The sequence below is a fragment of the Pelecanus crispus genome, chromosome 9 (assembly GCF_030463565.1).
Source record: "Pelecanus crispus isolate bPelCri1 chromosome 9, bPelCri1.pri, whole genome shotgun sequence".
NCBI lineage: Eukaryota > Metazoa > Chordata > Aves > Pelecaniformes > Pelecanidae > Pelecanus > Pelecanus crispus.
Genome location: NC_134651.1, coordinates 10,311,455 through 10,383,543, shown reverse-complemented (window position 1 = coordinate 10,383,543; position 72,089 = coordinate 10,311,455).

Below are 72,089 nucleotides of genomic sequence, written 5' to 3'. Positions count from 1 at the left end.
CTGCCATGTTATAAAAATAGGGGTGTTTGAAAATCAGTAAATAAATCTAGGTTGAACAAAAAGTCAACAAAAATCACATAAACAGAAAATATATAGCTGGTTGCATTTTTCATTGCAAAGTCAACACCAGTTGGTCAAAGGTCCAAGGACCATAGTAATTTTCTCAATCATACTACCATATACTTTGATATTTTCCTAGGCCTGGATCTGTGATTTGAGTATAAAATGGAGAGTGCCTTGGACAACTTGGCTTTGCATTTAGGCTTTAAAATTTACTTAAAGCTGAACACAAAAAGTGAAATTAGAGAAGAACTATTCAATTTAGAAATAACTTGCAAAAAATCATTGAAATGCAAGCTCTGGAAAATGCAAACAAACTACATACAGTTTTAACCATTATTGTACTAATAAGGTCAAATTCTCATTTCAGTGACTTGGGCCCATCTGCTTTGATCTCTCCAAGGGTTGCACACATCTACCTAAGAATTGTCTCAATAATTATATGTTAGCTGTGAACAAAATGAGTTGCAGTGCAAACAAACACCTGCGCTGTTGTCAATTGATGGCTCACACATTCAAATGTATTTTACATCTTTTAGTTTGGATTTTAACCTTCCTGCAAATCTGAAGTGATACTGCTGAAGACAAATGAGGGTTTCTATTGTTGTAATGAAGGACAGAGTCTGTCCATAGAGATTTTTTTTTAATAAAATCTTCTAACACCCATTTTAAGTGAATTTCACAAAGTCTTTACTCAAAAATGAGCTGTTCACTACCTGAAAGTAACAACCAAAAAGAAAAGTTAGGGATAAAAAAAAAAAAAAGGTTAAAACTGTAGGGACTGGGATATTTAATCATTGATAACACTGACTGAATTGTAAAGAGGCTCAAAAGAAGGTGTATGTGAATGGAGATGTCAGATTAGCTTTCCTACTGGTTGGGATTTCAATAACCGACAGTAGATAAGATACAATTAGTATTCATATATTGAGGCCAGAGATTTGGAGCCAGTTTTCAAAGTATTGTCTAGCCTTGAAAAAGTTTGAGCTGCTTTATTACATTTTTACAAAATATATATTTTAATAAATGTGCTTTACTTCACAAGAGAAGAAAAATGTTGGATGATTGTCTTAATGTTTCAACCACCAGAAAACCAGCTGAGAAGCAAATGATGTTTGAGAGTCCTGGAAACTGCATGACTGATCTATCAAGACTTCCACTGTACTTGAAAGGTCCATGGGTCACAACTGCAGGAAGTCACATTTTGAGATGCAGCTATGAAGCTATTTGAATGGCCTGAAGATATATCCCACATCAAATGGATGACCTCCTGCACTTGCATGCTGCAGGTCAGCTTACACTTTTTAGCCAGAGGCCCTTGCTGATTCCCTTTCGTAATACCCTGGAACAAAGAAACACACTCTCAGCTTTCTGGGAAGACTCCCTGGGTTACCTAGAACTCAGCTCAGCAGAACCGAGTGCAGCAGCTCTCTTACAACCAAGTTCATCTCTTTCAAATAGAGGCCGTAACACACTGCATGCAAATGCTAACTGCTTCCCATCAAAGTTTTTAGAGCCCACTGAAAACAATTTCTCCAAATGGAGCTTCTGACCACCTTTAATAACTCCTGTCCCAAACTTTGCATCATAAAAGCACTTCAGATTATTTGGCTTTGTAGGGGTAAAATGATGGCTTGCATAAATAAGTCTTTCTAAAAAGCTATCAGGTCACCCTTTAGTCCTCTGCTGTTAAAATGGATTTACCAGCAGAACTAGCAGTAACACAGACAGCTTTCTATGGATAAACAACCCAGTATGTAAAAATTCTGATAAAACAGAAAACTCTGCCACTATATGCCATATAGCCCACACAGTTGATCAATCAGATGTAATTATCTTTATTCAAACACTAGAGCTTCATTTACTTTTCAGATTTCTTTGGTCTCTCCAGAAATGTTCACTGCAGGGAAAAATGGTACTGAAAGTTTATGCAGCATACATTTGATGAAAAATTATAGAATTTTATTGAAAAAACTACAGAAATTTTAATGCTATCTTCCACTTATGGAATATAGCACTGCTGTATTGTTTCAGCTAGCTACATTGCCATGTAGGACTACATTCTCCAATCTTACATCAACATAATATTGAATACTTGCAGAGCACTGGATTCTACAAAATACAAAAATATCACAAATGGTTTAAAACATTCATTGATACTATGATTTGGTGATACTATTCATTAATGTTTTGCTGGATTAATTTCAGGCTATGTTAAACAAGTGTGGTTACTTTGATGAATTTATTGCCTCTAAAAATAAAACACAATGAACAGTGTGATTCTGTTAACTGTTCCTAGCCGAAGAGTACAATATATCATCAAACGGAGAAAAATGTAAATATATAAAAAGATCATGTCTCCAGAGCTTTCAAATGCCCTGAGCTTGGTGGATTTTTTGGTTTAGTAGAAAGAATAAAGTTTTTTCTTTCTTTCTTTCTTTTTTTTTTTTTTTAATGAGATGGTGTAATCTATCTCTTAATATACTAAAGCTTCACAGTTTAGGATTCACATTTTAGGGCCATCTAGCCTCCTGCCTCAGTCAGGTTTAAAAAAATGCAAACAGTAAAAAGGAGACATTTACCTACAGAGGCACTATCAACAAGGGCTGGTGGGGGCGCGTAACACCACCAAAACCCAAACCCAAAACACAAGAGCACCTGTAAATCCTAAGCTGGCATTCAGGCAAAATTGTTTTGTTGGGCATTAAGACATTGCCTCAGAAATAGAAACAAAACCAATACATAAGAAAATTATTTGGATTTAATTTTCACTTCATCTATTCCATATGAAAAGTAGGTAAATTGCTACAGAATTACAAAGATACTACAGCATGACAAAACTTGCCTTTCCTCTATTTCATATAAATGGACTGATTTGAAGATAAATTGCATTGTTTGTGAGTTTATTACATTTATTTTTCTCTTATGTAGGACATGTTTGCATCAAGCAGTTATGAACTGACTGTATCTCTCTCCTCTGGCTCTTAGTAAGGACAAGTACAGAGAAACCACCACTCCTGAAGCACACAGATGTATGTAACTGGATTCTTGGTTAAGAGAAGAATTCCACAGAAAGTTTTTTGCATTTTATCCCATGGGAAACCAAACTTTTAAGCTCACTTTTCAACTGTAAATTTTTCAATTTGGGATTTGTGTTTTGTTTTTTCTTTTTCCACAGGTAGGTCAAAAAAGTTCTTGCAGTTCACTTTAGCAGACCCTGGTTACCCACTTCTCCTGGGCTGCTTACAACCTCAGGGACCCCAAAGCACCTTCAGAAAGGGTACAGTAACTGACTTAAGAGAGGACTTCATCCACCTCTGAAACTCATCATCTCAACAGTGTGAAAAAGCACCAATTTCTATAAAAGCAAAATAAAGTACTGCACAGGACCCTCAGGATCACAGTAAGAAAACACACTTGTCAAATACAGAAAAGTAGAAGTTAGAGAAACCCTGCAAGTTGAGTCCCAGTACTGGGAAGATTTTCCAATTCAAGTCACTGGTCCATTGCTATCTTTTGCTTGGAAAGTGTTTGCTGCTTTCCAAATGCTGCTTGAAAATATCTTTTATTTTTGCCTTCTAAGGCTGAAATCCCGTGAAAACAATTATTTGGGAAAAAACCTAAAAATATGCAGGATTTGCTAAGATAACATTGGTGGCACTACACTGCCAGTCATAACACCTCAGCCCTGACAAGAGACTGCACCAGGCAGCCCTGGCTGCTCAGCCCACAGCTCAACTCCCAGCAAAAGCCGTACACTTCCTACTGTGGGGAGATCCCTGCACTGAGCACCAGGGAACCACACCACTGAAAACTGCTTACATATATCAAAAGAGAAAATCTTGTTCTGGTTATTTGAAACTGGAAAAAAAGAAAACAAAAAATCAGCCTGCATTCACATCCAGGAAAAAGAAGAATTGAAATAACTCTCTGTATGCATGTACACACACACACACGTTAGCTATTAAAAATACGGGTGTGCTTAGCAGCTGAATAGCCCCCTTCTATTTGGAGTATTTTTTAAATACAATTCCCAAAGCTTAGTCCACGTCATTAACGCCATGAAAAGTGAGGCTACTGTGTGGCTTCAAAGCATAATCTTTTTGCAGAAGAGTAGACATCTGCCACATTCATTTTACCGCAGAGGTTTTTACAGAAGGAAATTAAATAGGAAAGGCACATGTAGGGGGAAGGTTTGTTTGGTTTTTTTTTTAATGTATAGGAAAGTGTTCTGCCCTCACATTAATATAACGGCAATCAGTAAAAGAGCACTGGGACAGGCAAGCTGGGCTTTGCTCTCCACTTCGGTGGGTCAAATTAGCTTACTCAGTAAAGCTGTTTTGGTGCTGTGGACAGCCTGCAGCCTTGGGAACCTGCACTCTGTTCCTCTCTCACAGTTTCTCTGTGCCTGACTTCGGTGAAAGAGTCTGGTTTAGAGAAAGCTATTAACTAAGAACATTTTTATTAACTAGTTTCATACAGGCAGAAGTGGACCTGGGAGCAATCACACGCATAGGGAGGCTGGTGATCCAAGCAGGACACTACACAGTAGCTAAGGGCTTGCAAAGTGCAGTAACTTGTCTGCTGCTTCAACAACCAGGACAAGGCACGCAGCTTCAGCCTCACTCTTCTTCCCTTTCTCCTCTACACTGTGGTCTGTTGGCCCCTCTTTAGACCATAAGTCCTTCAGGGCAGGCTGTTCACCATCCTATACTTGCACAGGGCCTGGAGAGGCTTCAGCTGGAGTGCCCCATTGCAGCTACAATGCAACAGCTCCGTAACCGCAACAGGAGCGTTAGGGCCTCATCCCCCTACACTGCTGCCATTGAAGTTGCCTCTTGTCGATGTCACTGGGATTTTAATGCTAAGGATGTAGCTGTTACTCAGCTAAGGCAGATACAGGCTTATCACAGTATCTGAGCTACTGTGCTTAGAGCCACTGACAGATTTCTATTGTTCTGCTGCTTACCAACTGAAAAGCAGGAGGGAAGACTCTGCAGTTGCCCGTGCATAAAAGGGGATTTTCTCAGAGATACCCCAATGGGGCAGTCTTCCATTTCTTTTCCCCACGGATCATTTGTCACTCGGCTTTATTACACAACTCTGCAGTAGCTGTGGTTTCCAAAAACAACATTCCGGGAGACTGCATCACCCTGGACAAGAAAGCAAAAATGAGCGTATGGTTTTCCTTAGTCCTGAAATCCAGTGCATGAACACAAGGTGGTGATGGTTATTGATTTCGGAGTCATATAATACAATCAGAGGTCTGGAAAACATGTGGGAAGGTAGAACTGAGGTTGCTTTTCAAGACAGGACATGAATACAGATTGCCTTCAGATGCATTTGAAGTTGCTGCAGACCAGGAAAGAACAGTCTGTTCTCCATGCCAGGGCAGACAGACCAGGCAGTAATGGCAGCAGCAGTAAGGAAAGAGCCAGCTTAAACCTTAGGGAACAAACCCTGCTGGTGAGACCAGCAAAGTACTGACTCAAATTGCCTGGATGTTGTGGAGCCTCCACTACAACAGGGCTTCAAGGAGAGTATGGATAAACAGCGAGGAACAATGTAAATACAGTTGCCTCCTTGGAGGCCAATGGACAGACCAGATGTCTTCAATATACTAATGCTACTACACAAAATCATCACACCTTAGATTCACCTCCTTACTTGCTTTCCATTCCCTCACTTCTTTTGCTTACCATAAGAACATCTACTAACAAGTACCATATCCAAGACTCCCCAGGCTCACAAAGAAACACTGCTAACCTGGAGAAATTTAACCTATTGCAACCACCTGGGTCTCAGGGAAAGCAAGATACAAAACTTTTAACTGCTTTGAATGTTTTGATGCTAGCAAGATACTTTTAAAAATAACTCATTCCAGGAGAAAGATACTTGTCAGTATGCTGTGACTATGATTTCTATACACCAATCAATCCCTTGGATTATTTTGCCTTCTTCAGAAAAACTGCAGCTCAGTCATTTACCAGACAACAGATGATGTGATTTCTCTTAAATCAACAGAAGATGCTGAGATTCAGAGTCAGCTTCAACATGGCTGAAAATGTTTTAGAGGCACAAAACTGACCGTACAAATACTCGGAGTTCAGAAAGTTGAGGTGGAGACCAATGAATGAAAAAAAATCAAGCTGCACAAGAAGTTACTCCTCCTTACAACACAACCACTGCTCCAGCTCTAATAATAAGGCAAAATGATGAGGTGAAGTATATCACTACCAGGAAAATATTACCCCAAAGTTAAAAATATTTCTTGAATTAACAAATATTACATTCAAAAGAAAAAAAAAATTATAGTAGATATTTTTATGCCAGATAAATATTGAATTTCTTTACCATCCTGCCTCTACAATAAGGCTCAGATTTCCAGATCTTTTACTATGACTCTTACAGACAGATTTTCAAAACAGCTGTGTGCTAGTTAAGTAGGATGAGGGATATTGAAAAGCTGGTACTTATTATGTGCTATTTAAATGACAAACTTTTGAATTAGGAAAAAAGGGGATGTGCTCTTATATTAGAGCGCTCTCAGACAGACACAAGGGAGCATTAACATCCATCGCTCTGCTTCACTATCACTTTCTGTGTTAAAGTCTCTAGTGCCTGCTTTCCAATAAGATGCATCCTGCATTTTTAGTCTTCAAGCAACATCACCTTAATTTTCATTTTAATGTTTTGCAGCAAAACAAAAACTGCATCTTATTGTAAGTAATATCATTTATTTATACTTGATATCATTTGAAAAAATGATGACACACCAACAGCTCAAGCATGAAGTATTCTTAATTCTTCATATGAAGTGACAGATGATTATGAAATAACATTTACTTAATATTTAAATATTATCTAAAAAAAATCTGTTCCTTTTAAAATGCATGTGAAACAAACAAAAGAATATTCTTTATTCTCTCTATTTTCTGTGGCCTTCCTGGGTTTGGAGGATACCCAGGGTGACAGGTCACATAGTCACAGAAACTTGAGCAATCAGTCCATCCCATTGTGTGAAACATTTTCTGCGACGTACTGCTTGTTTCTTGCTAAGACTCTTACCAGTCACAGTTTTCGTCACTCACTTTGTGTTTATCCATCTCCTAACTCATTACTCTCCCTGACAAGCCCTTTCTTGCCCAATAATTTGCTTTTTTTTCCCCCACTTGGTACCATCTATGATAACAATTTTCTAAACATCCAGTAAGTTGGGCTTTAATTACTCAATCTGCGTTTTAAACATTTGCAGTTTTCTCAGGTGTGCCAAAAATAATTTCAAACATCTAGTACAGTAATTCTGAAATTAGGCATGACAACTCAAATGGGGCCACAGAACTTACAAATGGGGTCACTCACAGGATGAAAATGTAATTGGAAAGGAAAGAAGAAAAAATAAGGTAGAAGTCTAAAGTGGGAAAGTCTGGAAACTGCCCATGTACCATAACCCCCATGTTCAAACATAATCAACATGGCCAAGAACCCCATATCCTCATTTTGAAGTTGTGTGTTGTTTGGGTTTTTTTTAATCCTGAAGTCTGACATAGGTCTGATAAAATGAAACATTTTCACCAGGAAAATCCTGACCTCATGATGGTAGAATCCAAAAAAGTTCTTCTGATGCCTTAAGAGTCTATTCAAACTTTTGACCTATTCCCCAGTTCTGTCATGTCCCTCATGTATCCACAAAGATTTTTTTAAAGTTCACTTGTTGGTTACAGAATTTAGCAATCATGCTGCTTCTTCAGTGGCATCACAGTAAGAACAGATTGTGGGGTTTTGTTTTTGCAGAGAGGGACTGGGTGGGGAATAGATTTTTGTTAATAGAAGATTTTGGCTGGGAGCCCTTTGTTTTGGCTTTTTTCCAGCAGAAAACAATGCCATTTGGCATCTGAGAAGAGGGTTTCTTTTTACCAGTTCAGCTCCTCCCATAAGTAAGTATAAACCACAACTGGTTTAATCCAAATAAGTTCCAAGGAATTTTTCTCCTCCACCAATGAGCTGGAGATGACAGCACGTGTGAATGCAGGGAATTCAATCTACTGGAGATGTTATTGGTGTTATCCAATTTGTAGTTGAAAAATGAATTAATATGTGGGTGCTAGTTTTAATGCAAATATTCATCCTCTAAGAAAAAGGGAGATATTTAATAGCGTTTTTATGTGGTGGAATTGATGAGGCTACAGAACAACCAATTTTTGAAGCTCCAGAGGTTCCAGAATTGTCTATCTTGATAATGTCAAAGACACAGGACGGCACTATCTTCCCTTTACTTCAGTCTATCTAGCTACAATAATTCACAGGTCAACAGAATTCTGATACATAAAATATTTATTTTAATATCAATCTGTTATTAAAATCACCCCCTTTTAGAATAAAAATGCAAATTAATTTTCAATTTAAGTAAACACTTCCTTTGATCTCCATACAGACAGTGCCTGTTGTCTGAGCTGAGAATTAACACCATCTAAGTAGAGGTGTAATACTTTTAACTTGCCTTTGGAAAAATAAAACATCATTGGAGGGGACTGGGTTTTTTTTCTTCAGTATAGTGTGGTTTTGTTTGTAAAAAAACACTGAATAAGTGTAATCATTTATCTACAACCAGTTTACTGATGTAGTGGTCTATAAAAACCCCAGAAACCTAAGAAACAAAACCAAAAATAATCTCCCCCAAAATCCATGAAAAAACCTGGGGTAAAAAAAGAAATTAAACCCTTTATTAAAACATTTTCTCTCAGAATGAATAGGGAAAGAATGTTTAGAGAAATATTCAAAATTATATTACTTCTGCTACACTTCATCTTTGAAATTCTCTCTGTGACTGATTAAGTTCCTCTGACAGAAAGGCTTATTTCAACACTTACTGTATCAGACAAGAGAAATTCCTACCTATGGTGAACCTTCATCCTTCATAAGAAATTTAGTGGACCTTAATACTGTGCCACTATTAAAAACAGTGATTACGCATTAAAAGGTCATGCTCATTTTCTAAGCTTTCCCTGTAGAAAACATGCATTCCTACTGTATCTGCACTGTAACTTTAGGGCTGCATTCACTACAATTTTCTGAGCTGTGTGGATATAATCTTCCTTTTTGTTTACTTATCAACAATATTAATGCTTTCTATTTTCAGTATTTTCTTCCTACTCTGAAGATATGTCAACAGGCAAAAAAGTACACTTAGTACTTGAATATGTAATGCAGCTTCATCTTTAACTCTGGGCATATTTGTCACTATTCATAGGTTAAGAATTTATACTTATTTCATAAATATACCATCAGTATTTTCTGTATGCTAAAAATTATACGTGGTACATTTCTCACTTTAAAGTAGAAAATAAAATTTAGTATCAATAAGTGTATGGGTATTACAAATATTTTCCAGCCATTTGATTCTTTCCCCATATTTTTTCCATGCCTTGAAGGACCCCAAAGTTTAGTACTGCTAAACCAGGTAATCCCAGAAACATTGAAAGATTGCTCTGATAAAGAATAGGTGTTGTAGGGTGCAAAGAGTACTGAAGCCCATTAGTGTGATAGTTAGTTGTATTGCTCTCTCTCTAAGCCTGAAAATATTTCACACAAGCTAAGTTAAAAGTTTCCATTAATCACTGTCAGCAGCAGAAACCAATTCCCATAACACACCATTAATTTATGCAATGTACCCCACTTTGTTCAGGAATGTGGCATTTCATGACATTAGATAGAAAAAAATTACTAATTCAAGCTCTGAGATTTTTGCTATATTCCTTTACAATATCACTGTTTCACTACTGGCAATATAATCCATAACACAGAAATGCCAACAGTCTTTGGTTTGGCAAAGTCCCCATCTTTACTAGATCTTTATCAAATAGTATTACAAGTTGAACTCTTGGCAACATCTTTTGGAACTCTTGGGAATTTTAACACTTCCCAATCAAAGGGTCCAGATAACTGACATACCATAATGCTTCAGGGCTATTTCTTGAACTGTGATACCTCACAGGACATGATACTGGCATTTGGTCACAATGTCTTTTTTTGATATTTAAGATTGACACTTGCTGCAATTACCCTTTCCGCAAGATTCTGCTCCAGAGATGTGCAGCCTCTCAAATTACTGGCAGCCCTGCCACAAACCTGACTTTGTTCTCTTAACCAACTACTCCCCATGGCATTTCATTAAAGGAATATTTTGACTGAAAGCAGTCCTGCCAAATACCTTTCTACTCATAAATTGGTTTGTCATTCCACTTCTGGCTGTCTTTGCTGACTGACATGCAGATTTGGAGGTAACCCAATTAACAAGTGGAGCAATTAATACCACAAACTACCTTCATGCTAACCTTATGAGACAAAGGGTTAAACATTTTCCAATGCATGAGATCTAAACAGTATATTAACAATTCTTACCTTTCTTACATTCATGCAGCCTCTTCCACCACCAACTCTCTTCAAGCATCTTAAAAGCTGTGAGTTGTAGCCAGTCACTGTTTCTCATGGAATCCCTCTGGGAACTCAACAGGATTTTTGCATCTATACTCAGGTCTTATTTGTATGGAAGATAGAGATACTATCCTCATCTGCTTTCAGATGTAGCACCAGTTTGACAAGTTACAGTAACAAGAAAGGGCCAGCTTAAGTCAATGGAACTGATTTTTTTTTTTTTTTTTTTCTGTTGGGGCAGTCAGTTCTGAAATACCAGTTTGGGCAAACTTCTACCACTTTTCAAAATATTAGTACTTTGTTTCTTGAGAAGAGTTGAACATATTATGCAGACAACTGGCATGAGTTTGTGATCAGTCCAGCATATTTAATACTAGAATTCCTCTATATTCTGAGGGAATGGTCCAAACTACAAAGCAAGTTTCCTCCCACTGACTTTTCTGGAAGCTAAAGTCAAGTAAAATATTAGTTATGATATTTTTTCAAAAGAAAGATTTTTGATTATTGAAATGTCTTCCCAGGGCAATTTTGTGCTTGCCTTGCTGCTATGATAAGCATCAGGGGAGAAAAAATCAGCTCCTTACAGAGGAGAAACTGTGTCATACCCACTTTCTAAAAGTGAGTCTTCCAGGATCAAAGCAGAACCAGGTAAAAGCTTTAGAAAAATTGTGCTGTTTTACATCAGGGCTGAATTTAGCTCCAAATCTTTGGCTAAGACTTTTAAAGGTAGCAAAAGAGACTGAAAAACAAGGACAACACAAGGTCACTATGATGGAACAAAAATAACTGATAAAAGCTTGCCTTTTTTTTTTTTTCAGATGTTCAAAGTTGTTGTTTAGTTAGTCAAAATGTTAATTTTAACTATATGCCAAGAAACAAGGAGTATAATAAGGCAGTGGCTCAACAGAACTGTGTGTTTGAGTAGAGATGGAAGGACAAACTCTCAAGAAAATCAGCTAAAGAAACAAAAAGGAATCATTAAACCAGCTGGCTGCCCTAACTGTGGCTCCACTTCCTTCTGCCCTTGGATAAAACATCACTTCTAGATGGGTTATTTTCCTAATTTGTCCCAGCCAGCATTCAATGTGTTTGGATGGTTAATTTCTTGGCAAATATATGACAGATACTTTGGGGGACTGCTTATTTCTATCACAAATTCCAACCTCTATAGTATCAGCACCACTCCAAACAAATTCCAACATCCCAGGATATGGACTTACGCTTGACCACTTGGTGCCAGTTGACACACTTGTTAAAGTACTCAGTAGGTATCCAATGACCTATTGTATGTCCTGAAAGGCATTCCTGCTAACAATCAGTCTGCATTTCATCCCATTGCCAAAAGGGATGGGCAAAGTATGGTTTATTTACTATAGAGATGTTCTCTCACTTTCACATGTTCCTAGAATAAATAGCATATCTGTACTTCTTAACGTTAAATATTTGGACTTGACTAGTTCCTTTCATTCCACTTGAATTTCCATTCTGGCCTGGAAATCCCAAACCCCAGCTTGGTCTCATGGACAGTTATGAGTGGGATCAGAAGTGACACTGCTTGAAATCTCAAAGGCGGAAAAAGAGTTTTCTGAGATTCACAGTTCAACAATTTCATGCTAAAGAAACTTGGGAAAGTATCCCTGAGTATAAGCTCCAACCCAGCTGAGAAAAATATCACAACTCCCCACCAAAACCTAATGAAACACCCCTCTTACTTAAAGTCCTGCTCATAGAGCTGAAGAGAAGCCTTGGGCTGGTTGTGGAAAATTCCTTGCACCGCCTTTCCTCTGTCTCCTCTAAACTTCAAGCTTTCTTATAAGCTTTTGAACACTCACAAGAATATTATGAAAAACAAAGATGGGGAAGAACTATTGTTCTTGGATTAGGTGGATGTATAAGTCATTCTGGGACTACTCCCTACAACATGTTATACGTAGTCAAGATTATGTTGATTTGTCCAGACTATTCTTACAGATACCTGCTAATGCAATATCCCTCACTTTGAGATGTGGTTGCAGTGAAAGAGTTATACTCATCCTAAAACATCCAGAAGTCCACAATCTTTTTCAATCATCTTCCTTCTATTGGAAAATGAGGTCTGAAAGGCATATAGTACTCTTCTTCAGCTACAGATTACATAAACTGCAAAAGTACTTGAAAGCTGTTTCCAAGACTCTTGTGGGGTCTTCATCACACCTGTAAGTGCCTTCATCATTGTAAAGCATTATAAAATTCCTGTGACATGACAAGTGAGTGGGAGTACCAGAGCCTAGGTAGAGGCATTTATCTGCCTTTAGCCATATCACAACTTTCCTCTATACTTTTTTTGTGTAATCTTTGTCTAATCTGCATGTTCTAGATCTAACTACATATGGCTGCTTGCCTACTGGATTGGCCTCGTGGCAATGCATTTCAGTGTGTTATGCCTCCTGTGTAAAGATAAAGTCAAAACCAAAATGTAGAACAGTCCTATTCTGAAGAGACAGTTAAATCAAATACAGCTTGAGCTGCAGAACACTTAGCACCAATATATGTAATAGAAAAATGAACTCCAGTTCACTTGCGGACAAATCCTACTGCCTTAGCACAGTTAGTCCGACAGCTAGAGCAGTACTATGACAGAGCATAAATCAGATATTAATCATTTCATCCCCTTTTTCTGGAGGAGCACGACTGGTGGGATCAGAGCACACCAACTGGGACACACCATTTGATCACTTCTATTACCTAAAGCTTCAGCTTTAAAGGGAACCTTAGACCATTGGCTATGTCTGAGTTAGTAAATTCTTTAACACTGAGGCCAACTGAGAAAGAGCAACCCACATCTACACTACTAATTATCTTACCCTCCAAAATAGGAGAGCCATGTCCAAACTCCTTATTGGAAATAGTTCCCAGCCTGTGCCACCTCTAGACCTGTTGGATGAGCGCTATTTGTCATGAGCCAGAGGCATGTTATTTTAACATAGTATAGAAGACCACATGCCAGTACTCAAATAATAGCATGGGAATAGCTCCAAGAATAGCTTCCCAATTACCACGTGCCATTACATTTCATACAGTTACCACAGAACTGGACATATCAACCAGAAATAAAGCAGAATTATCATTTTTTTTAAATCCAATTGGTTCTCCTTTTAGTTTACTGATTGAGGTCTTTAAGGTAGTCACAGCATGGCATTTTATTGAGCTTTAAATACCACGGATTCTTTATCCAGTTTTCAATATCCTTTGGGGATGCAGAACCCTGAACTCTAAGTACTGGGTCTATCATCAGCCCAACCAATATCCAGTACCTAAGGCAAAAATCAACTTCTATTCATTATATGCCTTTTTGTAAATGGTATGTTCCCCTTTCTGCCACATTACATTGGAACATATATTTAATTGCTCATGCTCTCTGACCACGGTGTAGGATTCCCAGCTAGGAGGGAATAGAAGAACAGTTTTAATGATGAAAAAACATCACAAGTGATACCTAATAATTTTTGCTCTGTCTTCAGAAAGAAACAGAACAATACAACCTATTAGTTATATCACCAATCTTCCATTTTGCCCAGGATGGATAATGGATGTATGAGCTTGTTTATATCACTGTAATCCTGAGCACTGGCAAAACATTAACACTCTTCCTGACTTCTGGAACTCCATCAGTATTCCAGTATATAAGCATATCCCATTTTGAGGGTCTCTTTTTCTGCTGAACAAAGAACACAAATTCATTGGCTTTGTGTGTACCAAACAGCAGATGTTTTTCTTATCTCTGTCCAGTAACAGAGCTATGCCACTGTGTTGCTCTTAAAAAAAACCAACCAACCAAACAAACAAAAAAACCCACACACAAAACAAAATACAGAAAACCCTACCACCCCACACATTTTTAACTTTCTTACTGTCCTTTCACATGGCTTTATCCTGGATGCTTTAGTAGCTGTTAGCAACTTTCTACACTTCATAACTTCTGAACTGTATCAATTGCTGTTAGTGTCCCTTTTCATATTCATTATAAATTGCTTTTTTATTTCTAATCTCTGCTTTCACTTCAATGTTGAGCCAGAAAAGGCTTTTAGGCTTTTTCTCTTGGCTGTAGAGTCATGGATTTTGGACTATCTAATGTACCTTTACTTTATAAGAACCCTCAATTTTCAGCCACACTTCTCATGCTCTTATGTCTTTGTGGGAATGATCTCACATTCTTCCCCTTTTTGCTGTATATAAAGTTTTTTCCAGGTTTTAGTGGTTTTCCTTACAGGATCCTGTCTTATGGATAAATAGCTTCAGGCTTGGAGTTGTTGCTCTGGAGATATCTTTTTATGTCCTCAGAACAACCTGACTAGTACCACTAGTTACTGTTACCTATCTCCAGTGCTAGCAGGGCCACCAGCTGAGCATCTGCATCACTGGTAGAACCATCTGAACTATTTGATTTACTGCCAAGATGTCACAAAACCCTGCTGATTACCTAAGATGAGACTAACATAGGACTCTCTGTAAGCACATTTATATGTGGCAATATCCTGTCAACATCCCACCTTTAAAATAAAACTAAGTCACACTAATGCCAAGTTTGAACCACTGAGTAGACTCTTTCTGCACCTTTAGTATTTATGAGATATCCAGCAACAGTATCTCTAAATTCAAGCTGGAGAAAAGTCCAAAGGAAAACTGGGTTCTCTGGAGATCAGGATGGGTTATGTTTCCAAACAGCTCCTCTCTCTACAAGACAGGTTCTGGTTTTGAGCACCTTTGAACAGCAGTGTTGATGGGGAGCACCCTGAAATCCAGATCTGAATTTCGAATCCTAAGACCTTCAATTTTTCAAGTCACTTAGAGGAAAATGGAGAATTATTGATTTTATGAGGCCCTTGGGAAAAGTTCAGAAAGTGTGAGGTTATATTTGAAAATTGTTTGCAAACAGCAAAGGTGCCTTAAATTGCCTCTTCAGTTCACAGAAATAATAGGTTTCAGCAGAGTTAAGATGCTAGGAGTTTTAGAAGTGTCACTAGAAAAAAAAATAATGGAAAGTGCTCAAAATGTTGGTACATCCTTGTAGCTCAGAGTGCAGTATATGCCTATTGTTACTTCTATGCACTAATTACAGTGAATGGAAAAGGGCAACAATAAATAAAAACCAGATGGGGAAATGTCATCCAGTTAATCCAATTCTGTATCCTTCTAATTCACAGGAAACATTTTATTTCTGGGTCACAATGGTTAGTGCTACAGCACATTTTATATTCTGGGAGTTTTTACAGCAGAGGGAGTTCTTACATTACATCTTTTCCTGACATTTTCTGACACCGATTTTTTTTTCCCTATAGAAGAGTATGTGTAGCATACACGCACACAAAACCTAGAAAAGCAGGCTAAGATTACTGACTTTTTAACTTAGTATCAAGTTTACAGGTGCCTGCTGATGACTCATGTTGCTCTTATGACATCCATCATGAGCACCCAATAAGGGAGAACAACAACAAATTTAGTACAGAATCACGTCACTAAAGTCTGATCAAGACTCACAAGGGGACCAATTCAAAAGTGTTCAGCAGCCAAGTATCCTGCACCCCTCACCTTCTGACTGTTGGACATAGCAACCTAAATAACTTCATCTTACTATCTTGTTTTGGATGACATCAGCTCACAGCTTTGTAAATAAAAGACATTTAAAAATACCAAGCATCCAATAATTTGTGTGTAACACACCCAAACCCATCATCGTTGCTCAAACTCCAAATCTCAGAGCTGATTACCAGGACTAAAAGCTGTTGTGACACTGGGTGGGACGATACATGCAGGAGCACCACCACTCCTTCATCACGTAACACAGAGCATCAGTCTCCTCAGGCTCCTTCCACCTGCTCCTCCACCAATAAATATGCCTTGTTGTATCCCCATTTCAACAAGACTATCTACCAAAAAGGCACAGGAGGGATGAAGAGTCCAAGCCACGTTTCATTCCCCACAGCGCTACTGCTGGTCTGTCTGACGGACGAACAGAGCCCTGCAACAATGTGCCAAGTCTCAGATATGATGGGAATGGCAAGTCAAGTTCCAGCCTTTCCCCTGCAGCTCGCACAGACCCCTTTCACCTTACCCTGCTCTAGGGCTGATGGTAACAGCTTTTTGGACCATTAGCATTTACGCATCACTGTGGCAGGCTGCTAAGGGCTTCCTGAGAGAGCAAGCCAGAAAAGGTAAACAGGGATGTTCAGAAGTCAGGAACTTGGCCTAAATTGAACAGAGTTTCACAGATCAAGTAAAAGGCTCTAGTTTATCTTGGCAACTTTACCCCTGATGAATCTCAGACATTTGTTGCAAAAAATGGACACGCTTAAGTTAGGGATTTTTTATATCTTTTTTTCAAGAAAGTTGTCCGTATCACACATGCATACATTTTAACACAGTAAAAGGTATGTTGAAATGCAGACATTGAGCTCCACGCAGTTCAGAAGATGCATCTAGTTGCCTATAGGTAATTAACTTAATATTAGCATTTTCAATTTAGCAAAAGTAGTAGGAGTGATAAATATCTTTTTGGTGTCAGAAACTCTGGTTTACATGTATACACAAGGAAAACAGTTCCAAAATGCACCTAAATCAACATCGTTCTTATCATAATTCATTTTAGAGCACTGTTCCAGAATCTGAGAATTCACAGTCCATTTACAAACATTAATGAGTGGAGGATAACAACACACCTACTGGAGTTAAGTATTGGGAGACGATAGGCACCTTGACCAGGACAGACAACAGCTCTATGGAAGCAGCAAAAGCAGATAACTTTTCAATCAAATCCTCATACTCTAACCAGCACAACCCACCTTTCTTTCAAAACTGTACTAATAGGATATTCTGGGGAGAAATGGCATGCACTCTGCTAGACTATATGCAGTGACGACATTTTCTTTGCCTACCTCTGGAAAAATGGAAAACCAAACACACTTTGGGAGTTGTGTAGGGTGTTTTTAATTTCATACCTTCCTTAGAAATAATTAAGATTTTTGTGATAAGGATTGAGGTGCTGAGTTTAATATACTCCAGGCCAGAACTCCTGTTAAGAAGGACTACCAACAGCAGAAATATATTTGAAACAATTTTGAGCACAGTAGCTTCCCTATTTTGTTTCTCCAAAACACCTCAATTCTTCTGTCCTCAAGCCTCATAAATACTGGCCTTGGATCAAGCACAGCAGAACTGCAGATTGACTAGCTTATGATCCAATAAAAGAATCAACCCCCAAGACCCCTCCAAAATGACTTTGCTCACTCTCCAAATTCCCTTTCCGATTGCAAGAGTAGATTATATTTAGCTCATGTTCCATTAAAAATTGCCTGTCTTTAAACAAGGTGCTGTTTTTTATTCTTTCTGTCTTCAGTTATATAAGACTTCACTGCTGTCTTCACTATGATAACACTCCAACAGTCTAAAAAATACATTTCAGGTGTTCAACATGAAGGAGGTTGTGTGAGTTTAACCTTCCTTGGGATCCTTGTGAGCTTTTTGTATTTAACACTTGTTTTATCTGAAGCCTGTGGAGGTTCTAAAATATTAGAAGACACTTTCTGAGAACTACCTTTCTAGTAGCCTGAAGATATAGCCTTGATGTTGGGCAACAAAGTTATTCTCTGTAATCCCCTTGATGTTGTAAATGAAAAAGAGGATGGAGCTAACATCATCTGAACTTTGGGCAAACCATTTGCTCAAAAGCACCATCAAAGAACCAAGCCCTGCCAAAAAAGAAGAAAAAAAAAAACCCACACTTAAAAAAAAATCCCAAAGCATACACAAAATGAAATTGGTGCAAATTAACTTCATTGTATTTGGAGACCCATACAAAACAAAACCCACCACAGTCTATAAAGGAAAGTCAGAGAAGACAAGGTTTGAAGTTGTAGCTTCACAGTAGCCATCTTTTAACAGCTTTCCTTTTTCAACACTTTAACCTAAAAAAAAAAAAAAAAACCCTTCCCATTGTTATGCCCCTATTCAACCTTCATTCGAAGTCATTCACTATGCATTAATTACCACTTTCTTCAATGCACCGGGAAGCTCCCAAACATGCTCCTGTTTTCAAAGAGGCACACTTCCATGGCTCAGCTTTTTATATGCAGAGCCTGCTGAATTTTTTTCCTCTGCATACTTTGAGATTCCCCTAAATTTTGCATACTGTAACTGTTCAGAAAGGGAGGGGTGAAAAGACAAAAGGCTGATTTCATGCTTCCAGAACAGTTGTTTGCATCTCTTTCATTTTTCTTTCCAGCTGTGAGAGGCAGCAGAAGGTTCTTTAGCAGGTGTCCTGCCTGCCCTATGGTAATTTTTAACTTTTCTTCACTTTCTTTTATGTCTGTTGCATTTGTAGAGACATTTTCTCTCCTCTCAGTGCTTTATTGCTGTTTTTCCTTTCTTTTTTTTTCCCTTTAAACAAAATATCTGAATTTCCCCTATTATGTCATTCTGTTCAGCTGTGAACTCAGATCATAAAAGTGAGCAAGGCAGAAATGTTCAGAAGTCCCAATATATAAATTAAATCTCAGCTGTTTCCTATTCATTCCACTGACTTTCATTACTGCAAAACTGCACAAGAGCCACACAGACACAAGCGACAACATGACAGACAAAACCATCTCTGATATCAAAACCCCGCATCCATACCCTAATCTTAAATCACATAACCTCTCTCCTGCTAACCAGCGTCCCAGTCTCTACATGTCAGTGGTTGTAAGGACTCCCATGGGCTAAACGCGTGAATGAAATTAAGCATTCACCTAAGTCTTTGCAAAGTTACACAAAAAGAAGCAGCTATGATTTAAATGATCAAAAGTATTTTTTTCTTTAAAGAAATATTTTCCAGGGCAAAACTGATTTTGATTCCCTGCACTGATTTTGGTTTTATTTGCAAAGCCTCTACACGTAAGAAAACATTGCGAAAACAAAAATAAGATAAAGTGGAGAAAATGAAGTGAAGCACAGAGAACTATGAACCTTTTGAAGAAATCCGAACACCTCCATCAGAGGGAGTTGGTTTTAGATTTTAAAGAAGAAACTGCAAAGCACAGGCCTACATCTTTTCAGCATAACATGCTCCATTCTTAGATTGCAAACATGCAGACAGATAATGTTAATCACTGCTCAAAATGCATTTTGATAAAAAACCTACAGAATTTTTGTAGACTTATTCTGCACATTTTATTCTAACACGTATAAACTAAACAACAACACATTATTTGAAGCTAAGAAGGAGGACCATTATTGATTTTGTCAAGGTTAAAAGGTCACTGCTATCTCCATAGCGTTATGGTCACAGTAGTTTGAATAATCATATCACAGTGTAAATGCTCCTGTCCTCATCCCTTACAAAAGGCCTCATTCACTGAAAGTCATGCAGGTGATTTTTAATAGGTACTGATGCACTTGAATCATTTTCAGCATTGTGCAAACCTTGTATTACTACTCTTGCTGCTACAGCCAGTAAGTATTGTAAGAATATATAACTTCTATTTAAATGATTGCAAGGTGGGTAATACCAAAGATTTTACTTGAGTACCTTTCCCTTACTCAATACAAAAATAATCATCTAATATAGTATAGTTTCTCTGCAGCAGAAATAGTTTATTTTAAAGGGTAAGAGTCATGACAACTCTCCCCATTTAAAGGCTGAAATAAAATTTAACAAAAAAGGAGGAAGTAAAACAGTCAACCTTTTTAATAGCATAGCTTTGGGATTATTAATTCAAAAGTCACATCAAGTTTCCAGTTTATCTTTGTGATATTTTACAATGGCAACCTGCTGCTTAAAAAAGTATTTCTGACCTTTTTCCTGCAGTGAAAGTTGCATCCAAGAAAGAATACACCTGGAAGCAGGTGGCAAGAGAGCTCTCAAGAGAAAAGTTGTCTTTCTGCTGAAGGGGCCGGGGGGAAGAAAGCTCTAGTTCAATCAACACAGTCCAAGTGCAAGGAAGCATCCATATAAGAAAATATTTCTATTATGGAAATACTTACAACTATTTTTAATTACTGCTTTTTAATAGTATCCTGACAAAAATATGGGGAAAAAATTATTTGTTCCTTGTTTCACTGATTATTTTATAGTAGTTCAATAGATATATTTCTAAAATGGATTTTTTTTATTTATTTTCATAAATAATTTAATTGCATTTTGAAATGTAAATCCTAGTCCCTCTACAGGAAAACACCAGAGAATGCCTTCTCCTTATCTACTTTTTCAAGTATGCCCAAAAGTTTTCATGTGAATTTGCTTCCTGTGCTACAAATGCGTACCCACATCAAGCTACTGGTTTTAGAGATAGAATTAGTGAAGCTGAGAGGACACGCTGCCAATGGTCCTTATGTCCCTTCTGCAGGATCAGACCACTGGAGGAACCCACGTCCCTTCTGCTCATGATTCCAGGGATGTCACTTCTCCTGAGTGCAGCCGACTGCAAGCAACTGCGAAAGCTGCAGGACTAATCCCTTGAAGACAGTTAAACATACAGGTCATGTCTTGCAAAACCACAATCTAGTTATCTATCTGCTTCTATCAGACTATGCAAATTACACTTTATGGTGAGCTCAACAGATTTAAAATAACAATGAGGACAGCTTCCTTTTTTCACGATTACACAGTACTCAGCACAATAGCATTCTGGTTCACAACTAGGATTTCTAGGTGCTACAGAAACATAAAAAATTTGCATTATTTCATAATTCTACAATGCCTTCCATGTCTGAGGAAATCCCTCGACTGCCGACTGACACGTGGTGAGACACTGTACCAGGGAAGGATCCTCTATATGATCCGATTTCTCATATCTGGTCTCTTAGCATTATGAGGTGACAAATAAGATGTACCTACTTAGATGGATCTTTGGTTTGATACAGGTGGCCATTCTGATGTACCCATGAGCTGACATTGCTGTTCACAGATTGTATCTTACAACATTTTATAGCCTGAAGAACGCCACTGCCATTGGGTGAACGAGAACTGCTCAGTACTGGAGAGAAGAAACCCACGCCGTTATACCATGGGACATTTTATCTCATTTATTATTATATTTTCACATAACAGCTCAACCCCAGATAAAAATTTGTTTGCAAGAAACCCTGACCTAAGCTGCAGAGTTTCAGTAAGCCATTCAATTTTACCGCAGCTTCTGAATGGTTGACGTTCTCCTACAGTGACAACTACTGAAAACAAAAATTTCAACCTTCATTTTAAAAGATGGTCTAGCTATCCAGTTTTCCAGGAAAAGCTTGAAAAGCCAGAGGATCCCACAGACTATAATCAGAGTAGAAAGTAAAAGGCCCTAAACTTTATATACTATTTTAAGCCATCATAGAGATAGAGTCCCACTGAAGGATATTTCAGCACTTGGACTTGGTAGCCATGAAGGCAGATATGACTTGTAGCCAGAAGACATGACCAGGGTGATCTCTGGTCATGGGGTAGGCAGACACAGAAGCCAACTGGTGTCCCTAAGCCATGTGCTGAAAGAAATCTCCACTGACTTCCTACAGTCCCAGAGCTCCAACAGACTTCTGCATGGTCAAAGCTGGGTGCACACGCAGAAAGGATCAGGACTGAATGTTTAAAGGAATAACAAAGAACATGTAAATTCAAAAAATCAATGATGCAAGTTACCTGGAAGACCAAAATCCCTCATTTCCCCCTCCTTTTAACTTCAGTGTTTTCATGACAGTTTCTAGTAGGTCCTGAAGCACTTTCTAAGTCAAGCAAACATATGTAACCAGAAAAAATGTATACTATTTAATTTCTTAAACCAAACAAAACAGGAATGCATTCCGATTATAAATACAAAGGGTGCATTCAAAAAATAAGTGTGGGGGGAACCCTTCTTATGAGAAACAAGGCAATACATACAGACAAAAGGTCTTCTGGCAGCCTTTTACTATTATTTTCCACTAATGTATACTTTCGCAAATTATAGAGCGCTGCAGAATACACTCCAGGCTGCATGGAGCAAGCGCCTTTCATGAAGAGGTACCAAATGGCCTATTAAAACTGAACATTTAACTAATTTGAAAAATAGATCTATATTTGGTTTATGTTTTGGTACAGAAGGTAAAACAGTTTCTACTGTTTTCATTACACTGTTGACTTTAAAGAGAGAAGGTTACTAGGAAATATTGTGAATCTGCTTGTGCATTTGGTTACAAATAAATTAAAAATAATAAAAAAAGTAAACGGAAAAATCTGCTACCTTACATAGAGCCAGAACAACAGCCCTGTACTACAGCTGTTCTGGAGGACTGTGCCTATCAATCCTCACCCAACAGCAATGCTGTTGGTGGTAGCGAATAGCCAAAATATCCAATGACCCAACTGGAATAGCAGCAGTTTCTGAGTAAGAACAGCAGAATTACTTAAGTTAGAGTTCTTCAGTGTGCACAGAGAAGAAAAACTGATATAAAAACCTGCATTCTAATCATCTCCATTTAAAGAGACATTTTTCCCCTCCAGGCACACTGTGACCATTCCCTTTCTCTGCATAGACACTCCAATCCTTTCAAACCAGCTGTTTCTGGAGGACACAAGGTCTGATTTTCTGCTGAACTGAACTTCTAGGCTCTCGCCTGTGTTTTAAGGACACAGGCCATCTTTGCAGAATTGAGAAAAGGTCCCTTTTTAAATTATCAAGCTGAATTTTTGCATGGGAGGATCAAGAAAAGCTTGAAGATACCTCGTCAGATAACAAAATTTGCAACTTCCATCTGAACCTTGTCAGTCACTGGTCACCTCTGCTAATGCTATGCACAAAAAGGAGTTGGCTTCTGACCCCTGGGCCTCCCATGCAGCACTTAAACTAACAGCATTACACTTGGCAATTCTTAGGGGTAGCGTTTGTTTGCTACTTCCCCTCTGAATTGCTGCTGTTTGCTTTTCTGAAACCTTTTTTAATGCCGTTGTTGTGCATGCAGATGGTGATGTAGACATTTACACACAGAGTGACAAGATTCAAAATAGATCCATTACTTGCTAATGATCATGCCAAGTATTAACAACATTGATGTACACCATTTTTATGCACATATTTATAGGTACCAAATAAAAAGCCAGGGACTAAGAAAGTAAGCATAGAGCACAAAGACAGAAATGCAAGTAAATTTGTTCACTGCAGTGTTGTAGCTAGTTCACAAGACTAGAAGCTAAGAGACTTGAGGGTAGCGCTCTGCTGCTGAACTTTTATTCATGTTTCATTTAAACCCACCAGCACTGACCTGAACTAAAAGTACCAAAGCTGCAGGGAAGGAAACATTCAAGGCTAGGAATTGTAAATCCTTACATTGTTCCATTAAATCAGCTTCTTCAGCCTCTCCAACTTAAACTGGAAAGTCTTTGGGGCAGGCACTCTCTAGCTACTTTTTTAGTGTCCTGTACAAAGTGATCTTAGGAACTTCTTGGTGCTATCATAACATAATTAAATATACTGTTTTCAGTGTTTATATTGAAAAAAAGCTTGGCAGGAGTACCTTGACTGTAAGTGTATTATCACTTCTTTCCAGCTTAAATACTTCTGTGGTAGTGTCTACATTAGTATTTAAGGTCAAGAGTGTGCTTTTGAAGCAAAACACCTGATGTCCTCATTTACTGTGCTTTAGTTCCCAACACATTGATCTTAGAGCACACAAACTGGATTTCTTTCACGTGAAACAGAACTGGAAGAGGTGGTCCATGATTACGCCTAATTCCACTTCTAATTTCTTATCCTAATTTATCACACTGCTCATGGGCATTTAGGTCCATGGGGCCAGGCTAGAAGCAGTTTTGAACTAAGACTACCCAAAATACACAGTGTGGATGTCAGGTCCTCAGCACCAACCACCCTCATATTGCTATGGTAGATATAACCTACAGCATCTAAATTTCACAGTCCCAAAAGTGCTTCCCAGGCACTAGTGAATCCCCTTTGAAATAAAGAGCTACTATAGGCCCTTAACATATAGAGAGGAAAGAAGGTAAACATGCTGAAGGCTTGCTCATTGTTATGAAGGAAACCATGAACTTTTAACATCTTTTTAATCTTCTTTCCAAATTCTCTCTTTACAATTACAGTCATACCTACAAAACATATGCTTTTTTAAGCAATTAACTCAAATAGGAATATTGCAAGTAAACCACTACATTTAAACTGGGGTAGGGGGGAGTTTGGATGCCATGTCTGCATCTTTAATCCATCTTTTCATCCTGTACTACCTATCTTCAGTGCTGCTGTAGCTCCATGACCACAGGGTCTCAACTTTCTTCTGTATTTAGTATACATCCCTTTTCATGTGAAACAGGATAGTACAATATTCCCACCACCACCACCACCCCCCCTTTTTTTTTTTTACAGAAAGGAAACAGAATGAAAGACGAATTCACAAGTTCATACAACATTTGGTGACAAAGCAGTAATTCAGTCCAAATATCTTCAAGTTTATGTAATTTGTAGTTTTCAGTCTTAATTCCCACCACAGCCCTTAGATAGTTAACTCTTAAGCTGTTTATACACCAAATGCATTGATTTTTAAATGCCTATTTTCTTCCTATACTGAAGTTATTGCATTTTATTTCATGCTTTCTTATTTGAAATATCTGCACAACACACAAAATGTTTTATAAGTCTCAGTGCACTTCTGGATAGCAAAAAAACCTCAGCACATACATAGATGTAAATTTGCTATTGTGGTCAATTACACAGGTATTAAGAGAATTGAGAGTAAACACTCATCTAGTGTTAATTGTAACTGATTAAGGAGTAGTAAGCACCAATAAACCCCATGAGTCTGACTGTGTTAATTGTGTGCTTATTTTCACCTGTAACCCATTACTACTTTTCCCATCATTAAAGAGGAAAACTCCCTGAATAAATGAGAACAATTTCCATGCCCTGAATTAGAAAAGACAATAAGGTAAACACTATATGCCACAAGCATAGCCAAATACTAAAAAGGCTTAAAAAGTGTTATGGGAAAATGCACCATGAAGTAGTGATCTTAGAGAATGGCAACACAGACTAAGCCAAGTGACATGTAACCACTGTCCTCTATCAAAAATCAGGACCACTTAACTCAGGGCTATTAATAGTTAATAGTGTTTCTGTTCTAGCTCAAAAAGGCAGGTAAAGCCTCTTGCTTTTGGAGCAAAAGGATCTAAAAATTGCTCTGAAAAAACTGTGCTGAAAAAAAAGATACGCATACTATATTATCTGGTGATACTTTTGTTGCAGTTGGGACTATTGGTCCCGGTTACATATGTGATCTGAAAGACAAAGTGCTACCTAAGCCATCAGTAAAACTAACCTGTTGAGAGAAGGGCCAGACAGACCAGTTCTTCCTACGGCTGGTTTTATAACTGGATTTTGTTACAGCTAGGGTAAGTGATAGCAATATAGAGTATGTATCATGCTACCTTAGTTTTTAAGTCCAGTTTTGAGAAGAATCAGATCTCTGAAGGCCAAAAGATACCATTTTGTGGGATAAAGCCTGTATAATACAGACTATAGAACTTTATCCAGCTAATCCTATACTGAGGCCAACAAATATTATCTGGATCATGCATCTTCCCCAGATGGAAAATCCAGACTTTCTCCTGCAGGCTTATGCCAGTGGTTAACTGGCCATGCTACTAAAAACACAAACCTTGTTTCTGACATATATATATTTGTCCCACTACCACTTTTCTCTGCTGATTCTTGTAACAACTTTCCTTGCAAAATAGTCCAAACCTGAAGCATTCCCAGAACATTAACCATGACCAGGAGCACAAACAAGAGTCTGCTGTTTTTAGCTATCTTGAGACACTTTTTTTTGTGTGATCTGCATGTTGTCCAGTCTCATAAACCATTGCACTCCAACTGGGGTTTGGCAGAGAGATTGGTTCAGTCTAGCTCTAATACCCAGTGTTCTCCCTCCAAAAAGGTGACTACACATCCAACTGGTTCTTGATCTTCTTCCTAATAAACTAAATAGACTGTATCCTGAGACCTGGGACATTTTGGTAGCTTTATTTCTGCTCTCTTCTCAATTTTCAAGAACCCAGACACTAAAACTGGTGGTCATATTATGGTATCTCCCCAACACCACGTATTGTAACATATTTCTCTCAGCTAGTCTGGTGATTTATCTTCCATATTGTGGTTTCCAATAGTACTTCTTGAGCCTGTCTCTGTGAAACACTTTTATCACTTTATTCATAACTGATTAGGGGGGAAATGCATGCCCCTTTTTAGTTCTACTATTTTTTGAGCTTTGTATCTGTTTTGTTTGTTTTGAAACCTCTGTATTGAAAAGATTAAGGTACTTGGCGTTCCAACATCTGCAAAAGTTCATTTGTGAATAAAGAGACACCTTCTGTATCCCCCGCCATCAACCTCAGCTTCTTAGAAGATTTTTGTCCAAATATGACTGAAATCCATGAATGTGCCTCCAAAAAAAAAAAAAACAAATTTAATACCTTTTTTTTTCTCCACACATTCTTGTTGACTCTCATTTAAAGTAAAACCTCTTGAGTATTTTCTAGTTGCCCTTGGAAGATTTTTTTTCTTTGCAGGTTATTTGACATGAAGGTTTCTCCACAATCCAAACTGCTTTGTATTGCTTTCAAGACATGATGACTGGGATTGTCTGTTCAGAAAACCAATTGGTTTACTGAAACAAAAGACTGTAATTTCCACATTTTCCAGTACGGCAGTTTAACTCCTCCTTTGTCTGTTAAGCTATGTGAGTCCAATCAAATTAAATGAAACAACTAGTCAGACCTGCTGTGATATAAAATATAGAACAAGTCATTTATGTCACCAGTACTCAACCCCAGAGACACTTAGCAGAAAAGATACCATGCTGACCAGTACTTTAACCATAAAATCCCCTTTGTTAAGGCTTTGACTCAAAATTAGGTCATCACCCACCCATCAGTGCAACTCTTTCCCCAAGAATTTCATGTTCTAAGGATAGCACACTCACTGCTGCTTTCCTGTTAGTACCTCAGTATCATGATTATTCACCTGCTATTTCCAGTCTCTGATCCAGAATTGAGGATGTGCCATGTTTGTGTTAGTTGTTTCTACAAAACTTGAAACACTAGTACTATGGCCCATGTCTGAAAATCACAACAAAAAAATGGTGTCCTTCGTCAAAGTGCCTAAAGAACAGAAACAAGCAACCCAGTGATGCACTTTAGAGACCCAAAGACTCGCCTCACGAGCACCTCAACAATTCTCCGAGGACTCACCCTGTGCTAACACATCGGTACTTGTCCTGGAGGGCTTTATTTTACTTCATGACAAAATCCAACTGCAAACAACCATCAAATAGACATGATGAACAAATCCCGGTATCACCAGGTCTGACAAGCATGGAACTCCACTCATACCATTGCTGGCCAAGGTTGTGCCCTCTTTGCAACAGACCACAAAGACACCGAAGTACGTGACAGGTACATTTTGTTAATGTTAGAGATGGATGTAAAAGGTCAGAATTGAAAAAAATTTCCAGTTTTACAAACCTATCCTTTTTTTTTAGTTCTTTAATGAAAATTACTTCTTTTTTTTTTTTACCCAGTCAGTTCCCCAGCTCTCCTACAAATACACCCCTAGCACTTCTCAGCCAAGACAATAATTTTATCAGGTCTGTAACGTAACCCACCAGCACCAGTTCTTGCATCCTTGCAGTAGCCAACAAAGAGCTTGAGAACCATCAGGAACTGCAGCTACCTAAAATCCCTTCATCTTCCGTAATTCAAGGTACCCACTCCCAGGCTAGCCCAGCAGGGCCCTGCTGCCTGTCTTAGTTTGAGGAAGGGGCCTGAGTAGGGCTGGCCCTTTTCCATCATAAACTGAACTTTGCCATTAAATGGAATGTTTTAAATAAACTAAGTATGCAAAGTAGCTCATTACATGATTTACATAAAGGCCTAATATACAAATTTCCTGGTGTTCCTTGATTGCCTGTGAGACATTGTGTCTCTCAAATTCTAGTTCTGCAGGAAAAGGGAGGAGTAGAAATATACAGGTCAAAACTATATGTCTTCATGCTGAGCCTTACCTCCCCACTTCAGTCTTCTCCCAAGTCAGCTTCCAGGGGAATTCCATAAGAGCCTGTAAGGTAAAGACCATCTCAGGGGTGTGGGGCCAAGGATGCCAGACACAGATGGCTGCCTGCTTTGCTACTGCTTATTCTCTATCCAGGAGTTACTGAGGCTTTCGCAAAAAGGTCATCCCTCTTGGGAAATACCATCAAAGAATTATACCTACAAAAGGCTGGTGTAGCAGTATAAATGTTACAATGGGGTGAGAAGTACTCAAAACATGAATTGGATTCAGAGGCTTAAAGGCTATTTCCCCATGGCAATGAAAATGTTTATTTAATTCTTAGAGCTAGAGGCTGAAAGCCACTGGCTATAAGCAAATATGCATGTGCATGTGCATACACACACATTTATTTTCACATGAGTATGAAAGAAGTACTCTCAGCTTTGCGTAATTCCAGCTGTTGAGAGACTGTAGTAAATCCATTTTATCACAGGTCTTTTATGCAATATGACAATTAATGTTCCCTCATAGGAGGGTGTTTTGTTTTTCACAGATTTAATTGTTCTGCGGTGATATTGTATACATGCACAGATCTAAAAGAATGCAAATGGACTTAAAAGTCTAAGTATGTGTAAGACTGAAGTATTGCCACGAAACGGGGCCAGACTTTCAAATTTATCACTTGGACCTGTGCTAGGATTTGTTCAGAAAATCCTGAACAAAGCAGTTGTGTTTTCTAGTGAATTCTGGATGGATCAACGCTCTGCCAAGGTTGCTACACCGAATGCCTCTTAACACAGCCTTCAGATCCACAAGCTCTTCTCTTGTTAGCTGATGTGACCCTGGACTGCATGGAAAGGATGCTGAACTGGGTCAGCATCAGCAGGGTTTAGTGGCCAAAGAAAATTTCAACTCTCAGTCCTCTCCTGGTAGGGATTCCTGTACCTACCATTTCAGTCACTTAACTCTTCTAGGTATGAGTCCCTGCTATGAATAATAATACCTACTTAAGTTGATTTGTTCATTAGCATTTCACGTTTTTATTTAGCTGAGAGGCAAAGAGGAGGGAAAAGTGGGTGGAAGAGAGAGTAAAATTAACTCTTCCCCCTCCCCCAACCCTGATACTTATCTCCACCCCCAGCAATGCCTGAGAGGCACAAATATACCAGGGCTCACACACATACGCAATGCCTGGGAACCTTGAACAATGTCTCTTTCTGAACAGTGACATCTCTGCACAAGCAGTCAAGCTCCACTTCTCCTGTCGGAAAAAGCTGATATTCCCCTCACACAGTACTCACATGAAACAAGTCAATTATTTGTGTGAGCCCCACAGAATCATCTCCATAACCCTCTCCAGGACCCTCAGGCCAACCCTTGACACAGGAGTGTAATCGTACAGCACCGGAATCAATTACACTTTTGGAGAGAGGGGTGGAAAAAATGACTTTGCAGGCCCACCGCAAATTGCTAAGGCTGTCCTCTGGCTCTTGTACAGCTTGAATCCAGGAAGTGCCTCTCAGCTCAATTTTCAATTATGTTCTCATCACAATTTACAACAGACAGTGTGTAATTTATGGCAATTACTGCTTCTGACGTCCCCCTTTAAAAATTTCAGATAAAGAGACAGACAAAACCTGAAAGTGAGCCAAGCTCACCTGGCCTGCCTGCTGTACTAAGTTGACATTATGGGGAGAAAAAGGTACGCCTGACAAGGCTGTGAAGGAGATACTTTACAGAGTCGTGAATGCATGCTGACAACTAAATCAAGCAGAAGAGGAACATAATTGTTGTGGATGCATTCCTTTATTTGTTAATGCATATATACAATATCATAACAACTGAATATTGTGTAAAGGGGTAATAGGGAACACAGACTGTCATTCTGGGTAAAAGACCTGTGAAAAATTACTTTACAGTCATATAGTCAAGTCTTCCAAGCTCATTTGTTTTATACTTCCCTCTCTGCTGCAAACAAAATCTGGGGTTGCTTCCCACCCCACCTCCAGCAGACAAGCATGTCATAATGAAAAAATAAAAAACCTAAAATAGTGTAGGGAATTTTGGAAGGAAAACTGAGTATTTTAAAGAAATACTTGCAATCATTTTGCTTTCTGTAACCTAAAATATTTTAATATTATGCAGGTATCTTTACATTAACAAAGACATATCATGGTATTTTCCATTTTCCAAGATATGAAAGTAAAACTGAAAAACCTTATGAAGCAAAACTAATGTAATTTCTGGAATGAAATCTAGAGCTGGTAACAAATATTTTGACAGACCTACATCTTCATTCTACAAGAATACTTAAAAAAATCAGGTCAATTTCACAGCAACTTCATTATTATTAAAGATTTTTCCTTTTTTCAACAGCATGAAAACTTCCTATTTTCATATTTTCAAAACAAAACATTTTTCTTAAATCTGTTTTGTTTACCTTAAAACAGTAAACAAAAAAATTGAGATTGAAAAAGTTTTTCCTACAAAGTTCCTTCATCAAGAGTTTTAAACCAGGCAGTTCAGCCCAAGTATGCCTCAAAAGTCAAACTGTAGAATCTCAAAATCCACTGTGAAAGACAGACACCAGGAAAAGCTCTGCTCCACTAAAACCTGTGGGAATTTTGCCACCAACTTCAGCTGAGTAAAGATTATACATATATAAACTTTATATAAAGATTAAAGATCATTTTAAACACTCAGGATTGCACCTATTTAAACTGAAAATTATTTTAGACTGTAATATGCATCTGAATTTGTAGGCAAACCCTGAGCTACAGATGGTGCTGCAGAATTTCTCCCCAGTTTCCTGGTAGGGGGGGAAAAAAAAAAAAAAAAAAAAAAAATCATTCTCAGATATTCATCCAGAACTACAAGGACTAATAAGACTATCTTTCCTAGTGAAAGCTGTCTCGTAGCATTTTCAGAGCTCACGCTACTGTGTAAATATCATTAAAGCATCTTCAGTAATCTACTGCTTAATTTTAACCACTAGTTATTTTAGAACACAATGTTTATTAAATGACAAAGCCTAAATCACATATCTGACGTAAACTATGAAAGGAGGTAGTTGAGTAAGTACTTAGAGAAAATGCATATTGTACTGTAAAGCTGATGTTTAATAAGAGACAGTTCCTCCTGCAGACTACATAAGTCTAAGCACAGGTCACAGAAGGCATGGGGGAAAGAAACCATGATGCATGAAGTTGTAGGCATTTTTTAGAATTCAACATCAGGTCAGCAGTCCAGCTGAGAACAAAATCTGGATCTCCTAGCTGAGTATCCACTTTCTTGGCGGAGAGTACGGACAAATAGTTACAGAATGTGTCATCTTAATTATGACAATGCAGGTACTTGCTAGCAGAAAAGGAGGAGACTGATGGGATTTTCCAGACTGGGGAAACTCCAGCAAACAGATCGCAAGTGGAACTAACCAGCTTTAGCTCCAAGATAACACATTCATAGCAGTATCGGTTGAAAAACATAATAAGGCCCTGCATGCTCCCTCTGTTAGTGGGCTCAAGAGAAAGTCTATGCAGTTTACAGAAAACCCACAAAATCCAGCACAAAAGGCACTGGGAAGCCTTTGAGTAAAATGAGGTTAAACACTGACCAGTGGATGAATGGGTACTGTTCTGAGTTTCGACTGAAACCAAACAACTAGTGCCTCCCTTGCGAGTCAACACTGAAGAAAATCATCCGCTTAATTCTTTCCATGAGTTTTCGATATCAGCAAAGAATCTCATGAGACGTCATGGATAAAAAGGTAAATTTGGCAACAGTGAACAAGAAGCACAGGTTAGGTTGCAAATAGGTGAACTTCATCACTTCAGAGTGATAACACCTCCCCACAGCTCCTGTCTAGCAAACCATACCACCAAACAGTTAATTAGCCTAAGTTTCCTGCTGGAATGGAGATTTGGTCCCATTTAAAGTCCCCTGTAGCAGAACCCACATTCAGGAAACATCACAAATACAGCAAAAGTGAGGAACACTGTACATACAAAAGTTTTCAGTAGTTTTCCTCCTACATAAGGATTTTGCATGAGTTAATAGTGAGTGATGGATATATACCCTTCAGCATGCTCAGTGCAAGCTCTCCGAGTTCTGCATGACTAAAACGTGATTAAAGCCACAGTCCTCAGTCTACAGTCAAACCAAATACGTAGAATCTCTTCTCCTCTCCTTCTACCTACAAGGTTAGCAGTGAAAACCTGATTCTTAAAAGCTCATGACTGAGTTACCAGTTTGTGATCTGAAGAAATAAGCTCACCTCTGCTAAAAGATGCAAGAGAACAGACCACAGGAACATTTTAATACACCTCCTTGGAAAATGGTCAAGTAAAACCAAAAATATTTTACAGAAACCTCACAGATCAGGGAAAATGCAACTACAAATTCACATTAATTGCATTCTCCTTGGAAAAGGAAAACCTGACCACGCTGCAACAGAAAGTAAAGGAGTATGTGCCTGTAAATATAAAGTACTTCCTTAAGCTTGAGGAATAAAAAAACCTCAACTATATCTAGTTTTGGCTTACTGGCAACAGCAGCAAGGATTGTAACACAGAACCATGGCAGCCAAAAACACAAGCAGTCCACTCTCCTATGTCATCATGTGAACCAAATTACTGTTTCTAGAAAAGGACTATTTTACGAAACAGCTATTCTATTTAGATTGAAAGAGCTTTAAGAGCAACGCTAGCTGCATGCTTCAATAATGATCCAGCACAACAGAATGCAGAGATCTGGACTGGAGCCTTGAGGCATGATGACAACATAAATAATCAATGACAACTATATATTTTGGATATAGACACATGTGACCCGGACCACAGCTCACCAAAGTAAATGGAAAGATCCCCATTGTCTTGGGCAATTTATGGGAACCAGAGATAAGTATCAGCCCTCATTTGAGCTCTACCTCACCGCTTGTTATTTCCTACATAACACATTTTCCGTGTCTTCTCACCATTAAATATTAAGAGTGTATACTCCAGTATACTCTCTGTGCAGCACAGGCTGCCAAAGGCACCACCTACAAGATTTTTGTTTCATTTAAAAAAAAAAAAAAAGAAGATAATATTCAATAAAAATATTATTTTAGCACTAAAATAAGACCATAGCCAATATGAACAATAAAGGGTGTAAGCTTAATTAATATCAAGCAGAAGTTTCTTTTCCAAGATGGCCAGCAAGAACTTTCTAATGATTAATGGAGGAGATTGGGGAAAAGAAGTATAAGGAACACTCTTGGTACCTTGCAGCATCTAGACCAGCAGCTCCCAAAGAAACATCACAACTTCAAGTGGAGTCATCAGACCAACAGAAATTAATTCTCTCCCTTTTTAATAATATGATTTGTGTTTGTATTGCTAGTTTGCAGGAAATTATCAGCCTCTAAGTGGGATGATAATCAAAAAACAATTCAGCAATTGCTGAGGTAGACATATTTTAATCTAATACACCTTCAGGTATATGAGATTTCAGGTCAATAGAAACAAACTTCCTTTGCGGAGAAAATTCTAATCTAGATTCCTCAGCTCTGGTTCTGCTGCATGTAGGTGAAATCCTGACATTAACAGGGAAAAGCTCAATAAAGCCAGGACATAGTACAATAAATCAGAATCTCCAGGTCTGAGACTCCAGCTGCAGTGAAGAACAGTTTAGATCTGGAATGAGGTTTTACTATTCCTTACATCTTTCCTTTCATTATTGGCTAGTTTGCATTTCACTTACAACAGAACAGGGAAGGAAGCAGATGCAAACTGGGAACTTTGAAATGTTTCATTCCACAAAATCACTGGAAATTTGGTAGATATTTGTGGTTCAATTACTAGTAAGAAGTGGGGGAAAAAGTTACAATTCAAAATTTTACTTGTCCTGAGGAGGGAAAAAAGAGAAAAGAAAAAATGAAGTCACCAGGCCTTTACCTCAGAAGCTCGCAGACCTTGCTGTAGCTAACTCAGTGATTACATTGTACTGCCAGCAACAATTCAATATTTTTTTTTTTCTCGCCTGAGGGTTCCAACACATTTGCACCATAGGGAAGCCTTTTCTCTTTACATCTCAAAACTCTACCACGAACTCTTCCTTTATTCATAACAGCCAGATCCCCAGCTGAGATAGGCACTTTCGTATGGCTCTAGATGACAGTTTTCTGTGTTCTTTCCAAGCTCAGGGGGTTTAATAAACATATCTGGCAATCTTTCGATAGCTGGAGGGCCTGGGATGACACTGTGTGCAAACAATATGCTCTCACTGCTAGGGAAACAAGTTTATTCAATTCAATTAATAGATTACAGTCAAGATACTTGTTATCCTGCAATGAAAAATAGGAAAAGAACTCTGAGAATTAAGGTAGGTCGCAGGATTAGCACCTGGCAACACAGCAAGCCAGGCAAAATAGGACAAAAAAAACTAGTTGCTGATAAGAGGACTACCGATAAACAGTGGCATAGTCCGGTGGTCTCAGCACAGAACTGACTTTTAATTCACTTAAACTGAGCTTAGCCTTCTGAACCTGCAGAGGCTTGGGTGGAGCATTTCAAAAACTTATCTCTGTTTCCTCCTATAAAATAGGGATATTCCTTTTCATTTACCTAACTATAAGGGGTGTTTTCCATTAGAGATGAGCAATAACTCTTCCTTAGTGAAACTCCACTGTTTTCAAGCCAACTACAGCTGCCAGGATTTGGTTCCACATTTTAAAAAAGTTGAAGTAAAATTATAGTTTGAATTTAAACTCTATTGAAACCAAAACATTTTCTTAATATTAAACAATTCATGGGATACAGAATTTACTTCTATAATAAATATTTCCAGCATAATCATGTTGGTCTAAATAAAGGAAACACTCATGCTTGCTTGATGAAAAATACTCCAGGAGCTGGTGGTCCTGTGTACCCCCTACTTAAAGTATGGATCTGCAACAACTTGTCCTTTCTGAACTGTGCTGAGAACAAGTTTAAACTTGCAGAAGTTACCACGGGAGAAAATCTCATTTAACTATCAGAGTGACAGGTAAATTTGCCTGAAGGATGATTTGTGGTTAGGGCACATACAGGAACACAAGAGATACAAACTTATTTCATACCACAGACTTGCATAAGTAACCCAATCTCCGAGTGCCTCAATTCCTTTATGTAAAAAAGGGATAAAAACCATTCTTTTGTCTGGTTTGCCTATTCTTTTTGGCAACAGGGGCTATATCTGACTGTATGTCTTCTCTGTGCAATGGCTGCCCAGGTGGTGATGGGGTCCTCAGCTACCAGTCAAACCCCAGCTCAGTTCACGGGCACAAATAATAATCACTATGTAAGTATTACCATTCCTATTTCAGTAAACAGAGGCATCAGTGATTTCTCAGAGCCTAACATGGCACTATTAAAAAAAAAAGAAAAAAAAAACTTAAAATAAATTAAAAATAACATACTGAAACAAATATAAAACTAGCACTGGTATTGGCAATCCCACAGCCCACATAACATGGCACAAGGGACAAGAAGGTAGAGAAATTATGGAAAAAGGAGTTTTGTTTGGAGATGAGAAGAGTGTCCCAGAAGACTGACTTGCTCTTCTAGAAATGTTCTTGTGAACATGACATTTGAGAGAAAAGTCACCTTTGGGACCTGGCTAAGGCCACCCATTAACCTCTCCAACATCTGAATCCCAGGAAAGGGCTCACTCTGAAGTCCGATGTGCCTTTTTGCCGCTATGCAAGCCAGGGAAGGAGGGGAGAGCTTGCAGGTGCTGGCAGTAGTAAAGAACTTTCTCATTAAACCACTTTGAAGCTCTGCAGCAGCTTTCAGTGTCCATGAAGTCACAGAGCCAGCAGCTACACTTTTGATGCTACTCCAGCCCATCATTGCTCCTAATAATTCTGTCCCTCTTATGGCCCTGAAACAAAAAGGTTCAATGACCCATGGCAGAAGAAAAGCTAGTGCAAGTCCTCTGCTTCCTGTCACACTTCACAACCTGGGATACTCAGTAGCTGCTCCGATACTCACACATGCTCACCAACTCTCAAGAGGTCAGTCAACAGCCTCCATTTCTCTCACTCTAACCCACATGCTTTCTATGATCTAAATATTGGAGTTTTCATTTGAACAAATGCATGACTACCACAAAGTATTTCTCTGACTAAGAACTGGGTCACAGTAATTAGTACAGTCGAGAGAATAATCAAAAAATAATTATTTATTTACCTAACCTAGCTGCTTTGTTCTTATATTAGCCAGCAGCTCACAATTAATTTCCTTGGACTTCATGCATGTTCAGCAAATGTCTTTTAATATGTTTATTCTGTGGCTTGCTCAGGAATTTTCAAAATTTCATCTGAGTTTCACAGTGTGCAGCACAATCTCATGATAATGTTGCTCACCTACAACTGAAAAATACTAGAGTGTGACTACGAGTACATATAAATTTTAAACTCAATTGCTAAAAAATTCCAAGTCCAAAGAATTTTACCCCATACAGTCCAATTGCTTGAGGATTTGCAAAAATCAAAAACACGTACCATTGGAAAATTGCTAAATTCTGAATAAACTACAGTGCTTTTATATTACTGATTTACCTCTTATAATTACTGCATTGAACACACTGGGAACTGGCCCGTATACAGAGCAGTAATATTTTTCCCCAGTTTTAGGTTCTTTTCACTAATGGAGAAAAGGCTGATGGAATTAATAGGGACGTGAAATCAGTCAGAGTTAAAGTTCTAGGTTTTCCTTCAAACTCCAGCAGAGATTACTCTGAAGATCCATAGAATCTAATAGGCAGTTGCATCCTTCCCACTAAATTTTACTCATTGGGTTACTAGTTTTATAGAAGATACAGAGGGGTTAAAAAAAAAAAAAAAAAGGCAGGGAGAAGGCAGGGGGGAATCATCAAAACTACCCTGGATATCACTGGGTTTGTTCCCATTGTCTTAGTAGGAATCTGATCCTGAAGTAAAATACAAAACCAAAAATGCTATTAACCAGTGCTGCTCTTTGATGCTTTGAGGGCATGCTTACATTTTATACACTGGATCCTGCTGACTTTGCGGGGAAAGTAAGGACATTTTTCCAATATTAGAGTTCATTTCTCACAAGGGTAAAGAAATGGCACTTATTCATTTGCTATATGAAATACAGCAAATAATAAGTGAATCTGTATTCTTTAATTCCTGGATAAAACTCAAATCCTGCTTCCACTTCAGTCAGTAATAAACACTAATTAACTTCTAGCAGTCAGGATCAGCACTTAAATGTTATAACACATGTTACAGCAGAGGAAAGCTGAAAAATATGATACAGTACAGAGCAGGAAAACTAGGCAGAGAAATAGCACAAATACAATTCATATTCTGATTTCCCCTTCACTTTCAAGTGGACATTTGTCTGCTTTGTAAGAATTTGCCGGCTATAACAAAAGTTCTATTGAAAATCTTGATATTCTGATATGTTAAGGAAAAGAAAGCCTTATTTCTTAAAAAAAAAAAAAAAAAAAAAGAACAGAAAATCTGTGTACATCAACTAATCTTACTGTTCTTAAAAAAACCAATGTCACACTTAAAATTTTAGGTCTTTTAAAGGAATACTAAACAGTATGTTGCTTGAATGAATGAGCCAAATCTATACGACTTACCTATCTGGGGAGGGGTTCTGTTCTCAGAACAAACACTCCCTGAACTCAGTGTACACTGTGCTTGCGGAACCACTCGGCAACTTGGAACTGTGTATTTGAAAATAGTTTGTATCTGTAACTGCTATTAAATGAAAAGCAGAACATCACTGGATGGACAGCTGCTAAGATTTTGTAATCACACAATAGAGAGGATTAAATATATGTAAAGATGCATTAGACTAAATTCTGCGCTCAGTTGCAATTGTACGACCTTAGGAAATCAATGGGGTTCCACACTTGCAAATGATGAGGGGTTGGTCCATTCCTTTAAATAACAAAACAAAACAAAACGAAAAAACCCTCAAGAAAGTTCAATTTGAGAGAAAATGATTGTGCTTCTCCCTCTACTGTTCCATGTCTCATAGCTAACATCTGGTGAAAATTAAGAAGCAGTTTTCCCCCCTTCCCCCTCAACCACAATCAAACAAAAAAAAAAAAAAAAACCCACAAAAAAACCCCAACCAAAACCCACAATACAAAACCCCGCATATATATCTGATGTATTTTATACATATTCATCCTCATAACTTGACAGATGGGAGGAATCTTGCAGTCATTTCTGAAAGCAGACAAAAGGCCGTTGGTTCTGCTCCACATGATGATTTGTGAAGACAGAATATCACCCGCTTCCGTTGATGATTATATAGTTCTATCCATCTGTCTGCCACTGGAGGTTGTGAGAGTGAGATACAGCTCACACCGTCTTCATAAACAAAAGTAGACTGTGCTGTCAGTAGTCAGACACGCCAACTAATTGGAGCTGTCGACAGACACAATATTCTGTGTCAACAGCTCTGGTAACAGTTTGAAACAGCAATGATATGTTGGGTGATGGTGAGGATGACACATATGTCTCTAATAGCATGCTAGAAATCTGACATAACTAGAAAAGAATTACTAAAATGTAATTCCCAGCCTCTAGTTCTGCTGTTAAGACTTACCAGTCAGCACAGAGAGGAAAGAGATGTGTGTGTGTTCATGTGAGTGTGCTTGTTCTTGTACACATCTTCCTCTGTATCACTTCACATGCTGACAGCTTAATTTGATACTCATAATGCCTAACTTAAAAGCTAAGCTTTCTGCTGAATTTCAAGGAATTCACCAAAATTCCTACACAAATTTAAAACTTAATGGAGGGACCTTTTCCACCACTTTCTTATGAATTGGAAACAAACTGAAACAGGTCAAACAGCAGCCGTGTTAAATGTCAGTTCTTACTGCACTTGTGCAGGAAAGAAGAGCGCTCTCGTATTGAAAAGTGGTTTGGTGGACTCATCTAAAAGATAAATTGTCCTCTGAGCTTGCCAAGATGAGTGAAAATTCTTAACTTTAAAACTAAGACCAGGAATAAATATTTGCAGGATTAGGGCCTCAGTTTCTCTTTGGCAGCAGACAAGAAAATCCTCCTCCGTCATCAGTCCTTTTGGATTTGAAAGCAGAAAGAAGTCAGTGTAAAAGGTTGATAAATAAAGTACTGGGGGAAGAGAGAAAAACTGACATTTGCTTTGCTCTACTCACACACCTATCAGCTCATCTTACACATTTATCTAGCTCCTTCCTTGCCAAATGTAATGCAACATTGGGCAGACTATGTTAAATAACAGCATATAATATGCTAGTTTACAAAGATACAGCATCTTTTTTTCTCCAAAGAATTAAAGAAATGCTATATAAACATCACAGCAACTGTGATAGTAAAATGTAGCCATCTCTAGAGCATTAAGGCCACCAAGTCCTTACATGGGCATCTGCAAAAGCAGGTCTGGCATCTCATCTCAAGGCCCAGAGCACAGTAAACTCCAGCACGCACTTCACATGAGCTCTGCATGGCAGAAGGACCAAGCCAGCACACTACTAGATTTGAATACTATCCTTGAAATCTGATAAATGCCGAACAAGTGCAATCATGAAGCCACTCCTCCTTCCTTAGGATACAGAAAAACACATGGGCAGATTCCTTGATGCTCTGCAGCCATATATTAATTAAGGCAAGCTAACTGCAGGACAAGTGTCAGACCTGCCCAGCCAGGTATTGAGCTTTGAGACAAGGACCAACCTTCTTCTTCTGTGTTTCTGCTGTACCCAGAACCCTGAGACCTGACAGTCACTCTAATACAGATAGTAGAGCAGAGTGACCAGCGCTTTTGCTGATGCATGTTGACCACACTGTAGCCAGGATTTGAACAAGGCCTGAAAGACTTTTGATCCCAGAGAAGGAAGAAGAGGGAGCAAGCTGGAAAAGCCACATGAGGACTTGGATGACATTCTTCTGCAAAGCCCCTGGAAATGAGGCTTGTGGGGCAGGTGGGAAGCCCACAGTTTAGCAAACTGCAGTGATCCCAATTTGGAAGGGACCTAGAACATCCTTTCCCAGATCTTCAAAGTCAACTGCAACAGTACAGCTCTGCTCTGAAGGAAGGATGTCGACACCTATGGAGGCATGATCTCATTAACCAACAGCCTAATACTGAGGAGGACAAGTCCACCCCATTAGCTGCCCTAGCAGCTTCCTGCCACACTTAGAAGGCCAGAGCTGAAGGAAGCAGGTTGGAAAAGACGTCCCCGGAGGGCATGAAGTCTGGAGCATTACTAAGGAACATGCAGTGACAATAGCTGAGGTTACAGAGGAAGAGCCTAGTCTTGTTTGCTGCATAAATCCCTATATTATCTCTTGCTACTTGACCTGCTAAAGCAGCCAGTAGCACAGGGAGCATGGCATGCCGGCCTGAGCTGGCTGCTTCCAGCCAGGAGAGGGCACACAAGTCAGTTCACTGCAAGACTGACTGCTTTGCAGCCACTTACTCTTCCCATCTTCATGGCTGTTTCTTTGCACTGTTGTCCCTTGTTAACCATCCAGACTGACTGAGTTCAAAATCATAAGGAAAAAAGCCTAACTAAAGAGACAAGCCCATATCAGCTGTGGCCAAAGCCACAAAACTAGAAAAATCTGTCAAAATATTTTAAGAGGAAGAATTTAAAAAACCCAAAAGTGTGAAAAAGTCAAGCAATATTATTTTCTCTACATAGCCAAGGAGCAAGTTGCTACCCAAGAAGTAGTGTGTATAAATAGTGTGTCAGCCATTTACTGTGAGTGCAACTCTAGCAGCTGGGCTGTTTGCATGAGATGCAAATTTGGAACCATTCAGGGAAGGAAGAATGAAAGCTTTGGCACTCGTCAAGCAAACACTAACGGGTATGGGAAAAGGGCCAGCAAAAGACAAATCACACAAAATAGTGGGTGGCCAGACTTAGGACAAGGAATAGTTGGACAAAATACCTCAAATGATCCAGCTCAAGGCAGACAGTGGACTCTTCAAAAGCTTTACTTTTCAATTCCAAAACATAAGCAAAAGACCTTACTGCAATCACTACGCTACTGGAGACACAGCAGCGTTCACAGCCCACAGACACTTACTGACATTCATCTTGCATTACACTTATCCATGCCTACTGTGTCTGGCTCTGAGTCATCGCTAGTCACAAGGACAACTCTATTAGTTGCCATGTTCAAAAGTTAGTGGAAAAATACCTATAAAGCTTTTGTCCCCAGAGATCAGTTGAAGGAGTTTGGAAAAGGTCAGGCTGCTTTACAGTTTTAATCTAAACAAATAGGTGGGGTCTGGCAACGAAATGGTGCTTAAACAGACCCTGTAGCTTACGAGTAAAGTCGGAGGGTATTTCAGGACTCTCTTCTCCTGTTACTTCTGTGAGACACCATGATTTTTATGGGCTCTGGCTTCTACCTACAGAAACCTATGGCAGAATTACACCACATCTGTTTTGTTTTTTTCTTAATGAAGTGAATCTAGGCACAGCATCAGCAGTCTCTGTGTGTTAAATCACATGCATTTTTTTCACCAAAACAAGCCAGGGCCTAATGCATTTGAAGATGAGTTCATTATTACATCTTCTGATGCCTTTTCATGCTGCTTAGGCTTGCTGCCTTGTACTATATTGGTATTTAATAATTATTCTAGCCGTCTCCAAAGCCCTTTCACCACACCTTGTGTGGCACATTACAGACAGCTTGGATTTTTCAGGTACAAATTGCTAAACAATTACTGATGAGAGAAAGGTCATAATAATAGGTTACAGAAGCCTTTGCAGCCTGCCTTTACTTCATGGCCATTTATAAAGAACCATTTCATCCCATTGTTATAATGATGAGAAGGAAGTAGTTTAAGGTAGTTATAGACAAGCAAACAAAAGGCAGGAGAGCAGTGCTGTATAACTTCTACTTTCACTTCCTGCCTACTCCATTACTTCTGGCATTATGGGAGAAATAACATGATTGGAATGACCTAAAGGTTATAACGGGTGGGTAAGGTTTACCTTGTCGAAAGCAGTGTGAGCACTGTTGGCTAAACCTTTTTGAAAGCTGAAAGTGGTGCCGTTTAACAAAAATACTAAGCTGTCATTGAAAAAAGTACATTACTTAGAAATAGTATTTCTTCATGGGCTTTCTTATCTCTATTTTCCCCCCTTAAATGTTTCTTTTTTTCTTTGGGGGGAAAAAAAAGAAAAAAGGCACAAAGATGAAATCTCTCTGAAAAGTTGAAAGAGGACAGATTTTGCACTGGTAGAAACTCCATTAACTTCATATAAATACTACTGGCTTTAAAAAGGCAAAATCAAAGTCCAAATAGTCCCATCTACAGCATTACGAAATCAGGCAAGCTTCTTTGGGTTCCTGGGAACAGTCATTTTTATCACCCCTAATTTTTGCAAGAAGTGTCTCTGCTAGCTGGCTTTCTCAGTATTTGAACTACAGGATTTGATCCCAATGAATCAAGGAATTTCAAGTCCAGTCACAATGCACAGAAACATCCAGATTACTGAATAAAAATCTGCCTTTGGGAAGAGAAGATCTAGGACAATTTGAATGACCAGGAAAAAGCGAGCTTGAGCACAGCTAACACAACAGTGTTGGAAACAAGAAGACAAGCAATATTTGGCACTTTCAACAAAAGGGTGAGACTCCCTCAGCCTTGCTTAAAAATTCCTAAAAATTATACGTTACAAAAGAACATAGTACTGATGGCAAGAGACCAGTAATACTTCCCAACATTTTTCCACCCATGTTCAAACATTAAGAGAGAGCAGCCCAGTAAGCAGGAGGCAAGTCTACCTGAAAGGTAAGTGATACATACCATAAGTACAGCCCAAGGCAAGATCTGGATCTCCATCAGGAGGTCTCATGGGCTTCCTCCCTTCAGAGAAATTTCATGTTTCACCCTGAGGGAATCACTGGGGGCAGAACCCCCAAAACAGCATCTTCCATTTATTTCCCATTGATTTTCATAACATTAGGCCTTAATTGGTCTAAGATTCACTTTCCCTTCCTGCAAAATGGAGATTAGGACACAGGTTTACCAACTGGAAGAAAATTGACCCTTGGAGCACCCCAATTGGCCCATGCCCTTCCTATATTCACATGTCCAAGCCTACCCTAGGTGCAAAGCAGACAAGGTGGCCAGCCAGGCAGATTTCTGTATTACTTATCCCAAAATATCTTAAGGCTGCATCACATATTCAACATAAATCAGACAAGACCGGCCAAGCTTTTTTATTGAAGGGTAAAGCCTCACTCTCTGCAAGCAACTGCAAGAGACATACACAGCCAGACTGCAGTCCACGTGGCTGCAATGTGCACACGGTCACACTCCACCTTGCTCTCAGCTCCAGACCACAAAGACAGAGCCAGAGTTGTGCCTCCCCAAAAAGCCTGTGAGAGGAATTTTTGCTACTTCTACAGTTCCAGCTTTAGAATGGGAAGAATTGTATTCCTTGCTTCATCAGACTGAACACAGGGCAAAAGGATTTCATCATAGACCTTTTTTATATTGGCAGGTGTAGAAGACAAGCAAGCCCTGACTTTTAGCAGATTTCTATTTATTGCTGTTCAAAATTTAATCAACTAAATTGATAGTCAACTATTAGTTTATTTTTGGTCAAAGGTTATTTAAAAAGTAAAAGCAAACAAGTCTGTAAAACAACTTAAATGCATCAAAGTTTATATCCCACATTATGTAGTAAATCCTGCTCTCCTTCAGAAATCCATCCAGCCAAACTTTTGTTCCCTTGGCCAGTTGCTGGAATAATAGCCTCTCCTTTGTTTCATCGTGACTTGATTACTATAATTATTTGCTCACTAGACTTCCAGCTACTGCTCTGATTGTGAGGAGTACAGAATACAACTGCTAGACTACATGCTGCATCTAAGTCTTTCCATCACATTACCCCTATATCCCCATATTAAGAGAGCTCCATTGCTTCCCAATACAGCGGCGGCCTGATTTTTTAGATCTTCCTACTAATTTACAAGGCTTTACATTGGAAGCCTCAGATAAATCTTTTGCTGCTCCATGTCTGAAGAGTCTTAGGGCTGTACTTGTATATGCTTTTGTCTCCCCCATAGTGTTTTAGACCCTGAACTTGTTTAGCCTTACTCACATGAGCAGGTTTACAGACTTCAATGGGACTACTTACATGAGTAAGAAGTACTCATATGAGTAGATATTTGCAGGCTCAGACCCTAAGTGACTTGGAGAGCTTTACTATTATTCACTTTTGAAAAGCACTTGCAAAGAAACAAGAGAGGACTTACCGTATTTATTCAGAGTTATTATATATTCACCATGTCTTCTTCTTAAGCTCTCTTTGTTCTTGAGTACATGTACTCTATCTACAGTAGCAATACACAATATTTCTCTCAGGGGATTTTCACATGTGAAAATAGCGAGGGTTTGTCATGTTAGACTGTTGGGGGTTTTGTGTTGGTTTGGTTTGTTTCTTCCTGTAAGAATTTGTAGATACCAACTTAAGACAAAGAAGATTTTGTTATTACTTCTATTGCAGCAGCACTAACAAGCTTGTGCCAGGGAGTAGGGCTCCACTGCATAAAAGCATGGTTCACACACCTCACAACAAGCCATTTCCTGCCCCTAAAGGGTTAAAGCTGCAATTTCTCTACAGATTAAATTGAACACTGTCATTTTCCACTTAAAACACTTGTTTCCTTCATGCATTTTCATCTGTAAGGACACTCAATTTTGTCATCAGACTTACAGCGCCCAGGTCTAGTATGGCTCATTTTTAAAGTTCGTGTTTCCCACCTATATGATACACATAACCAGGGACACATATTTTTTATATAATGAGAGATGCTCTCTTCTCTGGAAGACTTGTATTCCTTGGGAGAAAGAGGGGCAAAGGAAAAAAGCTGCATTGTTCTGTAGCCTGCCATGCTAAGAAGTTGCCCTTGCTGGGAATGCTGGATATGTCACAAGAATGTGCAAACTGGGCTCACTGAACACCCCAGATCTTTTAAAATAAATTAAATGTCTTTTCCAGCAGAACACAATGGAAAGGTACAGATGGATCATTAAAAACTAGAGGCTTTCAGAGACTCTCAATGGTGATTTTTTCTTTCTGAAAACACCAGAAGAGATGACAGACTTGATCCTTTGCAGTGCAGAGTGCTCCTGAGCACCCTCTATTACTGTGGATGGGATGGAGAAAGCTGGGCATTCAGCACTATGAGGACTGCTCATCACCTTGCAATGTTGTAAGCTGCTAGAAAAGTCTTGCATTCCAGACATAGCAAAATCCGTCCCTCAGTTCAGACTGCCCACTGCCTCCAATATAGAGACCCATGAACTTTTTCCTCTGGAGATTTCTGTACTTGGCTAGCAACACCAGTCCAGCAAACCTTTTGTATGGATTTGCACGGCATTATGCTGCCAAAAGCGCAGCCCATATTGTTTTCCATCCAGGAAGAGCTACACCCTAGCCAACGTTAAATCTCAACAGCACATCTACTTTGAGGGTCTGCCCTAATGTCTTTGCAGTAACATATACAAAAAACAACCTGGACAGGTAAGGCGAGAGCCCAAAAAAGGGAGGGGTGATGTATGGGCGTGGTGGAAATCTGTTTTCTTCCATCTATCCCCATTTCACATCAGCCAGAAGGTTAGAGACTTTCTATTCCCCAAAAAAAAAAACTTAAGTGAAGCAAAGAAAGCCTGACATGGGGAGGTCACAGCACAAGGCAATGACCCAGAGTTGGCATGGGGAGAAAGGAGGTTGAGGCTATTTGGTTTCAAACAGCTCCAGTCCTGGGTTGGTTTGCATGCTCTCACTTGTGTACTTAAAATTAGTAAGCTACCAAAAACCACCCCACCTCCACAATACTGTCTACCTGCCATCACATACTGCTTGTTTTACTTTGAGTAGGTAAACCTAAGGGAGGGACTACAACAGGCAGGGAAAAAGCACAGATGATACAAATGCAACATATTTCTACTGATACTGAGCCTGGCCAGAGTGTGAACTAGTCCAAAACAGGGCAGTGAACGCCTTGGGTCCAGCCATCTTTCAGTGCATTCTGCAATGCACTGATCTTTCTCCAGTTTAAACTAGATCACAAACCCAGGAAACTTTCTGCTGGCTGAAAGAGAGAAATAGAGCTTGCTCCTTTGGCTTTTTTCAAAGTTCTCAAAGCTCTAGTAGTAAACTGATTTTCCTTTAAGAAATGCTGGCATACCACTGTCTTGTGTCAATTTTCATGGGTCACCATGAAAACAAGATGGGTGGCATGAAATTAAAAGAGTTTCTGTTGAGCTTGCGGCCTTTGAAATCTTTTTGGTCTGAGACATGGCAAGCTTCTTCACTTCCCCAACTCACACTTCTGAGCCACAATATATTGCTGCACCGATAACACTCCCTTCATCCTGCCATTCTCAAGGGAGAGAAAAAGCCTTCTAAACCAACTCACTTTGCAACTGGATTTTGGCAAGCACAATGTACCAAGAAGCAAAATTAACACTTAATAACAAACCTAATTAGCTTTAATCAAGGTAGTTACTGTAAGATTCTTACAGTTAAATTCAAATGATGTGTCTTATCACTACTAAGCTTAAACAGAAAAGGTAAATGCAGATACCAGTACAGTAGTAACAAATAAATATATTTTCTCTGAAAATTATAATTCTGGTAACTAAACCTTTTATCAAACATTTTCTAATACCAATTTTCACAGTTTATATTCTCTGCTCATATGTAATATTGCAGTAACAAAATTCATATTAACAAGAAAATACCAATGCTATGATGAGTATTGTGAGGTAATAAAATACAATCTACTCTGATAATACCTAATAATCTCTTAGATGCAATAAATCATCCTGACAATGATAATATCAAACAACAGTGTATGAAATCCAAAATTACTTCCTCAGTCTCTCAGAGGTCTGAATTTTTTCCCACTTCTAACACAGAAGCAATGAAATGCCTCTGTGTACTCTAACTTGTAAATCAGTACTAGTATTTCTTAGAGTGCATGTTTTTATCCTATAGTACTTTTTAATGTTCAGAAACTCTGCTTCTTTTTTTTCTGGTTTTTTGGGGTGGTTTGTTTGTTTGGTTTTTTTTTTTTTTTAAGAGGTGCCTCAAATCTGTGGTCCTTTATTTTAAATCCTTTAAATTCACTCGAATCACACTGCACTGCAGATGCAGCATGTCATTAAATATGAGACCTGGAATGGCACAGACTGACCATACAATAACGAAGCTCACAAAACAAGAGAAATGGGAATGCTTTTGAGAACCTGGGACATGTATTTTGGAGGACTAGTCATGGGGAATCAGGCTTTCCAGTGGAAATGAAGGTATATTTGGTGCAATAACTCTAGCCACCTGAACATTCTTTTCTCTACTGCTCAAAAACCTTGCATTTTAGCCAAAACACCTCAGAGGAAAAGACTTAATCTTATTAAAAGTGACCATAATGGCTATATATGCCAGTGTGAACTACATTGAATTCACTGGTGGATAATTGGAGCTGAGAAATTGTCTCCCATGATAATTTTCTAATCAGAAGTGTTGTGCTTGCACAATTGAAAAATTCTGTGGGAAACATTTAAATTTAACAGGAAAAAAAACCCTGGAATTATTTCCCTAGATACAACGCTTCTGTTAATCTCCCTCCTTATGAAAATGACAGAAGTCTTCCAGAGGAGAGGAGAAACAGGAAGAAGCAAGTGGAAGAGCAATGTGCCAGAAACAAGTTCCCTAGGTTTCCAGTGCCGCTTATCTTTCTGCTTCCTTGCCTCTCTTCCCTCTCCAGCTTTCCAAAATTCAAAATGGGACAGGGGCTTCCAGAAAGCCAGCTAAGATGCCAAAAACATGCTCTTTTGTTTGCTCTCCTGAAAACTGGATTCTCCAAGAAACTCCCAGCCACCCACTCACAAGCACAAGTACACATGTAAAATTAAGGGTTTGGTGGGGTTTTTTTCCCTAATGTTTCATTCTGATTCATCATGTAAGCTATTTTAAAACCTTAACTATTTTTCCATAGGAAAAGATGTCTAATTCCCAGCCAGTTTAAGGTAGAAAGCTGCCAGCTCTTCTGAGGTTGAACGCCAGATTTAGGAAATGCAGACAGTGTGTGAAATTCACCCCGGAGCTGGAGGCATTTCAGAGGACTGCTCAGCATCTCCTGCTCTGTAAAACAGTGGGAGACCCACAGCACCAGAGCTCCCTGAATCCCCTTTGCTCCCCAGCTCATCAGCAGCTGGCATCGGCCTATGCATCACAGAGCAAACAAGCAGGATGGGAGCAAGGAGCCAGCCAAGGAAGAGCTGGTAGAATCTGGTACCCATAAAATTAAACAATTAACTTGCGCTGACTAAAGTTAGCTTGCACATCAGTGTGTGCCAGTGGACCTAGATGCATAATACAGGCCCACCAAATTCCATATGCATCTTTCACAAGGCACTTAAGTTACCGAAAGGAGCTCCATGTCTTGCACACAACTTGGCCTAGCTGTAATTTCACTTTGAATATTTTATTCATCACTGACACACAAATAAAAGATAGGTATGATGCGGCACATTCTTCTTTATAATTACTTGGAAATCAAAACGTTGGGCTAGGACTAAGCTGTCCACTAACACATCCAAGTGTTGGATTAGTTGGTAAAATGAGAATCACACTTTCAATAACTATGGAGCATGTGTGAACAAGCAGATACATTCCCATGGCTTTGAGTGATGGAGGTTTTACCACTTCCTTTTACTCTGTAATTTCATATTTTAAACACGAGGAAAATAAACCTTAAATACAAAGCATTTGCTTTTAAGCAAATCCTGCCTTATTTTAATGGCTTATGGTCAACATTATCACATAACACACTGCCATTTACGGTGGGAGGCTGAGAAGAACCACTCCCCCTGCAACTCCAGTAAGCGCCCAGGTTATCGGTGATTATTCTGCTATTTGACATCACACGTGACTGACCAACTGCCCCAATGGCAGAAATAATTCGTTTCAAAAATCAGACACAGTTTGCTGCCATTAAGCTACTTGTAAATCTCTGTGGGATTACGTGGAATGAAAGAAACCATATAAATGTAAAATGTCATTATGTATCACAAATTTGGTATCTTACATGCATTACATTTCACTACTGAAGAACAGGAATACACTTGTCCTCATAAGATCTAAAGGACCTGTTCTCTGCTTGGTTATTCCAATTACACACACATTTACCTCCACTGGAAGCAACTGAATTACAGAAAAGTACCAATGAAGTTTAAAAAAGAAAACATGTTGAGAACAGGAATTTGAGAGCCTCAAGCAAACTGCAAATCACCTCCTGCATGGTATATACTGGCCTAACTCCACTGTGATTAGTATAGACAACTTAAACCAGCTGCCAATCTGCTCCTTGAAAATTAAGGACAGAAACCTAAACATATTCTGGAAACCTTGGCATTGTCAGGCTAAATATGTACACATGCCTGATTCTTTTCTCTCGTCCAGTAGAGGATGCAGCTTGTTAAGACTTTTTCCAGCAAAAAATATATGTTTAATTTATGTGATTAATTTCTGTGTTAATGAAGGTTGAAGGCCCGAGAAGGCTGAATGCATCTATTTATCCAGGGGCCAGATAAAAATTACTGCTCAACTAGCCAGCCCGACCCTAATATGGAAAGCCCCAGCCTTATTCAGGGTGAGAGGACAATTAAATTTTTATGCTCATTTAATCCTGTGCCCTTTCAGAGAAAAGGCTGACAATTGTGCCCAATTTTTCCAAATCTTTGCTGTTGCATAACCTTGACAAACCCAGCAAACTCAATTTGCGCAGGGCCTGTTGACAAAAATCCGATCACAACAATATTCTGACACTCCCTGGGGTTAAATCCTAGATTTAGAGGTTACAGGTAAAGAAAAGCCCAGCACTTTAAACCAGAGCTTTATTAGTTCCTACCTGCAGCAACTAAATTCATATTACTGTGTATATCTAGTCAACAAATTGCTTCTATACGAAATGAAATGCTTTTAAAAGCCTTTCTGCTTCTGAAGAGCTATCTGTAAGCCTGGTAATGTTTTGCTCTGATACTCAGAAAAATTGATTCTTTCAACAAGTTAAATAATTTTAATTTTTTTCCCTTTTCATGCTCCAGTCTGTCACCTGGTCACTTCCTCTAAGAGAGATTCATTTAGGGGAGCTGTATTGTATTATTATCTGTGCTTTTGCGGTTTAGTGCAGAGTCAGTTTATCTTATTACTGTTATGTTCTTCAAGAGAGATTCATTTAAGTATGACCTAGTCTATTACTCTAGGCGCCTCTTGCATCTCTATTGGGCATTTAAGAGTTGTAGAACTCTCTAATTTATTTAAGCAAGGCACTTTAAAGCAATATCTCAGTAATTTTCATTGAGTTTAAGGAGCCCTTCTATGTTTTCAAAACGCTTGAAGTTTTTCTGCTCTTCTAAGGACTGCAAATATTTGAACAACAAATAAAAATGTTTAAGAAAAGAAAGTTCAAGACAGTCATAAAGGCAGTGAGGGGCACAGAGAGACAAGAGAAATGAGTGGAAGTGGATTTTTTTTTTTTTTTCCCTACATGGAAAACTCTACCAAGAAAAGTCACGCCAACATTTTGGTCAGCGAAGTGAAAACTGGTCATTCCCCCAAAACACTAGTTCATAATGTAATTTCTCTTAAATCTAGGATTTTCAAACTGCCCTCACATATTCTTTGTAATAAGTCAGAACAAATAATTAGCACAACGAAATACTTGCAAGTAACTTTTACAAACACCGCAACAAATGTTTTCTCTATGAAACACCACTAGGGATGACAGGCACCTTATCAGCTAGAAAGAGGACTCAAAGGAAGCAGAAGTCACAGTTCTGCACAGGGAATACTGGAAAAATAGGAAACATGAGTATATGATGTCAAGTACACCAATGTCAGGGAGAGATTTACACTGACTGGGCTTAGTGTGAACACTGGTTCTGCAGTCCTTTCTTACGCAAACCTCTCCCTCCATAGCTTTCCACATAGGAAAACACGGGGCTGTGAAAACCAAACCTAGAAAGATATTTAATCAAGATAAAAACTGAAATGAGCAGATTCTTAAAGTAAATAAATAGATAATGAATGGCATTCAGAGAAAAGCCTAAGACGAACAAGTGACACAGCCTGGGGGAGTGAACCAGAAAAGCCAGATAAGAAACGGTGCCCTCCCACTGGCAGGGGAGAGAAGGTAAGGCCACGTTACACAAGGCAACACATGAAGTTTAGTCCAGATCCTTATACTCTTCTCCTCCTTAGGACCAGTTAGTGCAGCTGGAGTGCCAGGCCAGCTTCCAGTGCCTATAGCTTTAATATTTATTTTTGATACTGCTGCATGCCATACAGCTTGCCCTTAGGCTGATACAGTGTTCCTCACTGGTGGTTGTGCACCTCTCAGTGAGGGCACTAGGAACTGCCTGTGCAAACTAAGGACAAGGCCCTAAGTAATTTAGGGTAATAAACTTAATGAAGATTGCCCTACCACTTTCTTTCCTTTCCTGGTATTGCCAGGAATGTACTTAGCCAGTGGGCATTTGTCAGCTTTCAACAGATTTTTTGCAGGATTTGGCTTGGCTTTTTTCTCAGCTTCTTATAATTTATTATACATGATGAAAGACAAACAAATACATAGTTTGATTTTACTTTTGGAGGGGGAATCCTAAGAGTGACAGCTCCCAGGACACCAAACACACCAGCTGTTCTTTTATTTTCCAGTTCTTCACAGTAATGACAGTCTCAGCTCTTGTTGCCAAGCCTCTTCGGAAAACATTTTAAAAATAAATGTAGCACACATGAAAACATGCCAGAACAGCCTCCTTCTCAATAAAGATTCTCCAAGAACAGAAGATGCAAGGGCTGGTGGGTAGTTGGGCTTCATTCTAGCAAACCAGAAAACTTACTAAAAATTACAGTGTTTGGCACGCCAAGAAAAAATTATCCCTCCCCCTGCCCCCATCCCCAACTAATAGCTCCTGATTAATTCCCTGGAAGTCAAAACCAAACAAATCTGAATTAGACTAAAGATACCAGTTCTAGCCAGGGAAGATTATTAACCATGGTCACAGTAGCCAACCACAAGAGCTATTCAGGAAGATTAAAGATTGGAACATGTCAGCATGGGAAGCGGTAGACTTGTCTCCGATTCTACAGGTCAAAACATCATGTGCAATGTTTTGACTAAAACAGAAGTTATTGGTCCAAAATAAAATCCTTTACAAGCATTTATAAAGGATATTAAATTAGATGAACACTTGATCTCTTCTTTGACAGCCCTTTTTCTGTACATCTGTGAATGAAAGTCTTTGCAACATAAATTTTAGGGTCCTCCTTTTCAGCCAGTTCCTGGGAATTCATCCATAGTATATAATCTATTATACTCACTTACAGTTTAAATCTTCAAATGCTTAAAAGTCCTTTTTGGCCAAACTTCACCTACTCAGGGGTTTTGAGTTCTTTCCTCATAAACAAACCCCTTCAGATCCTGGTCATCTTTTGAAGCATTGCTCTGAATTTACTTAAATATTTTGCCATCCTCCTGGATAGCCTTCTGTTTCTTCAGAACAGAATAAACCAGGCAAGCTTTCTGCAGCTGTTCTACCCACTGATAATTCAACAGATGCTTCCACCCAACATTTAGAAAGTTCAAATTTGTCTCCTTTACTCACCCAGTATTACTTCTTCATGGGTATTCCCAATCCCATATGTAACTATCTAGCAAATGTTTTTCCCCACAGGTCTTCTGTATTTTCAAAGGTTTCGTCTCATTTTACTGCTTTGCCTACAGTTGACAGAATCACTAACACCTATAAATAGTAAAAGAAAAGAGCTGGTTGTTCTGTTTGCTAGTTTGTAATGCTGTGAACTAACGTGAGAATGCAGAGCCTCAAAGCTGTCTTGGCAGGTAAATGAAGGGAGGATGCGATCTTACTCAGGAATTTCCAATTGCACTGGAAAAAGCCATGGCTTGGCCTAGGTGTAACACTGTGGTTGGTCTCAGGAGACATGAATGGGTTAAGTTTATAAAGCACTTCATTTTCCAGCCACAGCTATGGTACCTTGGGTAATTACTGCAGCTTAAGCTAGACCACACCTTAGATAAACCTGTAATGCTGGTGTTTTCTGCAAACATTTTCTTTACTGCAAGCTGTGGCTTGCCTCTCACATATATTTGCTCTCCATTTCCAACTTGGTTTTTCCTTAGCTAGTTTGTACTCAGTTGAACCAACAAATCAGAATTTGTTGATTTAGTTCCATACCTCTTTCAGTCTTTGCGTGACACAACCATACCAGTTATGCAGTAACTGCTGCTGTGGGGGCCTGATGACTTGCTTTGTGTGCTACATGGAAAAGACTGGGGATGAAAGAGAAGGAGGAAATAGTTCCACAGAGGAACATTTTGTTTTTCTTAAAGGTGAAAGAGGCCAACTTGGTTATAGCTAGTGCTAAGAAAGTGAATCCGGTTCTGGTGATAAATGGACATATTCCTAGCTCTCCATTGAACATTTTCAGCATACTTCAGAAATGCTGGTGTAAATTTTTCATCAGACTTCGTGGAAAGAAAACATCGCTGGGTATAGGCAGCTGAGGGCTCTGCAAACTGCAGTAACCATGGAAGAGGTTTTCAGTGACCAATTTGCCTCCAGGTCTTCGCCATCACTCCTGCTAGGGCTGCCATCCCTGTGGACCAACCAGTGGTGCAGCACACAGGAGCATTTCTACTTGGGGCAATCTTCAGACAAGCAGAGATCTGCTGAACTTGGCTCCACCAGCCCAGCTCAGTCTGGAGGAAATGTCTTAGGGATGATGTACAGAATCACCCCACGACTTCTGCCAGAGGGAGGAGCAGTTGCAGATGAAAAGCTTTTTTCCTCACAGGGCCAGACCTGGAAAAGGATCTCTGTCCATAGCATCAGGCTTTCTACTGGCTGATGATAGATGCACTACACAATATTAATTGCAGCAAGAATCACTAATCTGATAACTCTAGCCTTCTGAGTACATTCCAGCAAAGCAAAACAACGTAATCCTCATGCTGCCTGACATTTGCCCTTAGAAACAAGCCTTTATGAGAGCCAAAAGCATATATTAAAAGCTAAGGAAAGAACAAGATTAAAGGATAAGATTTTTAAAAACACCTAGTATTGGCCTAATATTTCACCCAAAGAAAGCAATCACTGACTTCAATTAGAGAAGAATTTGGCTAACACTGACCACACTGGGGCATCACAGCTTGGACATGGATAGCTAAAAGACCAAATAATTTTTTTTTTATAATAATCATATCACTTAATCTTAGTAAAGCTCACATTTGAAAACAAAATGAGTAGCTTAACCTTATCTAGCATTTAGAAAAATTCACACTGAATAAGTCTTCACACAGTAAAGAAAAAGATTTCTAAATAAAGGGAAAATAAGATCACCATAGTTAAGATCTAAATATTCATGAGTCAAAAGATTCATGACCCTTTAGTCCTGGACCTTGAGTTTGGACACCTGGACCTAAAAAGCCAAACAAAACTAATTTTCCAAAATTTTGAACTTTCAAAGAAAAAATTGACATAGAAGCAGTTAGTCAAATCTCAATGTGCTAAAAGAAGATGGATCATATGTGTTTGTAGCTAAGAGCCTGAGCTCATGGAGACTTCATACTTACGTTGCCCAAAATAGACACCTTCCTAGGTGATTTGTATGCAACGACTTGGCATTTGATTTTAAGATGTGGATTGTTTGACATGTGGCATTAAGTGCAATAAACATAACAAGGAGAATAAATAACAACCTTAACAGCAGAAATCAACTGTATACCTGCACAGAATTAGTATATTAGATATTGTACAAATAAGATAATACATCTCGGTTAAGCTGCAGATGTATATGACACCTTGTGGAACCATTATGATACCTCTGACTGCTTTATCTGCCCTCGGTTCATTCATTTATGTCCCTTAAGACTACTATTAACATGTCAAGATCCTGAACATCTTCCCAAATAGAGCAATGCTAAAAAGCAAAAAAATTTGCCTCAGAAATGGTGATGGTGGGAGAGAGGGGTTCCTTCCAAACATCACATTTTCGTATCTTTCCTGGAAATCCTTAGTCCCTATTTCAGAAACAATTTCTTCATTTAGAGGAATATATCTAAAGGGCAAGAAATGGGAAGAATAGGCTACCAGCAATGGAAGATTCCCTCTTTCAGTGGGACCACAGACTTGGCTTCTAGACCTGGCAGATTATGGGATGCTAAGATTTAAAGCTATGATATTTTCACCTCTACAATAGCTGTTTTAAGCTATTTACAGACAGCTTAAACAAACAAACCCTGGGACTTCCTCACTTAGGCTACAGCAAGCAAGGCACATGACTGTGCAGGTGGAAGAATTTGAAAAGCATACTAATATTTTTTCAAAGTCCTCAAACATTCTAAAACCATGTTCTTTTTCAACATGCAGAGAGCAATATAGGCTGCTACATTACAAAAGGTATTTTAGCACAGATTAAAGATGAAGATCACAAAGCCAGTTAGTGGCTCCTAACTAATACAACTAATACCTTATAAGGTACTCGCACCGTCATTTCTGTCTAGGCGAACAAGTGTGCATATTCTCAAATGCAGATTCACAAATGTAAAAAACACTGCATCACTGCATTGTTTGAATTCTTTCCAGTTCAGGTGGCTTTACATAGTGCTTTGAAGTAAGGCCAATTATTTTATATATGAACTACTTATTAAATTATCATCATTTCAGAAGAAGATTTTCCATATGAAGGATAATTCTGAACCCCAGCAGCTTCATGTATAACAGATACACATGATGTTCTTGATTGAAGGAATTAACATTTACATGGCCTAAAATTCAATGGAAATAAAAACAGATAACCCAGAAGTTTTGTGCTGACTATATATCTAAGTAATGTAATGTTGCCTGAGTCCTGTTAAAGTTTCTCCTATTATTAATTGCTAAGCAAAGCAGTTATTTCAATTTAAGTTATAAATAATTTGAACTCTTCAAGAAGCTCAAGATCTACTTTTTACAATGACAGCCCAAAGCCTCTGGAGAGTCTTCAGCAAACCTTTTATTTTCATCTCTTGCATATAGTATTAACTGGACAATAGGAGATGACTGCAAAAACATACTTGGAAGTACTGGAACATGCTCCATTTCCAGCTTAGAACTTCAGTCCAGGTACCAAAGATGAGCCATAAAGAGGTATGAATTGGATTAATATATTCTTGAATTGAATTTTGCAGGCACACAGCAAAATGCATTCCTTTCCCATTACACATAGATAGGTATAAGGGAGGTATGCAAGTAACTAATCTGTTCTTTAGGTTAAAATAACTTGGGATAGCCTCAGATCCTATGTCCAACAACTAAACAACACAGTTTAAAAAGATTTCATAAGCAATAAAAGGCACAATAAAGGAGTATTTCTGGGGCTAAACTCAAATAGTTGTAATTCACTGATAGCAATGGAAAGTCATTTTCTAGTAGAATGGATACAGCAACATGGGGTGCTAAATTGCATTTTGAGTTTCATCAGTGGCAACTGTAATGAAGCTTGATCTTATTGATAAAATAATTCCTTCTACCAGCAACCTGAATTCCACCACACCATTAACTCATACTCACCCAGCTGTAGATGTTTTCTGGATATATGTTATTCTAATACACAAAAACATCCACAGATTCTTATGACTGTACTCAAACCAGTGATCAGAATAGGGCCAACTTCATTTGTTGATTCTCAGATACATCTAAATTAAAGCCTTCTAACATGAATTTTAACAGGACCCCATATATTTTCCTCTGTCAGTTTTGTACCTTTCTCATTCAGAACTAAAATGTACACAAACAAATCTGTACTTGATGACAAAATGCATGTATTTGTTACAGTGAAACTTTAGCATGCACTGAAAGATGAACCTTCACTACATTGTGCAAAAACATGACATCATAACTAGGCAGGTAAAGACACGGTCAACTAAAAAACAAAAAGCACCCCACTTAAACCTGACATTTCCCTACCTTATGTCCCCTAGCACTTGTTTATTTTCTTAAAGTTCATAAAGAGTATTAGAGAAAGTAAATTAATACCTTCAAATGTCCACTGGCTCAAATCACCGTCTACTTGTGCCCTCACTAATGTATATGGGTTTGTTCCTACAGTACAAACAGCTAGCTCCACCCAGCCAACAACAGCACAAAAGTAATGGGAAGAACAACCGGAAGCTATCAATGTTTTATATATACAGTACAGCAGTCTCACAAAAGAAAACATGCATGGCAGTCTGGCTGTATATCTATTCTCAAGTACAAACTTCAGCATTTAATATTCTCAATGGCCAAAACATTTCACGATAGAGCACCTCTTCAGCTATGGATGCGTGTTTCACAGTGAACATATACCTTCATCAGATTTAATCTCCTGCTAGTGGTTTACCACAGAGTTTAAATGCTCCTGCAGAGCCAACAGTTCAGTTTGTAGCAGGTGTACCATGGAGAAACCTTTCCCTTCACAAAAATTAAATGGTGAAAACACCATTTTATCAAGAGGAAGCATGTGCAGGAACATTACCTCTTCCTCACTCAGTTGTGCCCATGCAACTCCACCTTGATGCAGAAATGCTGCCTCTGAGAAATGAGTGGTGCACTCGGTTGTTTTTTCTCCAAAACCTGAAGAAAGCCAGGTATTTTCAATTCTTGCTCAAATTTTAGTTGTGCAATCCTTTTCCCCTGGATCAGCAGGGCTAAATTTAAAGTTCAGACAGAAGGGACTGGCCAACTCAAATTCAAATATGGCAAGTAAGAACCATCCAAGGATTCAAAGGACCCCATGGCCTGGATCCAGTGTAATTTTCCAGGGCTTCCTGCTGAAGAACTGAAACTCTCCAAAAGACTCTACTCAAACACTCAATCTGCTCTTTACTGAAAATAAAGCTTACACTGAATAGCTGTTCACCTCCAACACCTCCCAGAACTTTGATTGAATAGACCAGGCCTTTGCAGGGAAGGGAAACAGAGAAAACTATCATCTTTAAAATCTCAATAAATATTTTGAATCTGCATTTTGGCCTTTAGCTGGATATATTCCTTGGAAGCCTCCAAAACACACACCACACATGCAGAACCCATAAGTGCCCCAACAAGAAACTGTGGGCATACTCTTGTGTCTAAAGCTGCTTGAGTTCCCCATTTCTTTAATCCTCAGATAAAAATTCTCTGCTTAAAATTGTGACCGGTCACTGCAAGGAACAACATCAGCATTTTTCAATAGCATACAACATACTGGACTCTGGTCACATTCACAATGCAGTCTGAGGGTATTAACTTCATCAGTCTGCTCCTGCTGATGCCTTTGCATTCTCTAAGGCTGGAGATGCAGTCATTGTTGATGAATCAAGGAGTCTGCTTTGAATTTCCACATGCTAAAAGGAGGAAAATCAATCTCAAATTCAATGCTCTCTCCCCCGCCTCCTTCCAAATGGAAAAAACTGCTCCCGAAGGTCACAACAGCACTACCCTCCGAATCTTACAAGAAAGACATTAGAGCAGAACACGATCCTGCACTCCGTCATTACTGGGGGATATTGGAAAGAGGACAAAGGAACGTGCACACATAAGTGGAGAGTGGGCTCTTTTCTTGTGTTGGCCACATTCAACTTGTTTGTTCAAGGAAAAAAGAAAAAAGAAAGAGTGGAACAAGACATGCATGCCTGATGCTGTTAGTGCTTAATACACTGGAAAAATTGTTTAGAAACAGTTCATCCTTAAAATTACGCTGTAAAACCATCAGTCATTGAGATCTTAGGTTATCTGTTGCATATATGTTTCTTGTAGTCCACCATATTTAAATACACTTATTTTTCTTGTGTTTTTGAGCTTGACTTGCATGCTTTTGATCTGGATGACTCACTGAAGTTTTTAGTCCCTTTACTGGCACTGCTGGGCCAGTGATATTGTCCTGGTTTCGGCTGGGACAGAGTTAATTTTCTTCCTAGTAGCAGGCATAGTGCTGTGTTTTGGATTTAGTAGGAGAAGAATGTTGATAACACCCTGATGTTTTTAGTTGTTGCTGAGTACTGCTTATGCTAGTCAAGGACTTTTCAGCTTCCCATGCTCTGCCAGGTGCACAAGAAACTGGGAGGGGGCACAGCCAGAATAGTTGATCCAAACCGACCAAAGGGCTATTCCATACCATATGACGTCATGCTCAGTATAGAAACTGGGGGGGGTTGGCCGGGGAGCAACGATCGCTGCTCGGGAACTGTCTGGGTATCAGTCGGCGGGTGGTGAGCAATTGCATTGTGCATCACTTGCTTTGTATATTAGTATTACTATTATTATTATATTGTTATTGTTATTATTTTACTTCATTTTATTTCAATTATTAAACTGTTCTTATCTCAACCCAGGAGTGTTTCTCACTCTTACTCCTCCAATTCTCTCCCCCATCCCATCGGGGTAGGGGGAGTGAGCGAGCGGCTGTGTGGTGCTTAGTTGCTGGCTGGGGCTAAACCACGACAATCTGGCACTACTGTTACCTTGAAAGTACCAACTGTGTGAGAGACTTTCCATGAGGAAAGGAGGCAGTCTGCCTGTAAGGGCAGCTTATGGCCCAGTCCTGTTCTCCAGTAAGTATCCTATCCACTTAATATCTCAATTCTCAAACAGCACTGAGCTGAAGAGGACAGCAGCATTAGAAAACAGTTTGCCCAATGACAGCATGCCACAGATACTTTGCTAGATCTGCCATGGGCACTACATGAATTAATACGTTATGTATTCTTTCAGTTGAGAGGGAAGAAAAAATGTGCCCTCTAATTAGTAAAAGCATCACATATGTCTTTCAGCTGGATGGTTGCACTGGGGAATATCCCAATTCCTCCATATTTCTCTTTTTTTTTTTTTCTTTTTTTTCCCCCCCCCCGAGTGCTGGGGAAGGTGTGTCTGGGGTTTTAAATACACTCAACACAGAAGGAATATTCAAATGAAGGAGTATCACCAGCACTCACATTTTCTTAGACCACAAATCAAATTTAAAAATTAGGTTTTAAATACTTCATTGAAGTTTCTACTTTTTTTATGCACTCTGATGATTCTGAAATAAAAGTGGTACATAAGGAAGCCAAAAACATTTGCTACTGACATTTGTTTTAAATAACCCAGTCTTGTGTACTAAGGAACATTAGCCTGAAGTGGAATTGGATCATGAGCCCCAGTTTAGTAGGGGCAGCTGCAGTCCAGTGCCATCACAGCAACAGCATCATATATTTCTCACTTTGATAGTAACAAATCTTCCAATTTCCAGTCTAAATTTATTCATGGACAGTGTTTCAAAAAGAAATGCAATAAAGTACTGTGCTGTGACTTACGCCTTTTGTGTTACTTAGATTATAGAAACAATGAAATATGTCATAAATGTCACCAGGATTTATTTTGGTGGGCTGCTGAACTACATTCAATGGTTGACTCGTCTAATTTAAGTTTGAAGCGCCTGTTAATTCATGTCTAGATTGCAGCTGAACAGGAGCCAAAGTTCATTCTGCTTTGGTTTTCTGCAAAATTTAAATCAAGCAAAATGCTTAGCATTTTTTTATTCTTCTTATTCTGTGAGCAACTTAGACAGTATCAGAGCTGAGAAATCTGTGTCAGCACATGTGGGCTTGTGCATTAAAAGCCAGGAAGCTCAGAGAAGCTCTAGGCTGACAATGGCCAATGTTTGTCTGTGCATAAGGTAGATTCAGCTCCAAGATGCTTCTTCCTACTTCGCAAATCTGACCCCTCTTAAACAGGAGAGGTCTACAGTGCCAGGAAAACTGCACAGGGATTTCTGTTGCAAGGGTAAAAGAGGAAACTACATAAGTGTTTAGTAAGGCCAGTCTACAGCTTTTGCATGGCCTCAAACACAGAGGAAACCCTTGCTGCAAAGAATGGGAGCTACCTACCTTAAGGCAGGAAAATCTTTGCTACCTGAGTCACAGCCACTGCAGGTTTTGCAGCTGCTCTGAATCAGTCTGTAGTCAAACTGGCATAACGTACCATCTTGTGAGCTCCCTACAGCAGCCTAAGCACCAAGGCCTGGTGCACCTTGGAGGCTGCGTGCACTGGAGAGTTGGCCAGGTTTGCATCAAATGAGAAGAGAGCAACCACCTCCGTAGCCACCATATAGAACAGTGCTCAGACTGCTGCATTGAAGTGGCTGGGAGAGGTTGTACCAGCTCTAACATCAAAAACTCCTGAATACATATTGTCTTGGGTATGTTACAATACCTTGCAGTGCATGTGCTAGGATTACAAGTTAGAAGGTGATTCTTTTAAAGCAATACTGGCATAATGGTGTCCCACTTCAAGAACAGTGACATGCACATAAGCATATACCATAACAATCTAGAGAAAAAACAGCATAGATGTGGGAAGGGGATGCTACAAATAGTACAGCAGGTTGAGTTTCTGTTGTTGAAAAAAAGGCAGAAAACCAGGTGCAGACAAAGTTCTGCAGGGCCTGAAGGAGAAATCAGGAACACATGTCAGAAGCAGTAGGAAACATCACCGAATACAGAAGAATACATTGTAGAGTGGCAAATCACTTCTGTAGCACTCCAACAAGAAAAATCAGCAAAAATCTTTTCACTGATTTCAGAATTTACAAGTTCACAACACCCAAGTTTCATCATGACTGGTACCTCAGAAAATTAAATCAAAACATGTCTCCAAACCCCAGGTAAATCTCAGTCAGGTAAATTTTGTGAAGGGTGCTGAACTTATGAAGTAAACTATCTTATTTCCCCTGTGAACTGAGACAAATTTGCTCAATAAATTCTCAAATATGCACTTCAGAGTCTCCTATCTAAAGTGCATCTTGAAGACTGTGATTGCCAGAAGAGTCCTCCTAGCCCTTACCTGTCTTTTAAAGCCTTAAGAGAAGGTACCTGAAGTTGTGTGTCTCATTCTTCATACTATCATTTACTATGGTGTTTATGAAAGGAAGATTGTCAACAGGACTTAAGCATCTGTCTGCTTTCACCAACGTCAGAGGTAAAAATCTCCAGGAGCAGTTACGCCATCACTGAGCATGTTCAGAAATCGTTTGTGCAATATATAGCATAATGAGACCTCAGCTTGGTCAGGCAGAGTAGTGATACTATAGCGTGAACAACAAATTCCTGGCTATGTGGGCTCTGGTCATAATCTCAAGTGAATTTAAATAGTTTAGGGATTAGTGCCTTTTCTGAGAAACAATTCTTCTGCATTGCCACACACTGAACTTGTACCAGGTCATCTACGTGACAGCTTCAAGGATAACTGTTATCCCCAGAGAAGTGTGTTCCTTGTCATACACCAATTAAACTACATCAGAATTTACAATCAGGACTCCAAATGACGTGTCCTTTCAGTCAAGCTATATGGAGTAGATGTATGTGGGGACAGTATAAAGGACATGCCATGCTTCCCCAAAATTGCATCTGCCTGGTTTAACTCGGGAATATAAAATTGAACTAATTCACAGAAAAGAGAAAATTCTCTGAAAATTATAGGAGGGAAGCTATCAGCCATGTCTGATACCCTACTTCTTGCCCCCCGTATTCCTCAGACAAGGGAAGAAACTTCACTGTGTGGGCAATGTAATTTTTCCCACCAGCTGTCCTAAATTTCTCAGCAGCTAATTATTTTGTCTTACTCTGCCTGTGCATGTGGGCTCAGAATTGTACCCAAAACCAGTACAGAAAGACTGCAAACAGAACTTTTTTCTACTCTCCCAGGTACAGGACTCTTGTCATTTGTTACCCTCTAAATTATCTACAATTATTTTGTTTAGCAGGCTAATATGGGAACTCTGTTTAATATGACAGAAAGAACAATTTAACTGAGTTGTGCTTTGTATCACACGTTAGCAATCAGCACGTTAATAAGTCTGCAAGATTGATATCAGTTTGAAAGGCAAAACCTACACAAAACAATTAATTAAGAAAGTTAAAACAAATGAACTGCTCAGGATGGAATCGGATCCATGAGACGAGATCGTAAAAGCCCAGAAGGAAATACTCTAATTGAAAACGGCAGTAGAAGGCACACAGTACAGTTAAACATTATCTTATCAGAAAATTAGCAAAATGTAATTTTTTTTATTGGATTTTTACAGATGTTATTTTTAACCACATCAAAAAACCCCACCTCATGGCTATTGGCACAAATTGTCATAATTACTATAATTTGAAGTCTGAGCTGTGGAGTGACTGCTCAGATAGCTATCTCATCCTCCTTATGCTGTATTAGGAAAGCAGCCGGGAGACATATCTTCTCATGTTTTTTTGTACTAGGTTTGGACTTCATTTGTGTCTATTATCCAATCTCATTCATGAGAATACTAAAGAATAAATTCTTTTCTGCTACCTGAAACACTGGAGAAAATCAGGAGGTTAACATTAAGAGAGGTAAAGTCGACTTTAATTAACATACCAATTACCTCCCATTTGCAAGCAAATTGTTTTATTTGCTTCCATATGCTCCCTGGGGAAGTCTATCTTTTTTTTTTTTTTTTATACATGGTCATTGACTTTGGGAAGAAGAATCAAGCTCTATGCTCCCAAACCGAGAGAGGAGCAGAAGAAAAATACTTAGCATTGTAGCCCATGTCTCAGGAACCCCATGCTGTGGGGTTAGCAACACTTTCTAGCCTTGCAGATTGGTGTGAAAGTGCTTTACAGATTGTGAATTGCACAGTAGTGGGAAATTAGCTATCTATTTTGATTGATCTTTCCAATATCCCAAATCTCTAAAACACACACACGTTAAAGACTGTTTCCTTCCTTGAAAGGAATATTTGGGGAAGTTAAAATGAAGAAAAGTAACCTGTAACCGGCGGGGGCAGGAAGAAAAAAGAAAAACAACAACAACAAAAAAACCCAGCGCACCACAGGAATATGTTGCATATTTTTTATGCAACATAACTGTACAGCATTTTGATAATATGCAGCCAAAACATACTTTGGACTGTGGTTCCACTAGCTCCCATGAAAGCTAAGCAAGGTTAGAAGTTATCAGAATTTGGATGAAGGACTTTCCAAGGAAAATCTTAAGTACTTTAAGAAACGGTGCTAGTAAATCAGTAAGTGACCTTCTTCCTGTAAGTCAGGAACAGGGCAACCTCTCCCCCACAGTATTGCAGTGCCGTTCTGTAGAGCTGCCATTCTTATAAACAAAAAAACACAGGTCCTAGGTCCTACATACTTGGTAGCCTCTAAAAGATCCTGTAGTACTCTTTTTTCTGGACTAGAGTTCTTCTGAGAATCAGAAACAGGCACCAAGGTGAGCAACACGCTGTTATACCTACAAGGTAACATGCAGGAAGAGGAGTTGTTAGTTGGGGGTGATAGAGAATAAGGCTGCTCTGAAAACTGCTGTAAGTCAATATTGTCATCCCCTGCATCCAGCACAAGTTTCACCCTGGATAATTTAATTCACCTGCAATTTCAGCTATATACATCACTCCTGTTTCCCTTCTGTCGTAAATTTTTGGTCAACACATAATAGTGCAGGAAGCAGGAACTCCCTTCTCTCCATTCTTTGCTTTTGAAGGACTTTTACTCCTATTCTTGTCACTGATGTCACCAACTCTTCCAAAACAGTGCAGAAGAGTGAGAATATGTCCTCTAGTATAAAACCTACTTCAGTACCTGTGCCACGTGTTAGAGAAACAGGGACAACTCCTTTCAGAAACTAATGTTGAAAACTAAAGAACTGTACATTAATTTATGATTAAACATTCAGACAAATAAGTAAAATTGACTGAAACAAGGAGAGTAAAAAAGATATTGTATTCTTCTTCCTGGATAACTTATTATCTAGGACATTTTATATGCATGGTGCTAATCCAGGAGAATACGTTTCATGAACGTATGCACAAAAAGATTCAAAGCTACAATCCACAGTTTCAGTTCTTACCTCTCAGCAACATTAGGTTATTTTGCTCCACTGTTAATTTATCCTAAAAGCAACTGCAATTTAAAAAACAACAGCTTTGATCAAGTAGTAAGAGTTCCTATTACCTGTATGTGTCAAGAAAATAAATTTTTAGTAAAAATCCATTACATTCACCAATCGAAGCATGATTTTCATGTTTTATTTAATCACATGGGCCCTTAACCAGACTGGTCATTGCACACAGAGACAGGCCTGCATGGTGGATTCAAGGCTAAAATAGCCATTCTACCATGGTACACTGCTGGAGCGGCCTCATACTTGCAGGTATTTCCAGGATTCATTCCACGCAAGAGATGCTTACCTGCACTGCCCTGACATCCCCTGTACCATCCCACCACGCCATGAGTCTTTGGAGAACATTAAACAGAATAGTTGAACTAAGTTTAATCCATGAAGAGTCCAGATATGAAAAGCAGTAGTGGCAGATGTAAGTTTTAGGACCCTTGTGTGCAGGCTGAGTCACTCAATTTAGCTGATTCCCAACTTTCAGGAGTTCTGCAAATCCCCTGCACCACTCAGCCACATCTTTTCATAGCTATGCATCTTTAAAGACACAATACCTGCTTCTCACACAGCCGCAAGATCATTATCAGACTACACAAATATTGACTGCTACGTGGCTAAAATTTGCCATCTAACCCCTAACTCATATTTCTCTATAGGATCTGTCCAGATTGTACTTATTTAATATTTTTTGCATGACCCAGGTCACCCTGAGTTTGCCAGAGTTTCTATCCTTGAAAAGAAACAGAGGAGACAAGAGACCACAAAAGTACTGTAACTACTAATCATTTAAGGACTGCAGTATAACCAAAAGATATGCTATGTGGGGGGAAGAAACAAGCTTCTTGGGAGCATATCTAAGGAGTTAAAAGCATGAAAGTAGGAGAATACAGTCTAGAAAGCTAGAAACATAAAACTGAGAGACAGCTATAATCTCCCTTTATTTAAAGCTTGGTTCCATTGCCTAAAGCCAGGCCCACAGCATGTAGCCTGAGATCCCTTGTGCTGTCTTGCCTGGCCTCCACATGCTCTAGAAAGACAAGTCTGCAGTGTCCTGCATGACACTTGCTGGCCCTGTCCTAACGCCTCTCAACAGTACTTGATCTTCACAGGAAAATCAGCAAGTAGATAAGCGTTTTCCCTACTTTATTCATAGGTACACTTAGTCACAGAGAGAATAAATAACATCCTAGACCTCACTGTAGAAATAAGTGAATCCCAGCAACTGGAATACTCTGATTATTCATGAAGCTTAAAGTGTGAATAAACAAAAATACAAAATTGTAAATCACAAGGGACACACTGGTTCTGATTCCCATCACACTGCTCTGACATAAGCAAAAAGGATACAGAAGATGAAACCAGGAATGCAATACATTGCCCATCAAGGCTACCCAGGTGTAATTCTGTAACTTTACCATACTGTGAAAGCTATATAGGTCATATGTTCAGTAGATCTAATATCCAGGAGGTCTTGCCAACATCCCACAGGTGTGCACAGGAGTGCAGTATGTGAAAGGAAAGCAATTATGTGGGTGGGTACACATACAAAACAATGTTTCTAAATCCTAGATGAATTCATTCCACACATCTGCATCCATTTCACACTGAGGAATTAGGTAAAGGGGAAGGGGCGGGGGGGGGGGGGGAAGGAATCTTTTTTTAAAGATACCGGAGCATTAATGCTGCTCTTTGGCTGGCTCTATCCTCAAGCACTTCACCTCTCCCAAAGACCTACTTCAGCATACCCCTCTAAAAACCAGCACTGACAGGCCCAGCCCAGGCATCCTGGGGTCAATACACAAGTTTCTGTTCACTTCAACACCATCTCCTGTGTGGACTGTGCTCCTGGGCTGGAGGGAGGAAGCTGCAAGTAGGAGGAAAGTGGGAGAGTTCCTCCCTCCACCACCACACCCCACACCCCACACCCCTTCCAGTTTAATTGACAGGAGGGTTTTTCTTGGGGATTTTAACTTGAAAACCAAACAATCAGCTACAATCCAGCCATTGTTCTGGTCACTTTATTCACATGTTACCAGCCTTTATTTTATTCTGTGTCTGTTTTTGTCCTCTCAGTTTACACTCGTAGAGGTAAGGACCTGTGTATGCATCTCCTGTGTTTTTGGAGTGTTTCCACAATGCAAAGGAGAGGTTATACTACAAGCAGTCTAAGTGTGACAAAGTGACATTATACCAGGCCAGCAAGGAGGGGAATAAAAGTTGAAGCGGGGTCTCTTGGGCCTCAGAGAACACAAACTACAGAGTGAGTTTGACTTTGTGTGTGAAGGAGGGGAAGAACAGAAGTCATACCACTGTATCACACTACCCTCTGTAAAATACATGCTTAGAGATAAATAAATATCAAGAAAACACAGGCGATTGTTGCATTAAACTAGCTCACACCTGATGGATCAGGAATGCAAAATACAATCTCCTCTTAAGTGCGGAAAAATTGGTGTTGAGAAATTGGATTAACCTCCTTTGCTGAGGAATACTTTAATCTTCTCTGTACCTCTCCAATTTCCTGTTAGTTTTTTAAGGCATGCTTTGCTTAGTGTAGGTGCCCTTCCCTGTTTGCAAATAAAGGGCTATATCCTGCAGTCCGTTCCCTTGGACCTTAAGCTGCAATATATCATTTCTACACTAAATTTGTCCCTGTTATAAGAAAGCTTGACCTCCAGTGATTTCAGCAAATTGTTAGATTTACCGGTTGTTAATATTAAGGGTCAGCAAATAAGTTTTATGCATATACTAGATGCTATTGTGATATTAGAGTCTAGATATATTAGATAGTATTTTTTGCTGAATCTCAGCATCTGGAATCTTGTGATTATACAGAAAGTTTAATATACAAATTAAAAAATATGAACTTGTAACTCACAAGATTTCAGGAGAGCCCTAAAGATAAAGCCTGAGTGGAACTTCAAAACTCATAAAGCAAAGCAATATTTACTCAGCAGATCAAAGACATCCAGTTCACATGGGATATATCATCTCTACATTTTCCTACTGCTCTCTCTCTCCCAGCTCCAGTAACCCCATTTTTTCTTCTTCAGCAACACCTCCAATTTCCTAAATCTGTCTCATGTCCCCTGTCTACTGTAACACTCTGTTCTCTACACCTAACCGTCCTCTAGCATTTCCCTCTGCATTTGGCCCACACAATGCTTTAGATGCCCAAGGTAGACAATCTGTCAGTGGATCCATTCCCTTTTGTTCTCAAGACTGTCAAATGCATTTAGCACCCAACAGAGCTCTTACGCACCATGTATGATAAAGCCCAAAACTCAGTCATGCCTTCAGCTACCTGGTCTCCACAGATGCCGAGGAAGACAAGGCATAAGTGAGCATCATTTTTGCTTCAAACCCAAAATTCTTGAAGTGGGCAGGATTTTCCATTGACTTACAAAGTCCTTGGAAAATTACTTTCCAATAAAGCTATTTATATAAATACATACAGATGTATATGAACAAATTCTCAGCCACGCTCCAAAACTCCATCCTCATGGGCTGCCAAAAACCAAGAGCAACTCACATAACAAGCCCTAAATAACCCAAGCCACCTGGGAGAAGGAAACCATGGCATTTAACTTTTTCTTTCTTTCCCTTTTGCACCTCATTTAGCCCTTTCTGACTGTGCCTGCTTCAGCCCAGGGTGCTCCACTATCCCCAGGATTAGCAGAGATCTCTGCCGATTGCTCACACCTGCAATTCAGACAAACCCTATTCCACTTTGTGCAATCAGCCGTACCTCAGTAAGGCCATCAGCTCCCAAGCTGACAGGCAAACAGAGACCCACCTGACGGGTCAGATCAGACACCTGCAGAGGGGCTAGAGTAGGAAGGAGAGGGGAGGGGGAGGAAGGGAAGAGCTGGAATTACACAATTAAAAGACCAGGTTGATGTTTTGAAGAGGAGGAGTATTACCTGCTACCCATAGGTAGATTACAAATACCTGACTGTGAAACCAGCACTCCTGTAAAACTCCCAGTGAAGTTGTTTGCCTGTTTAATATCCAGTGGAGTGGGTCCCACTGGTAGAAATCAATCTACTGATTTCAAAACAGGAGGTCAGAGCTCCTAATAGCTACTGCTTTAGGGAACCCTAAATTTAATTTGCCACCAAATCTCCATTACCAAAATGTATAGAAAGACTAGTGAAATACCACACTTCTACTTTTTCATAGATGCACCCTGAATAAATTAAACTGATTGATTTTCCTTTGTTCCAATTATATCTGTGAAATAAGAACAAGAAACACTGTCATTCTACTGTGGCTGGATGGTGCCTCTGCCAGACAACTGCCTATTACTGAGCATGGAGAGCACCCTAATATACCCATAACTAAATATGATCAGTAGGGTGTATTTATGCTTCAGTGATTACAGTTAACAAGAGAGCACATAAAACCCAAATTGTGCATGAATATTGCTGTCTTGAGCTATATAGGCACATAACAGCAGCATTCCTGAGAGGGTAATTCACAACTCTTACACAAGTGTCACTACACAGGGCCCGTCGCCAATTCATCATTTGAGAAGAAAGAACAAAACTGTATAAAACACATGTGCAAGAGAACATCTTTGTCAGAAGCAGCTGTTCACCCCTGACTATTTCCTGTCTTAAAATTCATTTCAGATTAATTTGCTGTAGGAAGGGGGTCATGGATATATAATGGATCACATTATTAATATTATTTTAAATCTTGTTCTGGAAACTGACAAAGCCCAGGCCTCAGCTGATATTATTTAGTTCTGGGCCATCCATTCATCAAAGCTAAGTATGTGACCTCAAATCAGTTTAGCTCTAACTTATCAACTGGGGTTTAAAGGCAGCTCTTACAGAGGGGATGGCAGTAACCTGTGCCTCTTCAGGGCACTGAGCCCTAAGATGAATTCTTCAATTCTTCTCTAATATCACTCCTTGTTTCTAACTACTGCAGAGAGTGTAGAAACGTGATGTTGATACAGGGAAGAGAAGACATCATCTCCTTGCTTTGTAAAGGGGCAGGCCACAAAGAACATTGACCTTGAGCTACTGTGGGGCAGATCATGGGCACACTGCTTTACTGGGCTCTGTACTTCATGACTAAGCAGCCTTATGTCACACCAAGCACCACATTTATCCTTGTAGCAATGTCAACATGGCCAGATCACCCAAAATCTTTGCTAGAACCACCTCAACATTTATCTACCAGAGAGGCAGACAGGATGTGTAGAGGTGCGGATGCATACAGTGGAAATGAAGAGGCAACAGGCCAGGTCTATGTGTATTCAGTGCCCACCCAAGACCTCCCACAGTTTGGGTAGGGTACCCATGTGAGGTCCAATAGCAATAACTGAGGAGGTCAAAGGCAACAAAACACCATGGTTCCTTTGGACAGACTGCATCACATAACCCTCACTAACATGCCAAGGGCTCCTTCCCCTCTTATTAGGAGCATCACATTACCAGTGATGCCAGATTGGCATGGCTCCCATCCAAGTACAGACCTGTTGATACTTCCCTGCCTCCGAGCAAGGAGAAAGTTCCTCCTGAGTTTTCCTGTGCTTAGCAACTTTTCTTTCTATGACAAGTGAGGAGTAGTAATTGTCAAACCCTTTGGATGTAGCTGGTTCACAGTGACATGTAAAATCTCTGAATACTCAATAGCATATTAACAGTTGTTACTGAGTCTTGGATATTATTTTGCAGCTAAAATTAAAGTAAGAAACAATTAGCATCATCCCACTTTGTAATAGAGTATTTTATCAGTCGAGTAGAATGCAGAGCATAATTATATGGCTGTATCCAGAGATTACACACTGCGTCAAATGTCAAATCATGTTGTGTTACCCACCAAGTTATCCTGAAATTGTTCAGCGATAAGTGAGAAAGAATTTGGTCTCTCTCTGTGTGGTCTCTCTGCTGGGTGCATATTTTCCAGCTGTTATCCTCCTGACCTGCATACCTGCCATGGACTCCTTCAAGCTTATCAATCAAACTAGAGAACAGAAAGCCTAGCCTGACATCTGACTTCAGCTAACAGGAAGCGAGCAGTAGCCCTCTGCTATCTAGTCCCTTTCTACTTATCCCCGTGACGTAGGAAATGAACCAACACTGTGTAGAAGAATAATGAATGGAGCTGATACATCAAGGTCAAACAGGCCTGACAGGTGCTTAAAAAAAAAAAACCAACCAAAAAAAAAAAACAAAACACCACCACACCAACAAAAACTCTTTATTTACTCTTAAAGCAACTCAACCCAATACAGTCAATATTCACTTACAAATGATTAATGTAGAATGGAAATTTCCAGTTATTTCTCTAGTTTGAGAACCAGGAATAAATAGTGAACTTCATGAAGGCTTTCATTAGAGGCTCAGAAAAGATTAGATCAGCTACTTGTGCTTTTGAAAGATCATTTCTACTGGGCACATAGCCTCTGCTGATAAGCATTTTTTTTTTTTTTTAATTGGAAAACACAATATTTTAAAGGAAAAAAGGAATGAAAGCAATAGGTTTCCATGCTCTTCTGCCTTACAAATATTAAGCCCATTTGCCTAAG